The sequence below is a fragment of the Sander lucioperca genome, chromosome 21 (genome assembly GCF_008315115.2).
Source record: "Sander lucioperca isolate FBNREF2018 chromosome 21, SLUC_FBN_1.2, whole genome shotgun sequence".
NCBI classification, from domain to species: Eukaryota; Metazoa; Chordata; class Actinopteri; order Perciformes; family Percidae; genus Sander; species Sander lucioperca.
In genome coordinates this window covers 24,705,471-24,777,559 of record NC_050193.1, presented here as the reverse complement: position 1 = coordinate 24,777,559, position 72,089 = coordinate 24,705,471, and the positions used below count along the sequence as shown (strand labels likewise).

At 41.9% G+C, this 72,089-nt stretch overlaps 1 protein-coding gene and 2 long non-coding RNA genes across 3 annotated transcripts; 2 read left to right on the top strand and 1 right to left on the bottom strand.

The window, feature by feature from the left end:
* Window positions 1–23,468: 23,468 nt before the first annotated feature.
* Window positions 23,469–42,980, bottom strand: LOC116064004. The gene is made up of 3 exons (XR_004108414.1): window positions 42,968–42,980; window positions 41,804–41,813; window positions 23,469–23,985 (listed from the first exon to the last, which is right to left on the bottom strand). It is a non-coding gene; the product is annotated as an uncharacterized LOC116064004 (long non-coding RNA).
* On the top strand, window positions 35,213–50,773 carry LOC116064003 (neurexophilin-1). Its single transcript, XM_031319058.2, has 2 exons — window positions 35,213–35,695; window positions 49,504–50,773. The coding sequence occupies exons 1-2, from the start codon at window positions 35,639–35,641 to the stop codon at window positions 50,275–50,277; spliced, it is 831 nt and encodes a 276-aa protein (XP_031174918.1). The 5' UTR covers window positions 35,213–35,638; the 3' UTR covers window positions 50,278–50,773.
* A 395-nt stretch (window positions 50,774–51,168) lies between these two features.
* LOC118494186 lies at window positions 51,169–54,338 on the top strand. The gene is made up of 2 exons (XR_004896270.1): window positions 51,169–54,098; window positions 54,139–54,338. It is a non-coding gene; the product is annotated as an uncharacterized LOC118494186 (long non-coding RNA).
* The last annotated feature ends 17,751 nt before the right edge of the window (window positions 54,339–72,089 follow it).

The window sequence follows — 72,089 nt, the reverse complement described above, 5'->3', positions numbered from 1 at the left end:
AATACATTTCTTACTTAATTTTAGTGGTGTCTGGCCATACAAACATTTTTGGTGTATTATAAGTTTTGAGTTATTGGATATCTCTGCCACCCTCACAATACAAAGGAGGTAGATGGAATTTTGTTTGTCTTACATTATACATTCCACTAAAAAGCAATTTTTCTTACCATAAACAATGTCCTGGTCACTCACGATAATCCAGAGTAATATCTTTCTATACTTGTCTAGCATGTTTAAAAACGTTTAGTATGATTTTTTACTATGACATTATATTGGGGGGGGGGGGTTTCTAGCCTTGTGGATGCAGTGTGTTTGGGACAGAGTATTGTTTGTACAACAAAGACAAAGAAAGAGATAATGTACAGAAAGCTCATGGAGCAAGTTTCACGACTATCTGGGAAACAGAGGGCAGCCGTGGAGTGAGGATGATAAGTTGGTACGTGCTTTAATCCATTGCCCAGCTGCAGGGTTGGCTGGTATTGCAGGAGCAGATCTCAATCGATGGCAGCACCCTGGATTAAATTACAAATTGAGTTTAGCAGGGCTGCTTTTCCCCTCTTTATTTCTACAGTGTCCCCCAGCGAGGCTCCACTGCAAGCTATTTACGGTGCCCTCTTCCTGGGTAAGTTAATAACGGGAGCCCAGCCTGGACACAGCTCCACATACAGGCCCGCACTGAGTTATTTGGAATGGAATTGCTCCGACACACCCAATCAATCATGAAGTGGGAAGGGGTCATCCCCAGAGCAGCCCCACCCCTGCACCTCATGGCCTCTCACATCGGTCAATACCAGGCATTATTCTGATCATAATTGCATTAGATTTTTCACAGCGTGCAGCAAAACGCCATCCCCCTGGACCCACTTACTGGCAAGAGCTTTAAAACGCTATTGTTGACTCATGTATTTGGCTAAATTGCCTTATTGACCATGCTCATTGACTTTTTATTAATGGATTCAGTCTGTTGCACTGACACACACTGACTCTTCACAATCAAAACATCTAGTGATTATAAAAATGAGGTATGTAGTGAACCTGAGTAGGGCTCTGATCAAAGCTGAAGTTCAATAAGACTCTCCGTCTAAGCCTGCAGGTGACCCAGCTCAAGCTGCTCCAAGATCTGGAGTAAACAAACCATACATCAACGTCCCTACATGAACACAAACAAACACACACACACACACACACACACACGTGTTTTGTGGTGCATCTCCATTGTCTTCTGGCAGTGGTATTTGGAGACAGACAAACACATACGCACATAACTTTCCAGACTATGTTAGTGTAACATACTGTACTTTTCACTGATATGAGACTCAGGAGGTGGTGATGTTGGCAGTGGATGCGAAAGAAATAAAATGCTTACTGTCATACTGCCAGGATTGTTGGGTGTAAAAATGCAATCGTGGTTCATTGCCTGCTCTAAGTTTGATGTGAAAGCTTTTTTATTTTTTGACAAACCTGTGCTCATAACTGGATGGCAATAGATTTGGCTTATAACTATGTGATGTGTATTTAGGTTATGTGTGGATGAGGAGTCCGGGGGGGGAATACTGTGTGGCTCACTGGGGGCCACATACTGCAGCTGTTTATGGGCTCCACCGCAGGAGTCTAATGAGGGAGATGCAGTCAGCGTAATTACACTCAAGGTTGCGTTTCCCCACCATCAGAGTAAAAGGTATAGACAGGGAGCGGCAGTGGGAGTGGAGGTCAGGCATGAGTTGGTGGTGTTTGGCAGACAAGTGTTAAAAAAGTCGCAAGCAGCCCATTTAACAACCTTTCTTCACAGAGCCTAAACCACAGCCGACCCACGGGTTGCATGAGTTAACCCAGTTGCACCCTTTTCTTCCTTTCTGCCAACGCCCACGCTGCCTCCAGACAGGCCTGGAAATCACATGACAAGACAGGGCCCTCACTCCCTGAGAGGAGGTCTGGGGGCTGAAACCACATCAGGCCACCACAGAGTGGCGGTGAGCACCACTCTGATCACAAACACAATGTGATGAAAAGGCGCTATGACAGCGTGAGAGAGAGGGGGAGAGATACAGCATGAAGAGATCGGTTTGTCAGAGAAATCTGGACTGCGGGCGCTCAGCACAGAAGGGGATTTTCACTGTGACGAACAAGTGCAGAGTGGCCTCTGTGAGGGTTGGGTAATAGTCTGTAGATTACAGGACTGCACATGAGTTACTGTATGGAAAACCGCTCAGAGGTCGTGTACTCTTTTTCCACCATGGAAGTCAACAAGAGTGTGATCTGGGCTGTCACATTTCACTCTCTTTCAGAAAATAAATATAAAGCTGTGATAAACAATGTCTACTAACCCTAACCTATCCCAGAATTTAGTTTGGTTTGGCATAAAGGGAGACATTTCCCCTAAATTGTGAATAGTTTAACCGTTCGATTATCTAGTTCAATTGGCATTTTTCAGAAACTTACTTCTAGTTTTCCCCCTTTTTTTTGTTTGTTTCTACAGTAAAATTATCATCCAGTTTACAGAGCGACTTCCTGATACAACTTTGACCCACCCGGTGACCGTACTTGCTGTAGTGCACAAAGTTTTCCTGTGCAATGATGGTTTTATTAGTAACATTTCAGCTGCACTTTTGTGTTTACCTCCAAATACAGTGGTTCAAATAATCTGCATAAATTGCTTATTTACAACCAGTCTGACAGTTTGACTGCTTCTTGCTCTGCCAGACTTTGTTGAATCGATGTTGCCAGACCTCAGAAACTACTTTGGTGAGTGGATAACCAATAGCAACGATGGCTAAAGCCACAAAAATAAGACCCAAGTAGTAATAAACAGGTTTTGATTGTGTAGCACTTTGTCACTTTTGTTTTAAAAACTTATGTATAAATAAATCTGTACAAACTTACAGTATGGTAATTGATTAAAACCATTCTAAGGAGGCACGCCTGTACTTCTTTAATTGACACTGATTTAAATAAACTAGTAGCTGTGCTGTGAACATGCAACGATAAATCTTTCAAACTGAGCTGTGAATTTTCAAGCATCTGCCAAAGTCGTATCCTCATGTGCAGAAAATGTCATCCAGTATGTCATCACCATCAATGCGCGCTGGGACTGTTTCATGTCGGTGAGGTCTGAGGTAGTGGGAGACTGTGAATTGAGGGGGTGGAAGTATGTAAGCGATGGGGGGAAAGACCCACAGTCTCCTCAGGTCAACCACGATCCCAACCACAGTCTGCAGTGTTGTCAAAGAACATAAAGACGGGTCAGAGGTCAAATGTGGACACATTATGAGAGCAACCCTGAGATCTCCTAAATCAATAAGCCCCTCTCCTATCAAATTCTTTGATGTTTATCTTAGAAATTCACCATGGAAACCAATAACACGCAGCTCTGCATAATTGCATGAGAAAACCCAGGAAAAGTCTGTTGATGGCAGATTATTGTGAATGGGGGGTGGGGGGAAAGATGCTTTGGAGGTGATAGGGGAGGTGGAGGCAGACAAATTGAGCGGCAATTACAGTAATCATCATTAGAGATTTTTGTGTTTCATCTGACTAAGAATGACAAAACCTTGCTATTACAGAGACTGGGACCAGGTGAAATGGACATGTTTGTCAGCCCACCAGGGGAAAAGAGAAGAGGAAGAAGAAGACAAGAGCCAGCTTCATTCAGAGACATGACGCCAACCCATTTTCTCTTTGTCACAGAGACTCACAAAGTTAGAATTCTGCACAATGAAGACATGATCATACCTGATCCACATCACTGCATGTGTCTTGTGAGTGGACATCATGGCAGACACAGGGATGAGTCACTGCCTGCAATCACACACACCGAGAGAAAGAATAACTGAAGAGAGAGCTGCAGACAGAAGCTTGGGGTTTCCACCTTTGTATTTTCATGCAAATGAGAGTGCATATGACTAGACAAGCTGAATAGAAGCTGCAAACTACAAATAACATTTTGTAAACATAAAAAAGGTAAATAAGAGGGAGAAAATCTTTTTTTTTTGTTAAGGAAATTACGAGTAAATACTCTGACTCATGATGAAGGCTGAGCACAATCAGTCCAACAAATTGTTTTTGTTGATGCAAATCAGTTCAGAATTGGCTTTGGGCCACAAGCAATTGATGTACAGTCTGTCAGTACACAGTGACCTCGGGAAATGATGAACGTGCAATTGTTGAGCTTAAAATGATCCGGACCATTAGACTCACACAGTAAGTAAGTGTTACAAGAAAAGGAAGCCTGCCTCACACATGTTGCATCATCATTGTGATCACACCTCGGGGCTAGAAATAACTTAACTTGTCTGTCATGTTGTTGCCATGACAACATCCAAATCCAACTTGGTGCATCTGCTTTTAATGCACAGATGATACTTCACAGTAATACTGTAATGTACAATAGCCACTGGTCAGTGTTTATAGACTGATATTTGTTAGCTATAATTATACTTTTATACTTTGGTTTGCATTTTTCTAAGTCTTTCATAGTGAGGTACCCATATGAATAGGATTGGGCATCGAGAACCGGTTCCAACTTGGAATAGTTTTTTTTATTAGAATCGTTTGGGAAATTTGGTTTCAAATTCAATCATCAGTTCCAAATTTTACACGCGCAAGTTTTGGTTTCCGTAGCGGCCACCGTACTTCCATGCGCTTGTTGTGTTGCAACGATGGAGCACAGTAAGCGGTGCTCTTAAGTGTGGCTTTATTTTACGTTGAAAAAGCCTGGTAAAAACTGTAAATCACCATTGAATCAAAATAAAATGTTCCTCTTATCTGTGAAATAAGCATGTGACCCGTTTCAACTCCACTCCTGAAAGAATCGGAATCGATAAGAACCAGAATTGAAAGGAAGAATCTGACTTGGAATCAGAATTGTTAAAATCTAAACAATGCCCACCCCTACATATGCACAGTGACAATTACTGTAACCATTCCTTTAAGTGATGGGGGACAAAATCCACAGAAAAAGCATGTCAAAACATGCTTTCAGCAGTCTAAATTGGCCAAATTATACGGTTTTTAGTAAGAAAATTCCCTTGTCCCTCTAACTGAGTTGCAGGGGATGGAGTAGCACAAAGAGGGAATTTTGTACTGTAAAGTTGATCTGGCTAATCTGACTTATTCAGACTGCTGAAGCCTCATATTAGCTTCAGCTATCAGCTAAATTGTGGAATAAATCTTTGAAAAGAACGAGGACTCTGGATGTTGTCCCCCATCGCGTACATGCAATCAAATTACCATGGGAACTTTTAAAGCATATTTTTGGGGCTTTTATTGCCTCTATTTGATATGATAGATTAAAACAAGAGAGAGAGGGGGATGACATGTAGCAAAGGGCCACGGGTCGGAATCAAACCCGTGGCCACTGCGGTAAGGACTGAGCCTTGGAACATGGGGCGCACGCTCCACCAGGTGAGCTACCAGGGCGCCCCACAAGGAATCTTTTACCGCCCAGTAAGAACAGGAGGTATGATTACATCAAGTAAAAACTGTTGAGGACAGACTTGATCAATTTTGAACCTATCCCGCATGCACAAGATAAACAAAATAGGAACCCATTTATTAAAAAAAAACACCGGCTACTAGTGGTCAAAAATTCCACAGGGATCAGGGATCAGTGATAGAAGCACACACACAGTCCCTTAAAGTTAACAATGTTTTTCTTGAGGCAGAGCTCAGTGTACTAAACGCTGCCTCTCACATTAGCGCCTGCAATGATCTAATTGGGCCTCATACGTTACATTAAACACATGAGGTGAGTGCTGGCACACGCCTTCACAAGGTCACGCTTCAACAAACCCCCCCCCCCCACCATATACACTGATGTACATTGAAAAAGTACACAAGCTCACCCACTAATCCACATACAGTAAGGATACACATACTGTATACTGCAATATACAGAGACATACACAGTAACAGAAAAGCAAGTTCTTGGGAATGAATACAGTATAACAGTAAAACATTAATATGATGGATTATGCAGTTGTGTTGACATTTTCTTCATTAATAGAAGTTGACCTGACTGCTATATGATGTAGGATACATTAAGAGCATTGAGGCCATATCATTTTCAGAGAATGTTTAATCATAACATATTACAGCATCAAATAGAACTATAGTTTTTCTTAATAGATCTGGCACATTTACTGAAACAAACCCACAATTGTCCAAACTCTAAGAACAATCCTCACACCACATGGTACATTCTATGTGACCTGCAAAAGGGGATTACTCAAAACAATTAACTCTCCGTTACGTTCGCTCTCCTTGCGCGACCACACTGCCATTCTCGCTCTAACTTACGCTACTCTCGTAAGGGGGTTGCGGTTAACCACCATAGCGCTGTGATTAGGATTGCACGATATTGACAAAATGTGATATTGCGATATCGATTATGAATATTGCGCTAGATATTAATTTCGATATTTTTAAACGTATATAAAATTATAAAAGTTATGGGAAAACGCATCAAAATAGATTAATAACAAATTTTTCAGTTTATTTCAACTGACAGTCATATTGGAGTGGTACAACATGAATAAATAAATAAATAAATAAATAAATAAGGACCATGTCTACAGAACATTTATTTCTCATTGTATGTACACACCAGCCAACCCCAAAAACATAAAGAAAGCATGTACAGAAAAAAGATATACAACAGCAAAATAATCAGAACTACTGTACAAAACGTGCAAGAATAAAGAAAATAGGATGCACTCTCCAACCAGCCTCTGTCATACTTCGGCCATGGTTCAATAGATGGTCTATAATTGTTGCCCGTATGTCATCAGATATTTCTCTGCAGACAGGCGTTTGCCCCTCTCCTGCATGCTGCATATTCCACAGCTGTAGAATTCAGTTTTACCCTTGCATTATACAGTAAATGTGTTTGAGAACTGATTGGTTACAGTATGAGTTTTACCTGTCAGCTAATTTGGACAGCATTTGGTTACTAGATTAGACTTAGGCTAGATTGTTGCCAATCTAGCCTAAGTCTATCCATCTGACAACGTTTACAACAATACCAAATAACTATTATGTATCCAATATATGTGTGACAGGTTATTGTGATTGTTGGTCGCTCGTTTAGCATGTAGGGATTTACACAATAAACGTGTATACTTGCATTTAAGAATATGATTCAATATTCAATAGCATATAAAAACTATTTTGATCTGCAAGGCTTACTCAGTGCATTTTGTGCCAAAGCAATTATAATTGACTATAGTCATGTGAACAACTGACCTAATGTTCATGTAGTCATATAGTTTGATAAAGTTTAATAGTCATTCGACAACTGTGCCAAAGCAATTGAGAAATACTGTAATATGACGATTATAAAGCACTACAATCAGCTAAATCATGACCTGCAAATTACTCTAAGTATGCAGTATATAATTTGCATGCACACACAGGAACAATCTTGAATGCCACTTGACTAAATGAATTTAGGAGCAGCCTTACATGTATAAATAACATGCCACCCTTCTTCACATACTGTACACCTGATGTGATTATAAAGCCAAGACGACATTCAGCAGAGCACTTCATGCATGAACGTGTGTATGGCACTGGTTCACTGTAGCCCAGATGGATTTTTCCAATTACCACAGATTAACACAAGCCGAAATACAAGCCGAACCTCAGGAGACAACCACCCAACACTGCCAACTGCTCAGGCCGGGCAGCTTTAGTCGAATAAATCTGCAAGCCGGGGTGTAATGTTTCGGCCACAAGCAGCAGTGGTCTGAATTGCCGTCAAACCACCAGTGACAACCGTTTACATACCAACCAAATCGGCCGCCATATCAAACGCACATGTTGAAACTGGACGGCCGGCTGTTGTGACAACCAGCAGATGTATTGTATAGAGAAATGGCTGTGGGTAACAATGCAAGACTATGGATTTAAGTTGAAATAGAAGGCAGGATTTGACATTTAGTGAACTGCCTCTGTGTGTTTACCCTTCTCTTTTTTTTTTTTTACTTAGTTCATGCAGTGAAGGTGAGGTCAGCGTACCTTCCAACAAAACCTGCGTTACATTTACACAAAAATACACAGAGCTTCTTAGTGCAGCCACAGACTTCAGTTGATCATTTAGTAGCTCCACTGGAGCGGTTTAGGGTTTGGAGGCGTTTTCACACTTGAGCTGATTAGCTGGTTCTGAAATTACGATCACTTCAGCGGTGTTTTTTTACCCGCGCAAAATTGCTTCCATTCACAGGAAAAAATGTCATTTGTTTTGAGCAGTTGTTTTCTTTGAATCCCAGTCTACATTTCTAGACTTTTTCTGGAGTTCATGAAAAGTTTTCAGTCCTACACACTTAGAGCCTTTCATGTGGAAAACATTTTTAAACACTTTTCTGAAGGTCACCGCTGACGGCTGATAAGGAACAAAGCCATTTCTCATTCACCCCCCCCTTTTTTTTTGTCCAGCGATTCATACCCGAAACATCCGGTTAAAAGCCTACAAATAGAATAAATCAAATTCTCCAATGCATAATGCAGCAAAGCACTCACTTGATTAGTATTACACGTCAGTAAGACCGGCTCACTGTGCATTAAAACAGTCCCTTTTGCATAATTAATGAGGCACTTGGTTACAAGTACCAACTACGAGGGGTACAATGGCAGAGTCCAACTGAAAACTGCAGCCATCTGCTCCGGAGCTGGGCTGCCTAACCAGGAGAGAGGCATAAATAAAGCTGGAGTAGCCGGCCCACATGCAGAACCAGACCAGCTGCGTCTTTGTCGATATGGAGCGGGGAACAGGATGTTTCTGACTCAAATGCAGAGACAGGAGGGAAGAGGAGAAAGAAGAGGAGGAAAACATGTTGGGACAAAGAGAGGGAGAGAGGAGAAAAAATAGAGAATGAGTTACAGTGAGGACATGGGGAAGTTAGCGAGAGAAAAGAAAAAGTGTTGCCTACTTGGAACAATTGGTATAGATTTGAAAATGGCATAACATTGTGGTGCAGTGTGGCTGCCTAAATCAAAAAGGTGATTCCTTTGAAAAACAATGAAAAAAAAAAAAAATGATAAAGCAACCTATTTGAACCAGAAATGTAAATGTGAAAATGATTTGTTAGTGAGATGCATAATTTCCCCAGGTTTTCTCAACATCCAATCAGTGCAATCCATTTTAGAATAAACAAACAAAAGCAGCAACAGCCAAAACATGGGGACAGACACACAATGGAATAACAAACAATCTTCAGAGCCACAGAGAGGCCAGATAAAACTGCTCTTGGTTGAGAGCTGATCACAGACACCCTGATGAAGAGAAAAAAAAAAAAAAAAGATTGAAGCCATGATGTTTCACCATGGCAGAACAAGAAAGGAGGCGAGAAAATGGGAAAAATAAAAGTGCAGGATCAGTGTGTGTAGGTGGGGTTGGCTGTTGGAATGAGTTCGACAGTAAATCACTTCCTGTGAGGAAAAGTGAAATCTTAAAGCAGCCATATTATGCTTATTTTCAGGTTCATAATTGTATTTTAAGGTTGTACCAGAATAGGTTTACATGGTTTAATTTTCAAAAAACACCATATTTTTGTTGTACTGCACCGCTCTCTCTCACTGCTGCAGATCCTCTTTTCAGCTGGTCTCTGTTTTAGCTACAGAGTGAGACCTCTTTTCTTCTTCTGTACTATCTTTGATTGCACTCGCACATGCCCAGTAGCTCAGATGTAGATCATGTCAGCTAGCTAGCTCCATAGACAGTAAAAGAAAGGCTGTTTCTACAACTTCAGTTACAAGGCAGGATTAGCTGGGAGACTTCTAAATGAGGGCGCACATGGAAGTAGTTCTTTTGAAGATTATGGTGAACTTGTGTGTGTTGTAGCAGTGCTTTGCTATTGAGAACGAGGTAGCATGCGTTAGCGTTAGCATTCTAACGCTAACGCTACGAGCTAATGGTTGCGGTTAGCCTGCTCGTTTCGGCTTGTAACGTCACAAGCCGTGCCGATTTTGAACAGCTCACCCAGAGACTGAAGGCAGGACACATTCAGAAACTGTATCTCACTCTAAACAGCATGGATGGATTTTTTTTCAAAGTTTGTATGTGTGTGGAAGCACCAGAGACACAAAAGAACACCCCAAATAATATTTTATAAATAATTTTTCATAATATGGGCACTTTAAGAGGAGGGGGAAGACAGCTGGAAGAAGGGGGGGTTAATGCAGTTAATTATATACAGACTACTATGATACTATGATGAATACTGTATGATGATGTTGCTGTATGCTGCAGTGGTTTAAATTGAGATAATCAGCAGTCAGCCTCTTTGTAAGCACAACCATCAAGCAGCTGCCCGAGTCATATTACTGCTAATCCATCCAGAGCACCGACAGCAGCTAGTTTCAATCAGCACCCAGAACCAAAAATTAAACAGAAGAAGTCATAAAATCTATTATTTTGTAGCGAACTTGGACGGCTACAAGCTATAGCTCCATGCTGAGGGCGACAGCAGTAAACAGACCCGCTAACAATTACAACCATCCCAAGCAGAACTCTAATATTGTGTAGCATCAGATACTTAGACCCAAAGTGAGCTTATTATATGGGTTACAGAGAAGGAAGTATGCTGGGATGATTTTTCACAAAGACAAATGGCTGCACAATAGACGTTGCTGCCAGCCAAGGGTTTTCTTTTCTCTCTTTCTTTTTTGTTGTGTTGATTCTCGGCTGGGTGCCTCGTTCCGTTCAAACTGAAACAGAAGACTGTAATGGAAACTGTCTGCTTTCTCCTAAACAAAGGCATGACATGAAAATAGTCTAATGTATTTTTTTTCACTCACGGATTTCGTCCGTGCATGTGTGTATTGGTTTGGATGATGGCGTTATGAGCATGTGTTTATGTACGTGTGTGGAAGATGGAGAGGACCATTAGGTGCTCTAATGCGCGTCCTAAACCTATTGTCTTGGCCTGATCATCGTTCACTCTGATAGCCCTCAACAGCAGAACCCTGTGAGCCTTTAAAAACAGATTAATAAAAATAATTTTCTCCTCCCTCTGACAGCAGGCTGGAAGGCATTACAGCCGGCAGGGAGGCAAGCAGACCTCGGACAATCTCCAGCAGCAGGATTAGCAGAACTAACCAGACAAATTAGGGCCTCTGCTCCTTCACAAAGCCAAGAGAGAAACTCCCTGACATTCATAAACAAATCTCCCCAAGTTGTTAATCTAACTGCTATCCCACTTTTAAGGCCACCCGTGTTCAGCGTGCCCTTATCCCCCCTTCCCTATTGGCTACAGGGCGCAGCATGCTGGAGTCAAGGCCGTGTTCACCTATTTCAAGTGATGGAAAAACAAATAGGTGAGCATAAGTGTATTGAACGAAAATGGGTGTGAAAATAAACGACGACAACAACAGACATAACGCGCCTCGACAGAACAGTGCTTCATTTGTAGCCAAATTGCACTCTCACAGCCTTATTTGCTTTATCAGTCTCAGTTTAAAAAAAAACAACTCTCCAAGCCTTCACAGATGTGACATTGATACATTTTAAGCTCAGGGCCATTCTCATTTACATTTGCAATAAAACGTCCATGTGAGTAACAAGAATTTGAGTTACACAGTGTATCAAAGAACATAGCAAATGCCACATCACCGAGTAGATTTCTGGCACCGGAGAAGCAGGAGGTTTGTTTCAGAGAGGTTGTGTGTTGCTGTGGATCACAATCACAGGACCTCTGCACTATCCATCACGGGGCAGGGCACTGAGGCTGCCAGAGCAGGACAGAGGCCTTGACCCAAATAACATCTGATAAGAAAGCAGAGGGAGAGTCACACATGATGAATCACCTTGATGAAAATCTTCCCCTCTACCTACAGGAAAAGGTGAAGAGAGTAGGCGGGGCTGTAAATACAACACCTCACGACTGGTTTCACCAACATGCCTCCATTCCTTCAGCTCATTTGTCAAATATTGACTCTTTGTGCAAATACAGTGACCAAATTTCAGTGACTGGTTAAGCAGAGGAACTGCTCTGACCCAGTCAGATCCCCATGCCACATATCTGCGGCTTGTATTCACACTGCACACTTCAATGTTAAATTTACAAATTGCTTATCACATTATGAATATCGCATCAGTTATTCCAGTCTGTAACTCATGTCTGATGCCGTTATAAACTTACAACAGTGTTAAAAAAAACTTTTTGGACTGATTTAAACTTAACTCACATAAAGAACGCACATTATTTCTGACATCAAATAACTTCTTTATGTTGATCAATTAAACGCAAAAAAAACAAGAACATCTAGTATCAGAATGGGGATGCATTAATAACCTGAACTGGACACAGACAAAGGGCACTGAACTAACTGAACTGGCTGTGGTGGAGGAAGCTGAAGGCAAGTTCTGGAACAACAAGGTGTATATACTGCAGTGAACTTGACAGGTCAGACAAATGATGAGGCTGACCAGTCAAAGCAAACTACTGGCCATGAGTCCCTGTAGGGTATTCCCACAGGGACAGCCCCAGAATCAGCACCCTGATCAGCGGTCAGGACACAGAACATATTCAATTTCACTAGATTATGAAAAATGTTTGAATTGAAGCTTCTGCTGATATAAAGTTTAAGTATTTTCCATTTCTTCCACCTAACCCTAAGAAGGACAACTGTCTAAAGTGAAAAGTTACATTTGACCAAATGTAATGACAATGGGCCTCATTCACCAAACGTTCTTAAGAACAAATTTAAGAAAAAAACTTAAGATATTGGTGAATGAGGCCCCATGCTGGCAAATTCCATTTTGAGCACTGAAAAGTAACAAGTCGGGTACAGTGTGGGCTCCATGCCTCAGGATGCAATCTTGTAATATAATCCCATGTGGTCCAGTTGAGAATTTGAAGTACTGTATAAGAGTGAATGACACTATTAGAAAAACACAAGATCTGTGTCACCTTGCCAACATCCACTACAAAAACTGTCAGCAGCAGAAAGTCACTCACTACACAATAGGATGTTGAACTTACTTACACATAGGTGCCAACTAAAATTAACCAACCAGAGAGCTTGTTATTGAGTCTTACTAAAACTAATAACGCAGCACACAATTTCTTATTAAACAAAACCAATATGGATACACTGTTCAGTACTTGTAGACAACAACTTCCTGCAAAATATGTAATATAATAAAGATAAGTGATATTGAAGCTAACAAATTGTCATAGTAGGTCTATGCTATTGTTAGGATTGTACCTGGGGAAAAAACGCACGTACATCACTGAAAATTAAAACAGCTGTCTAGCTGGCTGTTCCATTAACTGTGTTTTTTGTGCCTGAAAACGTTGAAATCATTAGTCATTATCAGTCGAATGAGGGCTGGAATGTAAATAAAGGGTTCATCGTAAACATTCCTAAAAAGGGGTAGACGATAGTGAGTCTAGATTGAACACAAAGACAGAATTGACACTGTCAAGGCAGCAGATTTACAGTAACCTGCTACAGGGAGAGAGGTGTACGGTCGACTGGCAGACAGAATCAAACAAGAATAGAGAATAAAGTAATCGTGATGAGAGAGCTTCTACAAGGTCGTGACAGAAGCTGGTGCACTGGGGTGCGAGTGACGCATCTCCTGCCAAACCAGAAGAATTATGTTGAGATAAGGCTGGCCTGCAGCAGTAAACGGGCCCCGTGCTCTGCATGAAATCAAACAAGGACTCTAAAGCCACCTCATATTCTTTGAACATAGCCAGACTGGAGTTGATTTTCACTAGGAGGAATCAATTATACGTGTGAGTCACCATCAACATCATAAGCACCTAATGGGTCTAGGGGTGACAAAGTGCCTCAACAACAACTTCAACTCCCATCAGACAGCTACTTACGTACGACTTTGTCATTAGTCACCACGTAGGACTGGTCAAATCAACAGAAACACAGGCAGACATTGTTCACACGCACATATCTGAAATAAGCAACATATAGGGACAAGGCTCTGCTTTTCCTTAAAGTTCTCCACCATCATTAGTAAAAGAAGAATTAATATCCCTGGACTGACACGTGTGGTGCAAGAGTGAAGCATTTTATATCCTGTCATGTTGCTCAGCAGGTAATCCACCTATAATCTAGTGGCGAGAGCCATCAGGAGGGCATCTCTGCAGGATCTAGATGCAGTCATCATGCTTGATTTTATCCTTCAGGCCACATTTCATGTCTGACATTCTGTGGAATGCAGAGCAGCCCGCCGTTCCCACCATGAGAGGCAAGACCTGTTCTTCTGACCACACTATAAAGAGTGTGAATTATGAATATAAAAAGCTCATAATGTTGGAGAATAATACCCACCCTTTGCTGTATTGATTCCATATCCTCTTTATCTGTGTGAGTACTGGATTAGCTGTGTTTACCCAGGAATGGTCCGAGTACAACTCAAGGGCAAAGGTGTAACCCTTAAATACATTTATTCAAACATTACTAGATACCTCGGGTTTTTAGTGATCTGGTGTGTGTATTCAAATTAAGCCATATGATAAAATGATATTGCTTGTAAACTTTTCTGAATGTATTATTAACAAGCAAAAACACACACAAAATGTTTGCTTTTTAAATTAAACTAACTAGTGCAGTGCCCGTTGAAAATGTGCCTGTTTGGAACGGGCGATTACTTGGCCTGTGGTATTGCTGCTTGTAGAATTCATCAAAACCAAATTGTACCCCAAAATGACTTACAGAAGGACCCCAAAACACTTAATATGCAACTCCAACGCTGTAGATTCAGAATGTAATCACAAAATATCACAATGAAAATGTGGAGTACTAATCAGACATTAGCCTCATGGACTCATGGCAGTGAGCTACCCTCCTGGGCCGTTATGAGAGCTGATCAGCACCTATCTGCGTTCATCTTCAGAGTGAGAGAGAGAGAGAGAGAGAGAGAGAGAGAGAGAGAGAGAGAGAGAGAGAGAGAGAGAGAGAGAGAATGTCTTGTGTCGGATCGTTAACCAGCAGAGGTGTTCATTTCCATACAGGTTTAGTGGCTTGACGGTTAACGGTGAAGTAGGGGATTTGATTCGCGGGGGTATTTTGGCGACTTAATTAACCCGACCGAGAGTGAGTCAGATGAAAACTGATGCGTCTGCCTGGTTCAACTGAGATTTTCTCGCATTGCACAGCGCTCTGAAGGAATAATCTCTGAGATTAGGCTACGTTAAGTTCTGCCAGCTCACAGCAATTTAATACAATAGCAGGAAAAGAGTCCCCCCGCTGTTCTAAAGCATTCTGCATGTGGCGTCTGCTGATGTGCAGGTTACCTTCCCCCCAAACACGGACACATACAGATACGTCTCGCCTCATAAGATAGATAGCCTGCCTATAAGTGGCATCACGCTCTAGCTGCACTTGTTGTCTTGTGCTTTGCATGTGTGGGATTCTGAAACGTCCTTAAATTCGTAATTGTCGTTTGTTTATTCAAAGTCAAAGACAGTCCAAAGTAGTGCTACTTTGCACATTTGTGTGGGTCTGAAGTGTATTTCACATTTTAGCTGCCAAAACACCGCTGCTCTATGTCTCTGGTCCTCAGTGTGAGAGGGGGAGTGGCCAGCGGCTAGAGCGGCAAAAGCCAGTGTGTGCTTCTTTTACCTATATATTTAAGGATATCATTTGCATTTCTAATCCAAACAACGTCAAACTTGGCACCGCACTTACTCGTGCCCGTAGCAAGACACCTGTCAAGTTTGAAATCTATCGGTCTAACGGTTCGAGAGATATGCAAAACACACACACACACACACACACACACACACACACACACACACACACACACACACACACACACACACACACACACACACACACACACACACACACACACACACACACACACACTTTATAGATAGATAAAAGATATGCAGTCAAGGGTTAAAATAGCTCCCAGATATACACATGGTCAACATTAGTACTCTCTGAGAATTCTGTGTGTGTCTGTGTGTGAATTTGTTTGAGAGAGAGAGTAAAATAAAGTAGAAAAGAAGATGTGATCTTGAGAAAGAATAAAAAGGAGATACTGATGACAATGATGTCAGGAACGGGTACAGTTTGTCAGACTGTTTTCTTTTTCATTTTTGTTCTTGATTTATTGTCTTATTCCTGTGGTTGTATCACAGTGGTGGGAAACATATGGAATCTGTGCAAAGACTAAAATAAAAAAAAAACACACATACATACATACTTACAAACCCACACCAGTGATGGAGAGAGGCTGAGGATTGTTTGAGGATGATGTGCTGACCGTAAAATCAACAACATGATATTTAAACTGTACTGGGCAACATTGCATGTCAGCAGCTACAAGTGGTAGTCATGTGCAGCATTGTTAAAAGCTGTTTGAACTTCCCCAGAACTTATGTGATGTTGTGTCAGTAAACTGCCAATAGTATGCTGATGAATGTTTCCATGAGCTAACTATAAATAGGGGAATTTCTGTGTGTGTGTGTGTGTGTGTGTGTGTGTGTGTGTGTGTGTGTGTGTGTGTGTGTGTGTGTGTGTGTCCGTTGTCTTTCAAATATCTTATGAACCCTTCATCCGATCTACTTCACACTTGGTTTCCTGGGTACCCAATGAACTTGGGGTTTAGAATTTGGAGCAGTATGGACAGTGTTGGATATTGGATATTAATAAGCTGTGAATAAAACTAAAACAGGAAAATAAAGGCTGAGAAAGAAAATGCAATATATATATATATATATATATATATATGGGCGGTGTCTGACGGTTGGGGTTATGACGGTACAGGATGTAGCGTGGCACAGCAGAGCATGGGTGGACGCGGTGGATGCGGCAGGACGTAGCCGGGCATTGCAGGGAATCGCAGAGCGTAGCAGGGTGTAGCAGGTCCATAGCCACAGCTGCACCCAAGACCCAGGTCTTGGTGTCGCCCTAATCCGAGGCGATGTTCTGGGCGAAGAAGAAACATAAGGACTCCGGGGAGTAAACTCCCCAGAGCTAGGTGAGTAACAAGCACTTCTGAGACAGGATGTGCATAAAAGGAAACAAAAGAAAAGAGCGTGTCATAAGAAGGAACTTCCTCGGCAGTCTAGAATTATAACAGCATAACTAGGAGAGGCACTATATTATTGATTATACGATAGGTAAATCTGATGACTGTAAAGAGAAGCAGAGAGAAGCAGGGGTGCTGTGTCTGCAGCTATGCACCCTGCCCCGCCGGTCTAGGCGTTCACTGCAACTCCTGACTCCCTAACTATAAGCTTTATCAAAGAGGAGAGTTTTCACTTTAGTCTTAAATGTAGCGACGGTGTCTGCCCCCCGAACCCAGATTGGGAGCTGGTTCCACAGGAGAGGAGCCTGATAGCTGAAGGCTCTGCCTCCCATTCTACTTTTAGAGACTCTAGGAACCACAAGTAACTCTGCATTCTGGGAGCGTAGTGCTCTAGTGGGACAATAAGGTACTAAGAGGTCCCCAAGATATGAAGGAGCTTGACCATTTAGAGCTTTATAGGTCAGAAGAAGGATTTTAAATTCAATCCTGGATTTTACAGGAAGCCAATGGAGAGAAGCTAATACAGGAGAAATGTGATCTCTTTTCTTAGTTCTTGTCAGAACACGCGCTGCAGCATTCTGGATCAGCTGGAGAGTCCTAAGGGTTTTATTTGAGCATCCTGATAATAAGGAATTACAATAGTCCAGCCTGGAAGTAACGAATGCATGGACTAGTTTTTCAGCATCGTTTTGAGACAGGATGTTCCTAATTTTAGCAATGTTACGAAGGTGAAAAAAGGCTGTTCTAGAGGTTAGTTTTAGATGGGCGTTAAAGGATAGATCCTGATCAAAAATAACTCCTAGATTTCTGACAGTAGTACTGGAGGCCAGGGCAATGCCATCCAGAGTAATTATATCTTCGGCTAATGAGGTTCGTAGGTGTTTCGGGCCCAGCACAATAACTTCGGTTTTGTTTGAGTTTAACATCAGGAAATTGTAGGCCATCCATGATTTTATATCTTTAATGCAAGCTTGAAGTTTAGCTAGCTGGCTGGTTTCGTCTGGCTTGATTGACAGATATAATTGGGTGTCATCCGCATAACAGTGAAAGTTAATTGAGTGTTTCCTAATAATATTGCCTAGAGGAAGCATATATAAGGAGAATAGAATTGGTCCAAGCACTGAGCCTTGAGGAATGCCATGGTTAATTTTAGCGTAATTGGAGGGTTTATTGTTAACATTAACAAATTGCGATCGATCAGAAAAATAGGACTTAAACCAGTTTAGTGCGATTCCTTTAATGCCAACTAAATGTTCCAGTCTCTGTAAGAGGATGGTATGGTCAATAGTATCGAATGCAGCACTAAGATCTAATAAGACAAGTACGGAGACAAGTCCTTTGTCTGAAGCAGTTAGAAGGTCGTTAGTAATTTTCACCAGTGCCGTCTCTGTGCTATGATGCTTTCTAAATCCTGACTGAAAGTCCTCAAATAAGCTATTGCTATGTAGAAAATCACATAACTGATTAGCGACTACTTTCTCAAGGATCTTGGAGAGAAAGGCAAGGTTAGATATAGGTCTATAGTTGGCTAAGACCTCAGGATCGAGGGTGGGTTTTTTCAGTAGAGGTTTTATCACAGCTACTTTAAATGACTGCGGTACATAACCTGTCAATAAAGACATATTTATCATATCTAGCAATGAAGTGTTAACCACGAGTAACGCTTCTTTAAGTAGCCTCGTTGGGATGGGGTCCAAGAGACAGGTAGATGGCTTAGCTGAAGAAACCTTTAACATTAATTGTTGAGGGTTTATAGGATAAAAGCAATCTAAGTATATGTCAGGTCTAGTCATTCTTTCTAGCAGTCTGTCAGTTAAAGGTGACCCATTAGAGGTTGGGGGCAAGAGGTGATGAATAGTATCTCTAATTGTTATAATTTTATCGTTAAAGAAACTCATGAAGTCATCACTACTCAGAGCTATAGGAATAGATGGCTCAATAGAGCTGTGGCTATCTGTCAGCCTGGCTACAGTGCTGAAAAGAAACCTTGGGTTGTTCTTATTTTCTTCTATTAGTGATGAATAGTAGTCTGATCTGGCCTTTCTTAGGGTCTTCCTATAGGTTTTCAGACTGTCTTGCCAGTCTAAACGAGATTCTTCCAGTTTGGTGGAACGCCATTTACTTTCAAGTTTGCGCGAGATTTGCTTTAATTTACGAGTTTGGGAGTTATACCAAGGCGCTAGTTTCCTTTGCTTCATCGTCTTCTTTTTAAGGGGAGCAACAGAGTCTAAAGTAGTCCGTAGGCAGGCCGTAGCACCGTCTACGAAATTATCAATTTGAGAGGGACTAAAGTTTACATAAAGATCCTCTGTTATATTACGGCACGGTAATGAGTTTAGTGCTGTTGGAATATCTTCCTTGAATTTAGCTATAGCACTGTCAGATAGGCTTCTAGTGTAGAAGCTTTTATCTAATTTCGTATAATCGGGTAGTAAGAATTCGAAAGTTATTAAGAAGTGGTCTGATAATAAAGGATTTTGCGGGAATACTATTACGTCTTCAATTTTGATGCCATATGCCAGCACAAGGTCAAGGGTATGGTTAAAACAGTGCGTGGCCTCATGCACACTCTGACTGAAACCAATTGAGTCTAGTAGTGAGTTGAAAGCAGTACTAAGGCTATTGCTGTCAACGTCCACATGGATATTAAAATCACCTACAATAAGTACTTTGTCTGATTTTAGGACTACACATGATAAAAACTCTGAGAATTCAGATAAAAATTCAGAATATGGACCTGGTGCTCGGTAGACAACAACAAATATAATAGGCTGTACTGTTTTCCATGTTGGATGCTGAAGATTAAGAACGAGATTTTCAAAAGAGTTATAATTTAGTTTAGGATTAATTAACAGGTTTGAGTCAAATATGGCTGCAACTCCCCCTCCTCGGCCTGAGCCTCTAGAAATTTGAGTATTAATATGAGTGGGAGGAGTGGCTTCATTTAGACTGACATACTCTTCATGGCCCAGCCATGTTTCAGTTAGACAGAATAGATCAATTTGATTATCGGATATCAATTTGTTTACTAGTATTGCTTTAGAAGACAGAGATCTGATATTTAGTAGACCGCATCTAATTTTCCTATCCTGTTCTATCATTGCAGTGGTAGTTGTAATTCCAATTAGGTTGTTAAGTATTGCCCCTCTTTTGGTTACCTGTGATTTAACTGATCTGAGTCGAGTTACAGACACTGTCTCGTTTTTTGGGGCAGGTTGTGGCTGACGTGAACTGGATGCTAAATTGACTATGTTTGCAGTCAACTTCTTATTACTTAGGGGATTCAACACTTTGTATGGTCTATTGTTGATTATAACTGGAATAGTACTAGTACTACATGTTACCCTGCAGAAAACATTTTCAGATTCATTCACTTGTAAAGTGCCATTAGGATCAATACCTGGGGGGCATGAATCTGTGATATTTTCAACAGAATGTCAATACTTAACTTTCAGTGTGGTCGAAATAATAATAATAATAATAATAATAATGACAAGAATAATAATAATAATGACAAGATGAGACACCACCGCCGCCATTAAACGCTGACTGACGCTGAAACATGTATTGTTGACGAAAAAGACAACACTAAAATGTATTTAAACAAAAACTCTATTTTCATTGCCTTCCACCTTTTCTTCTGCCCCCAGAGGAATAAATGTTCAAAACAAAAAGTACATTTAGGGAGGCCTGGGCCGCGGAATTGAGTGCTCCGGTGTCAGATGAATAATGGGAGGAAATCTTGTCCAGTATGCAGAGCTGCTTAATTCTAGATACAGATTAATTCAATTAATTAAAGTCTTAAACAAACTGCATTACTCCAAAACCAAACTTACCAAGATTTTTGAATCAGTTTCCCCCCTGTGTGACAGATGTGGTATCGCAGAGGGATCACTGTCAAACCTATTCTAGCACTGTCCAGTATTAAGTAATTCTTTTCAAACAATATTCAGCCGGATTGTAATCTGGCTATTCTTGGTTGCTCTACCAGTACGGAGGACCTTCCTCCCCATCAGAAGGCAATTATTAGAAGAGGAATGGTTGCAGCTAAAACATTAACATCTCCACTGTCCCCATGTTTCAGGAGGGGGCTCAATGAAATGCTTTCTATGGCTAAGATGGAACAGATTTGTTTTAACAAAAGGAATTCACAAAAATACTTTTTGAAGGTGTGAAAACTATTTTTGGTATTGCTTGATGAGACCTAAATGTCTGATTTGTGCGTTTGCTGCTATGCTATGCCCTTGTTCTGAGCATGCTTTGATCTTGCACTCTGGCAGCCCTCCACCTGTGTGTGTGTGTGTGTGTGTGTGTGTGTGTGTGTGTGTGTGTGTGTGTGTGTGTTTCCATCGGTTTTTGCTTTTTTATTGCCGTCTTGTCTAGTTTACTGTGTGACATATACAATAAATATTGAAGATAAAGTATAAAAAAAATTGCGTAATGCTATGTCGTTTTTTTCCCCCATTTTCTCCTGTAATGTGAAAACAGAAACTATTTACAAATAACAACAATAAAGCACACATCCAACCTCCCTAATCAGCCAAACAGGGTTATATTTGAATGAAAAACACAGTTCTTATCATACTTGTAATACTGGGACTGATTAACTACAATACAAGAACAATGCTGCTTTTTTATTTCCATATTTTCTACCTCATCACCTGGTGAGGATGCTGACTAACACATGCAGCGTTATCATCAGTCTTTGAGTACAATATTATGTTTATTTGGCTATCAAGTGCATGTATCCGCTGAACACATTAAAAAGTCAGCTGTAGACTGTTTTTAACTAAATCTGCTTAATTAGCTGCAGCTAATAGAATCTGCTACTGCCAGTTGTCATTTTAGCCGTCACAATCGACAGTCGCTAGCAGGAAATGAGAAGCTTTTGTCTACCTCTATCTAAAATCAAAGACCTATTGTTTAAAAAGGTACTAAGAATTGCAAGTGGTAAATCTGCTACTGTTAAACTGTATACTGCAAGAATGGAAAGCTTGACAGGCGTAGCAACAGTACAGCATAGTATCGCAATATTTTCCGTGGCAATACTGTATCGATACACAGACGGCAAGTATCAATCTATTATTGTGTTGGTCAGTTTGTCTGCTTGACAATACCATTTTGCAGCAATAAAATTGACGTGAGATGAACAAACAGAGAAATTTATCTTTTTAGATAAAACAGATGTTGACAAAGGTTGACAATCGATGTATGTTAATGTGTATGTCTCCCTGTTGACTATGTGCTATGTGCTTTAGCAATACTGTGTGTTAATATGGTCATGCTAATAAAGCCTCTTTGAATTTGACAGTTTCCTTTTGGGGGACATACTGTAATTTGAAATTGGGAAAAATTTTAAGTTGGAAAAAAGGTAATACATTGCAATATATCGCAGAACATTGCAATGTTTAAAATCACAATAATGCGTATCATGACATATCAAGTATCGTGATGATATCGTATCGTGGTGCCCACCCCCAATAACTAAGGGGCGGCGGGGCATAGCAGACTGACTGAAAGGATCAGAATTATGTTAATTAATTGCATTATTATTGATTTAAGTTGATAATTCAGGTTTATTTAACATAAAAGGTCTTTGCTTGACAGATGGTTATGATTGTGTACTAAAGCATGAATAAAAACATAACTCATCTCACCATTGGTCAGTCGCCAGCATCATGTTGTGGTCCGGGAAGTTGTTCAGGCAGATGAAGGACGTGTCCTCTCTACCACCCACAACTCCACAGGACTCAGTGCACAGCGTGCTGGGACAAAACTAAAGGCCCGACTCTTTGAAAAACTCAGTAAATTGTCTCACTCTCTGTGTGTTTTCTAACTTTCTAATTTCCAGTTCCTCTCCCCAGCCTTGTTCTGTTTGGCTGCTCCGCCTGCAGAACAAATAAATACACTTCAGCGCTATCGGTTTTCCATACTGCACAGCTCCCCCGGTCAACAGAAACATGTCAAACCGCGCAAATAAATAGCTCCCCTGTAACCCAAATAGTGTAATTGCTCAGATCCTGCACCCCTGCCTGCTCTCTTCCTGAACATAAGAACCAGCCCAGAAACTTCCTCTGCCCAAACCTGGGCCTAAGAAAAGGAGACTGTTTGCCCAAAGCACTTTAACACCTCCACCTCTACATCTACCTCCACCCAACCATTTCTGGAGCAAGACAGGGGGGTCCAGTTCACCCATATTCCCCACCAACTTCAAACACTGTGCAACATCAGTTCAAATGAAAATGTAATGAAACCCACAGGGAATTAAAGGATCACTCTAGCAACAGATAATAAGATACAGCCAAAAAACATATACAGTATAATAGCAGAGCAATACGTTTCACACCCAGCCATTTAGACTGTGAAATAAAAACAGTCAATAAGACTGCACAAATTAAATAAATGTATGATGTAAAATATGATGTGCTAATTGGAAGCAAGCAATGCTACATGACAGCAGTGAGAATGTATGCAGCAGGACAAATAAATAATACACATTTACAGTACAAAAGTCAAACAAAAACCCATTACAACTCACTAAAAACAATTACGCCTCATACACTACAGCAATACATCATTTGTTCATGCAGAACGTGCAGATTTGCATTATGGGTACATTTACGAGCTTGTCAGGTGCAGTTTAATGTAAATACATGTGAGTGAAGACACTCAGTGTGGAGGGTAGAAGCAGTTAAACACACAGACCTTTAACCTCGACCTCTTTCTTTAACTCTGACCTGCGCCTGAACCCAAAACTCACACCTTCTCCCCCAAGTTGCTGCTTTTACCTCTAGGTGCAGCAGTAAACAGAGGGATGTTTCCCCCCTCTGTGATATTCAATAGGTTCAGTGGAGATAAACTGTGGGGCACAGTAGTTGTATGCACCAGGCTCAGACCCCCTCTATATGACCCCAGAGGTTAGGCAAAGCAGGTCTGCTCCACTGGACTTCTGTAAGAGAGCAGGATCATTTACCTTCATATGGCTCTCTCTCTCTCTGTGTGTGTGTGTGTGTGTGTGTGTGTGTGTGTGTGTGTGTGATGCTCTCCAGTTCAAGCTAAGGAAATGAAAAGTGTTTTCAAATGTTTTCACAACCTGGGGGAGTTTAAGGACCTTGCTAATCACAACCACACGTCGAAAACCTACTTTTGACACAATCCCACACAGCTAATGGATATCCACCTACACACTGGATTACAGTACAAGCTGTACTGTGTGAAACCATGGCTAACCAATGCAAAACAATTTCATTCACAAATCTGGTTTCGATGAATAATGGCTAACTTGAATTTCCTAGCTGGAGCCAGTAATGTAATATGAACTTCTATACAGTATACCAACGGTCAGCTAAACATAGCTATGTCCATTTCCTCCATCATGAAAACCCCAGAATCCCATTTATAGTATCATCTAATCCGGCCTCCCCCTGCCTCTTATGAATATTTATGCTTTCCAGTGCGTTTAGGTTAGAGTCGTACACCGTTATCACTGGGGGCATGTCCGAGACGTGTAATTGTTTCCATCCATGCTCATGTTGTTTACGTTGCAGGGCTTTGCCAGCAAAATAAATGTTTTCTAGATATGTAAACACAGCAACCAATGGCAACAAGAATGTTTCAGCAGCGGTATTAATACATGAGGTATGTTTACAGTAGTAGAATAATTTGGTTAATTAATCTAAATTTAGAAATTCCAACTCACTCTAGTGGCCAGTGGACGCCACAATGACCTCTTTCTAACATCTTTTATAGGATTAACTAATACATTTATTGAGGTCATAGTCTGTGCTGCAGACAGCCTGAAGCACTTCCACATACCGCTTTACATCAGCATGAATTTCCTGACTCTCTAAAAAGGTAATTCACGCTAAAGAAACCAACAGCACCACCGAACCTTTATGAAAGACAGCTGCCGGTATTTTTTCTTTTACTGTACAGACAATATGAACGGGGTCACTCATAACGATGAACCTACAGAGAATTATCGCCATAATCTGTAGCTCCCCTCAGCTATACAGAGCTTTATAGTGAGTTCCGGCTGATTGTTTAACTGTACGGCCCACAACTTTACAGTTTTGGTTCAGTCTCGCTGTCGTTTTCGGCCCTAAAAACCCACTGTACACTACCTGCTGTACAAACAGCAGACAAACACAGTTATAGATTAGCTGGTGAACATAGTGGAGCATTTAGCAGCTAAAGAGTCAGATATTTCCCTCAAGAGGTGGTAGAGACCAAAACAAGAGCTAAAAGAGTGACTTTTGGACTTACATTCAACAGGTAGACACACAAATAAAAGCTAATGTTCTGTAACTTCCGGATGTGTAAAAAAAAGCAACTTGTTTGCTAACAAGTTTGCAATATCAAACTTGAAAGGTGATGATATGTCAGATAAAACAAGCCATGCCAGAGCCTAACAACACATCTGAGTGGGTTTTAAAACTGGCACAGTCGGAGGAAATTTCAATTTCTGCCATCTTTGCAGTATGCCCGTGCACATCTAGTCTGTTTTTTTGGCAGGCGGTTGTCCTGCACTATTCACTCTCTCTGCGTCTCCAACCAGCCCAGTGCCACCCCCACCTTGCCCCCTTTAAGCGGCACACCCTCCTCTAAAAGCTTTTTTAATTATGGCAGCCATTAAAGCAGGTCTGGCTCTGGTCTCTGACTGATGGTAGTGTATGCACCACTGCTCCTCTGAGCCAGCACTTATATGACCACACACACACACACACACACAGTACATACAAATGCACAGACATACCACATGCACACACATGTATAAATGCACTAGACGCAAAATGATTTGACCAGACAATCGAACTGGCTCCATTGGCATTAAATCTGTCTAATCATCTTTTTTTAAGTCTGTAAAAGTGATAGTGGCATGCCCTCATCTACTCAAGAGAGAGAGAAAGGACATCAAAAAAGAGCAAGAGACAGGGGGCAAAAAAAAGAGAAAGGGAGGGAGGAAGACAGAAGAGGAAAAAAGGGCATGAGGGAGCAGAGCTATAAAACACTGTTTCCATGTGTCTCCCTAAAGAGAAGGTGTGTGTCTGCTGCTAGATTGTTCAAATAAAAAAAGCTATGCTGAAAAATAAATGCAGAGCTAAAGATAGACAGCGCAGCACGGCGGACTGGATGACTCATCCATTGAAAACAGATAAGTACACTTTCAATTATTGATCCTGTATCATAAAACAGAAATGAAAATGGTGACATCATGCACTTGATGAGCTACACTGCTGTTGCCTGAACATTATGGGGAAACCTAAAGTAAGCTTAAGTTCCTCAGAGCCAGGCAGCCAAAAATAAGATGTGTTTTTAGGATGTGCAAGTGCAAGTGTAAGAGCTCCCAGGCTACTTCTACCTGTGTGAATGTGTCTGTGTTTATGGGATCCAGAGGTCGTCTGGTCTACATAAGACAGTAATCCAATTGTCACTGTTATAAGAGACGTATTCGACCCCAGGGCTTCACAGGGTCACGCTCGCTTCCTGTTTGGACCAATGGGGAGACTCCATCAATGGATTGTCAGGCTGCTACAGCCAGTGTCAAATTACACTGCCTAGGTCTGGGAGCCACAGTGCTCCCAGGGGTAGTTTTTGGAGGTGTCCATATGTGATATGTGGAAGTTGGGTGGGGTTCTAGCTAGGCGGGTCACGCAGCCACAGAGTTGCAACCCTACCCACTTCAAAGGGTCCCTGTCCTTCGTATCCCTGAGGGCACCCTGCTGTTTTCCCTCTGTGGCACCCCCAACCGGCTGGCCTCACAATGGCGGATGACGCAGGGCCCCTGCTCAAAGGCCTTGAAATCGGACACCTTCCCAGCAGCCCCGCCTCATCATGACCTCCCCTGTGTGTCTGATGCTCAGAGCATCCCAGCTGATAGTGGCTCCACTTTGATCTAGCCTAAAAAATAAAAAACAGTGTAACTCGAGGACACAACATTAGGACCACAAGACTCCCTCCGATATCACCATATAGACCATATGGAGCGACCTGCTGTGGCTACACTATCTTTAAAAAGGATGCTCTTATATTATATATAGGTTGAGACATATTGCAGGCCTCTCTAGTATCAGGGCAGAGGACAAAGGAGAAGATACAACGACCACAACAAAGCCTCACCTGTCCTCTGGCTTATAATTATGCATGGGAGAGGGCTTGGTGACGGATAAAAAGATGAGATGAAAGAGTTCCATTATCTGATGACTTTTAATGATAACCTGTGGATGTTAAGTGTATATGTCCCTCTCTTCTTTGCATTTTCCTAATTTCCTGCAGGCTCGTACAGGATGAAAAACAACTTCCACAGAAGATATTCAATCGTTGCAAAATAAAGTCTTAATTTTATTACGTCAAAGTTTGTTTTATTGCTATTTTACTGTGTCCAGTGACAGCACTGCAAGGTAACTGAGGAAAATGCAGACCAGACTTACAAGTTAATGGGCCATAACTCTAAATATAGCTCATATCGTCCTTTAAACTCACACTTTCCAAGTGATGTATAAGTTGAGCAGGCCAAACCACCAAAAGGCTCCTTCATTAGAGAACACTGGAGCATGACCTCGTGACACAGCTTCTATTTTTCTCCATTGCTTAACCAATAGTGATGGCCATCACTCATGTTGATTAAGTAAACCCCAGTGCTAATAGATTTCCTATGGAAGGCCCTCTGACAGAAGTACAAATGTATTCAGACTGAGCCCCTGAGGCACTACGCCGTGATACATGGCTCCAGTAACTGTCCAGGAAATGTTTTACGAGCGGACCAACTGGCTTGTTTAAGGTCAAAGGTTACATAAAAAAACAGATTGCTTTAAACTGTGTCATTCGATTGACACTAGAGGGAGTTTAAAGGAAACCCATCATGCCTCACAGTGGGAAATCCTAAACCGGCTCCTGAGATATTTATTTTTAGTATTAGAGGGAGGTTAAACAATATAGGCAGTGGAGAGGTGCCGAAGCTGAAATCCACTGGTGTTAGGACTGAGTCACTCTCACCCCCCATGTTGTCAAAACCCAAACAAACAGCAACACTGAGTCACTAACACCTTTCAACACGCTGGGACCCAAACACAAGCTAGGGACAGGTCAGCACTGCAGGCAGAGACTCACGTCTGATCAGAAGCACGTGAGCAGATGACGACTTATTCTGGCTGACCCTGTCAAAGTAGTTCATGGATTATTACGGAGATCAAGTGTCATTCAGATACTGTACTGTCTCCTTTAATTAAAACTACTTCCCTGCCATTTGGATTTTCTTTCATTACACTTTACACTGCCCAGTTGGAAGTTGTCTTGCAGTGATAGCAGTGTTTTTGTTTGGTAAAAAAAAACAAAAAAACCTTGTGCCTGGATTTAATCTTGATGAGCATTAGGCTGAAAGCATTTTTGACATCTTCCAATAGCTTCTCACTGAGTTTTATTAGCCTTAAAAAAGTTTCAGGAATTTCCTCAGCCCACAGAGAAACTTTAACTCTTAACAGTTTATTTTCTGCCAGTCTCTCCTATATACTATAATGTATCTAAATGATCTGAAAACATTGCTGAAAACAGAAAGCAATGAAAGGGCATTTGGAGTAGTACATTAATCAACTCTGATGTGTGAAGGAAACCAGACAGCCTCAGCAGCTTGACTTTGTCAAATTGGCTTAATTCCATGAAGCTTTGGCAAAAGTTAAATTTCTGTTATTTGTTATGCTCTAATCTTCTTCGAGACATCCGCTATTTTACACTGTTAAAGTTCCTTGAATTTATAAATACCATATCTATAAAATGATCTTTCTGCATTCCTGGAGCCAATAAGTCTTTGGATGCTGCTCTTTGAATGATATTCTTTTAGACCTACTATTGCAGCCCACCACCTCCCCAACAACATGACATCCAGGATGTTCTGGGAAATGTCCACCTGCTGGTTTTACTTCACAACCACCAGTATCTAGTGTAGCTGTCCTGTAAAACAAATGCCTAAATATGATCACAATAAATGATAAGTGTGTTTTTACTATAACACACCTTGAAATGAGGGCCTGAGATCTATTTAACCAGCATTATAGGCATGCATATGCTTCAGTGAGCTGAAGACTGTATTTATGCCTCACTGTGTACTAAAGCAATACAACACTAACTGCAGACAAAACACTATTCAGTTACAGAAATCACTTTTTGTAAACAATAAGAAGCCACACAAAAGCTATACAAATGTCAGAAGTTGTAGCCAGCACATAACAACCACTTCCACTTAGACAACTACTATAGTTCAGCACAGCCCAGTGTGCATTGTGTTGAGTTGTGCTGAACTATACTGACTAAGTACACTGAAAAGAATTGCTATAGCAACAGTTTAAACTTTATCCTGATAAAGAGCATTTTCTCCTCATCTCCCAGGCTTTCTCCAAGTGTTTCATACGTTAACAGCCAGCTCAATCTTTGTGCATCATTACAAAACCAATATATGTTTGTATCACTGCAAGGCCAAACTGCACTAACCGCCCACATGGCTTATTAGCATTAGGCCTACCAATGGTCAAAAAGAAAACATATGGGACATGAGCTGGCACACATAAGGTTGACACCCTACACAAATTGTCCAAACAATAATACTAAGGTACTTAACCAACAGCTAAAAGTAAGTTTAAAGAAATATGTACTCACTGGTCACAGAAGAAAAACGGTCATGTCCAGTTCTTTGTTGCTGGTTGTCCCATCACCACACCTGTTGCTCCTCATGTGTCTTTAGCCGACATAAAGCAAGAAAAGTTCCGTTCGTATACAGCCGAACACGCAATGTCGAAGAGATACACAACAGCTTGAATAAGTACGGTACGGGAAAGCATCCTGATACGGCCTTAATAACACAAGTGTATCACGCACCGCGTTACTTGGCAGTAATCCCATTCAGTTTTAACTTGCAATATGGCGCTATGCCAGGTCAAGTTCAGCAGAAAGCTAACATTAACTTAGCCTTGACGTTAACGTTACTCCACAATGTTGTGACACTTTTCTGCATCGTCAACTTCCACCCTCTCTCGTTTTAACGGAACAACAAACCGGTCCATAACACACAGTCACAGCACAGGAACTTATTTTATGCTCCTGGCTAAAGTGTAGCATAGCTAGATAGCTAATTCGCAGTCTAATCCCTTTCGGCACTGGCACCGAGAATGACTGCACCCATGAGCTTTGAGCAACCAATCAAAACACGAGGACACTAGGGTCAATTTTTAGAGATTAAAAGATTACTAAAATCGTTTATATATTAATATGAATACTGTTAGATTCACTTTCAAAAATTCACTTTGGTTAAAAAAAATTTCGGGGGGAGCCGCAACCCTCGCCGCAACGCCTGCCTTGCGGACCCTGTCCTGTCCCCTTTCTTCAGGAACTAAGCTTTATGAAGATGCTTCACATATGTGGTCTTATTTCTAAAGTCTTTCTTTGCTGCTAACCTTAGGCTAATATTGGTCTTTCCTTATTGAATTATAGCCTATCTCTAAACTGAACTTTGTCAGCTGTGCTGAGTCTCAGCTAATAGGCTAGGCCTACTGCTGATGCCTACAATTGGCATGTTCACATTCATGTTAACAACTGCAATATTATAATGCTGATGTGTCCTTTCATAAACTGAAGTGTTGGGAATGGTTGACCTGTTTGTGACATTAGATGAAAAGTAAAGGCGAAAAGTCTTCATCCCCTGATGCCCATGACTCTTTTTACCGAATCTTACAACAACCCATTTGTTGTAAAGATATTAAAGTGTTGGACTGAGACACTGGTCAACAATCCTTCCCTGTAGCTACACCACATGCGTTGCTGAAAAATATTTGGAGGAGCATTTGAATGGAACCAACCTCTGTGTCTGAGTCTCCCTGTCGAGGTCTGGAAGTAATCCACTCCTCTAAGGAAAGAAAGAGGGAAAATTATAAAGCTGACAAGTCCCAAATGTGTATCCCATCCCTACTGCAACTCAATTAACCCTCTGTGGTAGGCTACAGTTAAAGTTTACATCAGACCCCAAGGCAAAGCTATGAGGAATATAGCCTACTCAACTTCTGAAAATGTTTTCAGTGGGAACGAGGAAGAGAAAATATACACAGGCATTAAAATACAGAAGCTATATTCAAAACTTAATGATTAAACAGTTGATAAGAGAATATTGGTGACTAAAGGAAATACAAACAAATGGAAATCTAAAGACTTTCTTTTCTTTTTCTCATGGAAGGAGGAGGAAATGAAACGTAAAGAAAAGGGGGATCTGTGCGGGATTAATGGATCTGGGTGTGTAGACCTCCCCAGAGCTGGATATTTGATTCTCCTCCAGACCTCTTTTCATCCCCAAATCCACATTTAAACCTCCCTTCATCCCTCAGTCCTCTATATTTCTAGTGCCAGCATCTGTCATCACTCCTACTTCCTTCCTGACCTGTTTTCTTATTGTGCCCTCGCCTCTTTTCAAGAAAGACATTGATTAGCAGAGGACACCGTGATTGACTGCTCTGTCACAGAGCAGCTCATGGAGATTCAATCAGTCCATTGTTATCTTGAAGTGCCTCATTTATATCTCTGGAGAATAAAGATTAAGACGGAGAAGGGGAGTAGTGAAAGAGGCTGGGACATAGAAAGACAAAGTAACTGTTGGTGTTAATCTGACATTTCTTTACAGTAAATTCCCCCTATCCTGCTATAATTGTGGTATACAGATGGTGCAGTGCATCAGATTAAGTCACAATGAAACAAGATAGATATGTTCCAGACATGAAGCTTGATACGATCTCTATGTCCTAAACCAGGAACACCAGCCAGAAATAGATTTCTTTCCTTTCCGCTAATGTGCTCCTCACAATAGAGGAAACAGTCGCAGCGAGCAAACACTGACACGACACCTTGTTCAGGTTGTCAGACATCAGTCTCCCATGTTTGATGGATGGTTATCGATATCCAAGCAGGGGCAGTCTGCACGTAGCCAGAGGTGCTCATTAAAACTCCAATGGGTTTCCTTTGATTACAGCACCCCCAAGCGGCTGCAAGAGCTCAGAATTATTCCTCACTCTTCAATCACATCTGCATAAATGTAGTACAGTTCAACAAGCACATCTGTATCACACATAAATTGGCACTGTGAGATCAATTTTGCAAATCTAAACATAATCTGCAACATGAGAAAAAATGCAAACAAAAAGAAAATTAATAATACATTTATGTCTGATTCATTGGACTCATTAGGTGATGATTATTTGTGGTATTTAAAGGGGCAGTTCACCCAAATTACAAGAAACATATTTTCTCACTTTCTGCAGTTATCTCATAATAATAAAGGTGAATGGAACCATGTGAATGGAACCCTAACCCTAACCCTTTTAAAAATGACACTGTAAAAAATCAACAGCAAAGTGACTATCCAAGATTTGGCTACTCTCAATAATCCTGTGTTTTTATTGAAACTACTTGCTACAGAAAAAAAAGAATACTTTCTAAAGAAAAAAGAAAACTTCCAATAAGCCCTAAATCCTCACAGATAAAATGTTTTTACAATGTTAAAGCGCAATGCATTGTGGGTTTTTCCCCTTAAACAAAGTCTGCAGTATTGTGGACTTCATGAATGTGTGTGTTCTAAAGGTCTATTTCTTTATTTGTCACGTAAAATCATATCAAATACAATTTCAGTGAAATGTAATCCTGTCAGTTCCTAGTAATACAAATAAATAATATATATGTGTAATGGGGGGGGAGGGGGGGTAGAGGCATTGTTTATTGTATGTTCAGCAGAGCTCTTTTCAGGACTTCTGCGCTCAACCAGAGTCGTCAAAAACTTGGTGATTTCACATTGGGACAGTCCTGATCCCTCTTAGACTTTAAGGTGGATATTGTAACCGGGCCAAAAAGTGTTGAATATGTTTTCTGTGGATAACTCAGAGTACCAGGGACACTGTCTCTGGAAAGGTATGCTGCTTTAACATTTTAAATGTAAATGTGCAATGCTTTGAGCACCACAAACTAAACTAAATTGTTTTCCTTAGGGGTGGCAGAAAAAAATCTCAGTCAATACATACCACTTGAGGTATTTTGACATTTGGGTGAACTGATCCTTTAAATGACCTCCATCACCCATTAGTACCAGCACTGCTAAAGCTTTCCCTCCATCCTCAGGGGTGCAGCAGAGACAATAGACACTAGAGGGCAGCCAATACTCATTTATCCACCCTGCAGCCATCTCACCAGGGTGTCTGTTGTCTGCAGCTCCTCATTCAAACTGAATTACACTGTGAAATAGGATTACGTGTCAAGCAATGCAATGATTGAGGACAATTGTTGGGAGTTTGGCAGGAAAGCGGAATAAAAGGAAAATAAACAAACACGCATCCCTATTTGTCATGCTGATGTGAGTCGTCTGTGAAACAACATTAAGATAAGTCGATCCTGGGTGTCAAATGATGGGTATCTTTGCATCCACACTGCTTTTTTTTTCTTTTTTCAAGTGAGTAAAAAATAGCAGCCGCTTGTCTGGCTGTTCCCCAGAGAGTATACAGACTGAGTTATGGCCCTATAATTATGTGCAGGAGTGAAAGTGTGTGTGTATGAATGAACGTGCTCCGTTTTAAAAGGCGTTTTATTATGGTTGCTGTTTCTTCAGATTGTGGGCCAGGGAGCGGATCTCCCTTTATAGGTTTGCTGTTTCCTCTCCCAGAGACCTCCCTGATACCCTGGGCAACTGGAATAACTGTCTCGCATTATACAGAGACATGTTTGGCTTCTGAAATAATCTAATAAAAAAGAAGGAGAGAGAGAGAGAGAGAGAGAGAGAGAGAGAGATCAAGCAGTCTCCTAAGTAGATGAGCTCATTCCCATCTTTCATCAGCATCTCCTGCATCATAATGAGCAGTGAATCTGTATGTGTGCACACAGTCAGATGGGTGCAAGAGAGCAGTCGTCTTGCAGCCAAACTCTTTGATGTCTCAGTCACGCTGGATTGACAGGGCCTCATCTCCTCTGGTGACCATCCTCAGCTCTGACCTGGCACCTCCAGGGGTCAGGTCACTCAGAATTAGGGCCGTCGAGCCAATTAACCCCAGAACTGAGATCAATTAACCCTTTTACACCGGCGCAAGCAGATAACACCCCATGCATTATCAGCAGGTGCAGAGAAACCACCAGATCAAAGGGTTTAAAATGGGCTGATCCAAGACAAAATAACACTGATAGAAAAGGTTCTGCCCTAGTGACAGAGAGATACAGACCAGGTCTTGCTTGTCAGATTGAAGCGAGCTGCAGAGAAAGAAGAGCAAATGGAAAGACTCAGCGAGATGGACAGAGCGAGAGAAACTCATCTCTGAGTCTAATTAAGCAGAAATGGAGCCGTTGTAAGCCAGGGGACCTGCGTAGTGATATTTTGCATTCCAGGCCATTAACCTGCTCTTAATGAACTGTGTGTTATTAGGGAAAGTCTTTATCGATAACACTCCCCTGATGTGACGGTCACTGGTTCATCGGTGCTCACAGAGTAGCCTACGTTGATTCTCTTCAGCGGGGCTCCGGATCACTGGCTGACCTGCGGGGAGGACATACAATCTGATTGTAACATGCATGAGGTGACAGCATGCTTGAGGATCAGGCTTTGTGACAAATTCATGTAGCTGCAGCTTTAACATCCTTAGTTACTTTATGACACAGGAGTTCTTTTTGTTGTGACAAGCACAGTGTAAAAACAGACCCAGTCTTTCCCAATCAATGATTTTCGCTCACCCACAGTGATGATTACAGGCTTGGTGATGAGGAATGGCCACAATGTTATCAGCGGATTAGCGAGGCTGTTGTAGTTTGAAAAAACTGATGCCACTTATACTGGTTAGGGATTGGAAAATAGAGGCAGATGCACTCATACAAGTGGAACAGATGTTTATTGTTGTGTAGTTATTGATTATTATTTTTAATTGTTTTTTTATTTGATTGTATACAACATGAATTGAGTGGATGGGATGAGAGAAAGTGGCTAAAAGAGTAAAGGAGGGAGTTGCTGGATAGGTGGAGAGAGATAGAGATAAAAATGGAGGGGGAATAGAGAGAGGGAAGGGGGGAGAGAGAAAAGAGATTTGTGGCTGAGAGAAGAGGGGAGAGGCACAGAGAGAGAGAGAGAGAGAGAGAGAGAGAGAGAGAGAGAGAGAGAGAGAGAGAGAGAGAGAGAGGAGAAACTGTTAAAACGTGTGTTCTCTCTTACCAGTCTCAGCTGCAGGAGGCTGCAGCTCCATCACTTCAGGATCTTCACTGGCACCGGTTACCAGTTATAATCTGCCCACTTCCCAGTCAACCCATTTTACTCTGAGCTGGGATCTCTTTATTTGTTTGCATGGATGATAACAGCTTACCGCATATTCATGGATTTCTCATACCACAACTAATTTGACTCAAACCCGGGATTGGTGAAAACAAAAAAACAAACAAAAAAGGGGGTACTCCAGCGATTGTTTTTAGGTTTGTGGAAACTGCAGTTCAGCCTGTGTTGGACATGGAACCGTGCGTCAGCCGAGAGGGCTCCGGTGTCGGGGGAAGAACATCTTCCTGAAGGAGGAAAAGCCCGTGTGCGGGAGTTTTTTTCATTTTTGTTTTTTGTTACCAGGGGAGGGGGAGCTGTGGGCTTTACGCGCCGAAATGATGCGTCCCAACCGCGGCTTCATCCTGCTCCTCCTCAACGGAACCGCTTGTTTGGTAAGAAAAGACTGGGAGTGGGGTAAAAGTCACACTGTAGTCTTTACGCATCTTGTTTCAAAATTACCTTTTATTATCCATGTAACACCTTGTACCTGCGTCACACGATAAGGTGTCTGCGTTTGCACCACAAACTTACAAACTCGCGAATATAAGTAGACTCAAATTATGCAGACAAACATGTGGAAACGGTAACGGAGAGCGGAGATGATGCTGGTCCAAATGATACATTACCATGCAGTGCAGGTCATCTGTGTTTCTTGCAGAGATGCAGAGATAATTCTCGCCTGATGTGCTCTGTTCGTTGCTTCCAAACGCATGTGTGCTGCTGATGTCTATGTTATTTTGAGACTTATAATTATTAAGTACATAACATTCACTTTGACCCGGCTACTAGGCTCAGGTACGGCGGGTGCACTATCACTATTATCAGCGAACACTTGTGCTGGCAGCGTGCCGAGCGCACAGTGCCGCCGGTGTCCAACATCAGTGTGAGTATTTGGAGCCACGTCAGTCTTTTAACGTATCATTTAATCTATATATTTGGGTCACTTTAAAGTATGTAATTGCCCATGAAAGTCACCATTTTCACCTAAACAATTACACGAAAAGTGCACATGCGTCCTAAATCAATCAAACTACAGGCAGGTGTTCCACTTTTAGCCAAAGAGGCAAAACAAACAAAATAATGTGAAAGCTTTCACCAGTTTGATATGTATACAGTGAGTATACTTCATCACAGACTGTGTCAGCCAACATAAACGGCAAAACAAAATGCATGTAAATTGAAGAAAGTGGGTTTAATTTGCAATAGCTCACACACCTGGCTTAGAATAAAGAACCTAGACCAGGCACAACATATTTGATCAGATTTTTTTTATGTGACATTCATTTGCTACAAACAGCTGCACCACAATGTTATAGGCAATGTGGTTATACTGTGTGAGACTTAAGGCAGAGGATGTCCACAGAAAGATGAGACAAGCAGCTCTTCTTAGTAAAGTCTTTATTCTGAGGACTTACCTTTTTGTCAGATACATACAGAATGTATACTGTGGGTGGTGAGATAACTTTGAACTGAGTGAAACGTCTCATTAGAATCTCTCTTCTCTTAATTGAGAAGTAACACTAAAAACCTCCAGTATATATCTTACCGCAGTAAACACGATACCTTCCTTAAGGAGCCCCACTGACCTATAACACCAGATGTGTAAACATTAACTATTTCTGCGATCCTAATAAATGCCTCCAACATTACATAACCTATACTATCACATTTAGATCACCCACTCCTCTTTCATGTACGCTCGCAGATTCATTAAAAAGCAGCCTTTAATGAAAAATCTGCTCTTGATTCACATGAGAAAACTTGAATACCATTCTTCTCGGAAACCCCAGGGCTGAGCAGCATAGGGCCCAGGAAATGAGTAAGCTCTCAAAAAAACCCAGTGAAAATACTCAAGTGAGGTTGAGTGCTTGTTTGATGCACCCGTTTGTGTCGGCATGCCTTCTAGGATGACCTTGTGGTTTTCATATTAAAGTATTATTCAGGTGCTCACAGGGAAATAATGGCCCTTTTGGTGATTTGAGGTCTGACAGGCAGGGTTTGTGAAAGACTGAACACACACATTTATTTAGCTGAGACAGAGCTGTTTCAACAGATCTGAGAGAGAGAAGAGACCACACACTGACTTAAAAAATGGGGGATGAGCGCCTTTTCAGCCGTTGTATAACTAGATACAAGAGTGTGGGATAATAGGCGTAACACTCACTCTTGTGTTGTCTTGGTTCTGGGAGCATTTTGTGAGCTGCAGGACCCTAAAGGTCTGTGGCTAATGATAATAGAATTAATTGGGGGCTTTCTCTCCCTCTCCTGACCATGTATCTATGAAAAACGTACATGACATCCCTCAGCAGGAGCTCTTGCGTAATTAATTAGTCCTGTGACATTGATAAATTATAGAGCAATTAATAAATGAAGTAACTTTTTATTATGCAACAGAGTCGTGATTAATAATCGTATACGCCTACTATGCATAAAAATTCGATTTGGATGATTTTCTGTTGTAATTGCTCCGCAATTCTCAGAGAGGGTTGAGTTCTCGAGGGGCCTTTTCTAATATAGATGACTATTAACACAATGTGCCACTCTGGTTGTTGTTTATGTGATGAATGATGTGTTTCAAATCTTAAATATTCTTGGTTTTGAATGGAGGGCAATGAATAATATAAACCATCTGAGTTGCATAATGACTGCTTGAGAAATTATGTTTATTTTTGGCAGCGGTAGAGTTATTCTTCTTCTGTGATGCTCGGCAAGCAGACTGGATTAGTTTCAGTGAACTGAGTGGCTGATAAGCATGTATCAAGAGAATAGTCTGTGGAATATTTAGGAGGATAGTTTGATATTTAGTGTCCTTTCACTGTCCTTGTGATTAGCAGTCAGCTGTTGGTTGAGCAGAGCCAAGATGTTTAATAGAGCTGCCACTAATTATTATTTACATTACTGATTAATCTGCTGTTTTAATTTTGTGATTCATCGATTCGTCGTATGATCTATAAAATGTAAAAAATAAATTGTGAAAAGTGCCACAATTTTCACATTTAAGCAGCTGGACCCATCAAATGTTTTGTGATTTTCCTTGAAAAATTACCTAAACAATTAATCGTTTATCAAAATAGTTGCTGATCATTTTTCTGTCAATCAACTAATGCATTAATTGACTTATTGTTTCAGTTCTAATGTGAAAACCACCAAGGGCATAGTTCATCACTAAACAGATGCAGCAGGCGCGAGGTGAACTGAGCTCACACAATCCGCAGAGGAGAGACAGGTGGCTCTATAGGATGAGTTGACACATTGAAAATCAACCGAGCAGGTACAGAGTGGTGACAAAGGAAAAAGAGAGGAAGTGAGAGGAGGTGTAGATAAAGTGCTAAAAAATGGAATTTGTTAAACATCTGCCTCAGAGGTTTGTACACCTCATTGACAGTCATCACAGATTCTTTCTTCCCTTTGCACAAAGCATCCAAGAAAATAATCCACATATACTTACAACTGCAGCAGTGTGGCGGAACCGTGCACAGCACAAGGTTGACAATGTGAATCCCCGGACCAGACTGAAATCTGGGAGGGGTGAGGTCAACAATCTGAATAACTACCAGTAGAAGAATGAAATGCAACAGGAAAGGGCATTGAACTCGACTGCCACAGTGAACAGCAGACTCTCTCCCCTGCAATTACTCCAAAATCACTCCACAAGTATAAATGTCAACATCCCTGGTCATTACAAATAATTATGTTTTAAACATAATTATAATTTAACTCACTCAACAAGAAAACAAATGTTGGCATTTAAAACACGTGCACACACAAAAAAAAAGCATGTTAAAGGCATACTATGCAAGATTTGTACCTTAATATAACAGCTTTGAAGTCATTTCGATGGTAAACGAACACGTAGTAGGGCGAATCATCCCGATAGCAAAGGGGGGGGGGGCGCCGCTGGCAAAACCAGCACTGCAGGTTTGATAGGTGGCGCCCCGCCAAATCTCGCGAGAATCACGACTTGCCTTAAGGCACGACATCACATACATCAACAACATATAAGAAGCAGCCTCTATGGAAGACACTAGCACGCATATCAGACATGAATCATGGCAGAGTCTACGAAGAAAGCGCGATCGGAAGAGTCAAAGAAAAGAAAACGAGAAACTGACCGCGTGAGGAACCGGACAAGAGTCCCACTCGGTCAGGCTTTCACTCGTTGGCGAGAGCTAAAAAGCAGCAAAGGTAATGTTAAATACAAGTACTCCACATCGACTCTAGGGGTTGCTGTTTGACAAAAATGGAAACTGCATAGTATGCCTTTAAGACCTTGCATGTGCTGTAACCTTCATGTGGTAAAGATCCCTGGGGACGCAGGCGCTCGGTTCTTCATAAATGCATGTTGAGCTCCCAGCTGCTCTTTCACACCAGAATATTCTGGAAGGGATGAACCTCAGGTAGCCTGTCAGTGGCCATGCGAGACAGGACAGCTTTGTACTCCTTCTGATTGCTTTCAGTGCAGATGCAGACGCTGGCCATCATGCTCGATAGCTGGATTTCACCTCTCTGGCCCTGCACAGAATGTCACTGTTTGCAGACTGAATTTTGATGAAGACATTCATACATATTCCAGGGTTTCTGTGCATGGAGGTTATTTGAAAGTATAAAGAAAAGATGAATTCACAAATAAGGATCTGGTGCCGTTACAGTATGTTTCCCACTTCTAAACTTCTACTATCGCCCTCTATTTGACATTGCAATCAGCAAGGAAACACGTACTTATCTAACACGGCAATTAAAAACAAATTATGTTCTTACATTGAAAGCCTCGCAGAGCCAAAATCCCTTTCATAACAAAGACAAGATTGTGATTAGGCTGTACAGAGAGCACCACAGCAATGGGACGCTTGAATCATACATAGCAGTACAACAGCTGAGACAATAAAAGGCATAAAAATCTAAGCAAAACTGCCTGTAGTTTGCCTGGAACTCCGCCAGACAGCATGGTGTAACAAACTTGAAAATGTTTGTGTAAGATTAAAAAGCAGAGGCTTTTGGCCTGTCAAAAAGCCTTAAATTCATGTTTCTTAGATACCTGTCCTCCTTGCAGGGTCGCTAACCTTGTCCACCCAGATACATCCCCGACTAAGCAGAAATACCACCTTAATCCTGAGAAAACAAATAGAAAAAACTCAGTGTTTGATAGAGCATATATTGCATTCAGACACAAATGTGAGCAGCAGCAGAGTGAATACATTTTTTGTTTTGGGGATTTCTCGCTCTCTTGAGTCTTCCTCTTTGCCATCACTGTTGCAATCTGTATGTCAGAGCTCATAAGCTTCGACTCTCCACCTCACATCCCACACAGGCACAGGAAACACAAAACTCATTCATAATTGTCAAATTTCTATCATAAGGCTGCAGAAACACAGTGGAAGCAGACAGAACAGTTTATTGTGCTGATGACATCTGTCCGGTACTTTCCCCCATAAGGGGGCGATTTAAAAGGGACAATTATGAGCACAATAATATGCACACCCCTTGGTAGCCATTGTTAGAATGATTGCAATATATCTTGGGTGAGCACACGCCATATACAACTGCAAAAAACTGATCATTTACAAAAGATATTTCGTATAGTGTGTGTTACAGGAACCAAACTGATGCCTATAGCAGCAATGATTAGTTCAATAAACAATTAGTCAATTGACAGTAAATTATTCAGCAACTATTTGGTTAACAGTTTCATTTTTTTTTTTAAGCAAAATGCCAAATATTTGCTTGTTCTGGCTTCTCAAAATGTTAGAATTTGCAGTTTTTCTTTAATGACATCTTATAGATTTTCAACAGTAAAATAAAACTCTTTAGGTTTTGGATTGTTAGTGGGACAAAACAAGGAAATGGAATGCAGGACATTTTATAGATCAAACTAAATTATGTTTATTGGTCATACCCATTTTACAAGTTCTGCCATGGCCACTGCTTTCCGAATCCACACGCTGCACATTGTTCAGTTTTACTACATCATTATTTCAAAAACACTCAGCTTCAGCCATGAACTTTATGAATGCCAGCTGCTTTTACCTTTTTTTTTTATTATTGTGGATCTACATTTATAAAAGTAGTTGGTTTGCACAAATAACTGCATGATTGTTGTTTGTCTCCCTAATTTTGATGTGTATGCTTTTTTGGCTCTGCCAACACATCTTCTGTAACTGTATGACTCCTTCCTTGTGTTAAAACCTATTTTGCTTAAACATTTTACATTCATTTGTATTTGTGTATTGATCAAATAAATAACCCAACAATGAGCAATCACAAAAACAATAAATAAACATGAATAAGCGGTGAATGAGCTGCTGGCATTATAATGAACCTACTGTGGCTTCCTGCTGTAGTGTAAAACAGCCTTGAGTTATGCACAACCACAGCAAGAGTGAGCCCAGAGGTCCACCACTTCCCTCCTGACCACCCGTTAAGGAAGCCATCGGGGGACTGTCTGCCCCTCCCCCCCTCGCCTCCCCCCTCAGGCTCCCAGCAGCCCCACAGCGGAGACAGACAGAGAGAGAGCTTGAGAGAGACGGACAGAGAGAAAGCACGCTCCCTGACACACTGACAGCTCTTCATAGTGAAGCGCTGAGCTGTCCTGAGACAGAATGTCTTGTCTGCTCAAAACCAGCACAATATATTGTGGCATTGCTCTCTGGGAGACTGCAGGGGAGACAGAGCAGATCCTGGAAGAATATCTGTAGGTTTGTCTGCTGGTTTGAATAGTAAAGGGTGGATTACAGTGCACAGCTTAAAGAAAAATGACTCGTAGCCTTGGGTAGAATGAGTGGGTATAACTCCCAGGGGATCCAGATAAAGACGCGCTTGACTTTCACACAGAGGAATAACTAAGGATGAGAAAATCCATAACAGACGTTTTAATTTCAGAGAGCGTCTGCTGGAACTGACAATAGCAAAAGTTGTTTTACTGCGTTGTGAAAATGTTATGGAAAGTGTCAATACAGAATGAGGTTTTCATCGTTTCAAGCATCCAAACAATATTAGAAAAGGCGGTGTGGGACCAGGGGACGTGGGTTTATTTGAAGGGGGAACATCAGGTTGTCTGTGCAGTTGAACACCGAAAGAAACTGAAGCTTTTCTGATGCCCCAGGCTCTGAGGTTCATGCTGACCTCATTGTGGTGTGACTTGAGCCGCTGGATACCACATCAGAATGAGACCGGGGAGCAAAAGCCCATTTATATTCTCTCACAATCTGTAAACAGTCTGTTCTGCCTGAATGAACATGTAGTGTGCAGTTCACCAGCATGCTGCCCAGTGACGGTACAGTGATTTTCAGGGTCAGAGTGGTGCACATGTCCAGACAAGGCCCGCTGAGGGTCTTTACGGGGGTTTCCAATTAAAGCAACACGTAGCCACAGGGATCAGGGAATTTGGCTGAGCTTGGTAGAAAAGTGTTTCAAGTATAAAAAATGGATAATAGAATTTTATTTTTGCAGAGTATAGTGGTTTCAGAATTGCCTTGAGAAAGTATTGTTGTGGAGTATAGGACAGCAGTTATTTTGAACATTATTTGTTTATTATTTATCCATGCCCCACTTCACAGTGACCCGGTTAGGAGTTGTCGTGTTTTCTATTTGGTAAAGGTTCGCTGATCTAATGCACAAATAGATTGTTGTTAGTTCATTAAAAAGTGACATATGAGTGTTTTCTCAACTGCTCTCTGTGTGGTCACTTAAAAATGAGGTTGCTTTAAGAGTTCCAACAATGTCCTTTTCTCTGGTGAATTCTAATGCAGTTGAGATCTGCGGTTCACACCTGTTGTCAGGATGCGTGTCAAATGTTTCACAAGTAAGCACTTGTGATCAGATTTCACTTCCCCGCTTACTTTTGCTTTTATCCGTCAAAGACTGCTGCTAAACAGAAACAGAGTTTGACTTCAGCTAAAGAAGCAAATTGCTGTGGCAGTTTAGTGCTTCGCTGTTGTCCGAGCTGTGTTGCATATCTTGTGACCTCGCCAGAACTTCCAAACAATCAGAGATGCATTGCATCCGTGTTCACCATAGAAATGTGGACACCCACCTCTGCAACCACATCTGGTTTTAAAGCTAATGGCCCTTTAGTGCAACTATAAGTGTGACTGGAGACCGTTCACACAGTTACACACATTCCCAGGTGGGAGCTGCACAGTTAAACCATTGTCTTCGGATTTGACCGAAGTAATTAAATAAACAAAAAAATAATAATTAATTAGCTTTTTTGTTGGGGATTGAAACTGGCAAATGTTCAGGTATTCATGCTTTTGGTAAGCACTTTATTTTTTGTTACATTGGGCAAAAATTCCATAATAATCTTTCAGCATATTGTAATTCATGTGTGGTCTGAGAGAAAACTATACTGCTGCACCTCCTTTTGGCTCTGTATTTAGGCTTCAGAAAATCTAGTCTTCACAGGAGACTTTGGTCAATCACATGTCATTTAAGAAAGAGAGAGAGAGAGAACGTTCCTATTGGCTGTCCTGCACATGTATTTCCCTATGCAAAGAGGGGAGAGGGAGAGCTGCAGAAAGAGGTCTCATTCTACTCTAAAGTCTGGTGTTTTTTTGCATTCTACCCACTGCAGCTTTAAGCTCCCAGGCAGGTGTTCAAAATCTAACAAAAAGACTGGAGCATTAAGTCAGGCAACAGGCCTTGATATTCAATTCAATTCAAACTTTTTATACCTGAACCTCCGTTAGATTTGTAGAGTCTTTTTAGCTTTAACCAGACAGGTGTGAATACTGGAGCAGCGCTTTGTTCAGTTTTGTTGTTAGTTATTATGTCTAATTCTGTGCAAGAGCGTTGAGAGTAACAAAAATTGGACTCTTTGTATGTGTACACATTTACTTGGCCAATAAAGCTGATTCTGATTCTGATTAATCAGCTCTGCCCCATCAGTGCATGCTTTGCTCCCTGCTCCCTGGGGATAAACTGGGTAGAAACAGACCTTCTCCACCCTCCTCGCACTTCCAACTTGTCAATATCTTATAATGTAAAAAATGTGATAGCCAATTCAGAGCCGGCTTCTCTCTGAGCATACAAAATGAGCCCAACTCCACCGGGACCACACAACTGAGCCTGTCCAAAATGAGCTGGGAAAGCGGGTGGAGGATGCAGGAAGAAAAAATAGATAGGGGAAAGAGTTTAGAATAAAAAAGATTCAGTGTAGTGAGTTTGTTCACCCACTGCAGATCTAAGCTCTAGTGACCCCCAAGAAGCCGGAGTGAATTATTCATTAAGAGTCAAATGGCTTGTTTCTTGTGAAATGACCTTTCCCTTCCTCACCTCGTCTTGGATCTACACTAGCCAGAAGAATAATCAGTTATAAGGGCACAGGCATTTTCAGATTTTAATCAAGTAACAGGGAAGTCTCCTGCAGTGAGCATAATAGATCTGGAGATGGGGAGAGCAGACAGAGAACAAATAATAATATAATATAATAATAAAGCATTGACGAACACTTACACTTACTCACAAGAAATCTGAGCTGCCTTGTTCTTTAATTAAAAATTGATGTCATATTAGAGATGACGATTTCAACGCAACAGCCAGAGGAATATGGAGTTTTGATTAAATGTGTCAGCTCCCACAGGACAAGCACATGCTTTCAGTCCCACTGGGTGGCTCGACAGGAAGATTCTCTGTATCAATCAATCAATCAATCAGTTTACTTCACTCCAGATCATGTATCCATAAAACTACAATTTCAAAGTCATACCTGTACGTTTGCCTGCTTGTTCGGATAGTGAAGGGTGGTAACAGTGCACAGGGGGAGGGTGGGGGTGGGGGTTTAGTAATCAGTTGCCTATTTACACATAGAGGAGATACAGAGCAACATTAGTATTCATCTTTCTGGCCACCTGATGAATGTAAATCCAATAATCACTGTACATTAAGCTCTAGGTTGGTCTCTACCAATTCCTGAGGGAAATATTTGACTCTCTAGCTACTAAATACAGCCGAAAATGATGCTATAAGAGCGGTGGGAGTGAACCAAAACAGCAAAGTTGCGGGCCATAAAATCAAAACAATGAGCTGAGAGACACTAAAATGCTTTGTCGAGCTGAGTTAATCACTTTTAGCGACCTCTTTTACTTTAAACATGGTCATTTTATTCACTGTTATTATAAATCAAAATACTGGTTATAGCTGCTTAATTATTTGGTCAATTTTCTAATACCTAAGTCTATGTCTTCAAATTGCTAGTTTTGTCCAGCCCGCAATATAAAAAACAAATATATTTGATTCACAATGATACAAAACTGGCAAAACAGCAAATCCTCACATTGAAGAAGCTGGGACCAGAGAATCTTTACAAAAAAATGACTTTAACGAACAAATCAATTATCAACTAATCGACTAATCACTTATTGTTTTAGCTCTAGTCTCCAGGTAATTTCTGAAGTAAAACATGTGCAGCTCTTGGTAGGATATGTGCAACCCTTGTTCATTTCCAGGAACTCAACAAGTAAAGTCTGAATGTGCAAACTCAAGTGGGAGTCTAATTTTGGAACAATATCCTTTGGTTGACACACTGGTCTGTCACCAGTCCCCTGCCTCTGTGAGAGTTTTGGCATAGATTTCACTTAAGTGGCTCCCTGATCTCTCTGCGGCCTTATGGCCATAGTGTGCTTCTGTCACCCGGGGAAAGGGGTTAAAACGGTGTACCTGTCACTGTAACAGGCTGATTATTGCCTGTGGAGCTGGCAGGCTTGTGAGGATCGCTCCCCTGCCCACACTCCCTGCTGGGAGAGAGGCCTGGGGCCTGTGCTCACTGAGGCTGAATGACTCACAATTACCACAGTGACAGCGCCTGCAGCCACCTCCCATCCTCTCCAGCCGTTTCACTGACTCACTTAGCGCACATGACAAATGACAAATCACCCCAAACCTCCGCCCCCTCACTAAGACCTGATTGCCCATCACTTTGCCTACAGTACTTAAAGCTGGGATACATCTTGCCAAGTTTCATGAAACAAAACAAACATATTCTGAAAGTAACTTGTTCTGGCCTTTGAAAGCAACATTTTACGGTGTCACACTACATAGATGGTGCATATTTTAGTATGAAGTGAACAGTAAACCTTTGACATTAAAGTTGCAGCCATGGAAATACTCAATTTGTATTCAAACTCAACAAAACCCTTCTTTAATGTTACAACACGGGTCGCTGACAAATCATTTGTGGTGCATCATCAAAGGATGATTTCCTAGACTGTGTTTTAAATATGAAAGCAAGTGAGTGTTGTGAATATCCAAAGCAGACAGCATTAGTGCTCAACTGCTAACAAAACAATGTCGGGGTGTGCATGCGAAAATGTGAACATATTCCACTAAAGTGAAGCAATGCATACATCTTTTAACCTTGAGAAAACAACAGTGAACTCGGGGGTTTTCCTACACCATTTCAAATTGCTTAAATTGCATAAGTCAAAGTTGGAAGCATGCTGATAGTTAAATCTTACACCTCATATACTCTCCTAGTTAAATGCAGAGCGGCGCAAGAGTTGTAGTAGTATGCAGTTTTTCAGAACAGAGTGTGTAAAAGTAGTGATTGTTATAATATTGAATGATTAAAAATATGTGCTGCAGTGTAACGTGTGACCTCTGTTACCATTGTTCACCAGATCTCCTCGGGTTTGAAAACACTCAAGTAGTAGCCTATGTAAAAAGCGATACTACAGAACATTAACCACCAGAAATTAAACCACAATTTAAAGGCATCATGGTGGTGTGTTGAAAACCACACAGCATCTGTTCTCTCACTGCAGTAATAATTGCAGCTCTGGCTCAGTTTTTTTCTTCTTCTTTTTTTCCAGAGCCATATTAAGCTCATTTTAACATTTGTCTTTGACAATGATACTGCACACTGTATCTGTCACCTCCAGCAGTGCAAAACACTTACATATTCTGTTTAACAAAAGCACAAGGCTCACTTTAGCTCCCCTCCTGCAGCACTGGCCTCTCAGGCTTTTTAATGAAGACTGTGCAAGAGATAGGGAGGGATGCCTTGCTCAATATATAGGGTATAACAAAGCGTTCTGCAATTTGTTAAAATACGAGTGTTGGCGCCATCTGAGAGTCACTTTAGACAGCTGGCAAAATGATCAGTATCTTAAAAGCAAGGGGCAATTTTTATAGAAATCAAGAGTGACATATTTTTCAAGAACGCTAAAGGGCCTTTTTGTAGGACACCACGGGGGCTCTTAAGTGCTATCTGGGGAGGCAGGCAGAGTGCTACGCTCTGTGCCCGGCAGCCAACAGCTCATTGAAGAAGAGAAATCAAACACAATCAGTTCAATATGAGCTTTGGGGAATGGTGTATTTGTCATCAAAGTCATTCTGTTTGGCCTCAACTTCCCCCTCTGAAACAATATAGATACATCTGAAAAGATTAAAATCAATATGTCTTCTCAACTCTTCAAATTTGTGTTCATTATTTATGAGTTTATAGAGCTATCAGAACTATCTGATTCAAGAGGAAGGAGTCCTTGTCAAGGCAGTTATCGGCCCCCGTGGGGAGACTGAAGGATCTGAGCAGCAGTGTAGCGTAGCAGCAGACAGGTAACTAGAGGAGAGGGCATCTGGCCTCTAACACCCCCTGTGGTAATAGGGCCAGATGAGGGAAAGAGGGGAGTCCTCTCATCTGAGTCCAAACACCAGACCACAGCCACCTCAGCGGGAATCCCCGCAAGGCAGTTGAAATGCGATACACATTGTTATGAAAGGAAATACATGTTTTCAGGGAGACAGAATCAATATCGCTGACTGACTGCGGCGCAAGTGAACAAATGTGAGCGAGCTTGAAAAACCTGCATAAAATGGAATAAAAATGAGTCTGACTTAATAATCCTGACTAAGCCTGTATAAGGAAGCCCTGGCAGTCAAGACAGTAGATGGATCAGAGTACAGACAGAAAACCATGCATTATGCATCATTGTAAAATCTCTCCGGGAAAAGCGCACATACACAAACTTATCCCGCATTTGCATCACTTATTGTTCACGTTTACAACTCAGAAATCCACAATGTGTGTGTGTGTGTGTGTGTTCTGCCAAATCCAAAGGACACAATAATGCTGGTGACTTCCATGGCGCATTAGACAGAAGCTACCTGTTAATAGATCGTTACTGTTGAATAATTAGCCATTACATTGCACTCACATTCACACAGTCTTCACAAAGCTACTGCTGAGCACAGCAGCACCATCTTATCACCCTCACTCCTCTTCCCCTCGCCTCAGTTGATGTTAACATCTGACAGCTTTGTGTGTGTGCCGATACAGAGTTTTTTCTTTAATTAAAACACTGGAAGTCTTAATTGGACATTACACTTTATTCTTCAGCCCCCCCACTTGCCCAGCTCCCCTTCCTCAAACACTTTGATCCTCCGACCAAAACCTTCCAGGCAATAATAGTTTCCCCTGTTCCCAGACTCACACCGCAGTGCTTAAGAAGCAAAAAGCTCACTTTAAAAAAAGAAACATGGCTTAGTCTGCTCTCCATTTCGACTTTCTTCTTTTATGATTTTTCAATTTCTCTCCAATTAGATGATCTTCAAGTGACCATTTCTGACTTAGTTTGAGTGAAAGTGAGATGAAATATTTCCATAACACCTAGGATGATGTTTTGGCAATGTAGACACAAGTGTTTGAGCATGAATCCGGCTCCATGAATCCAGATACTTTAAAGGGGCATAAATCATTTCTTAATGACAGAGCTTTATTGTTTAACAGGATTATAGACTTTGTAGAAAATTGTCCACCCTCACAAATATTGATTAAACTGCCCACAAGAGTAACACACTTTATGTGAATTCAGTTTTGATGTGGCTTTTCTGTTTGAATCTGTTCTTTGATCCCTCTGGCCTCAAGTAGCTTGAATGAGGCATATGAGCCCATTACTAGGGAGCTTAGGGAATTATATCGGCTCTGCGAACACTAGACATAAAGGAGTATTTTCTCTCACGGCCGGGGTAAACAAAAGAATGTAATAATAGCAATACCTGAAAAATTCCAACCATTTATTTATATATATATATATATAGCATTGACAGAATGTCACGGTTACTACCACTAGAGGTATGAACGGTAAATTAAGTATCGATTAAGCCTTTAATTTGTTTTCTGTTCACGTTTCTTTCTACCTTGCTGATAACTGCCTACGTTCTGTCTCTCTTTTCTCCTTCTATCCCCACCTCCACCTCCTCTCTCTAGGTGGCCCTGGGTCAAGAAGATGACTCCTCCAGCCCCAAGAGCTCTTCAGACGACTCCTCCAAGACTGTGGGCCTCCTGAACGGGCAGGCTCCCCTTTCGCCCCTGAGCCGCTGGATGCTTCACAGTAAGAGCAGAGCTGCTAACACCACCTCTCTGGAGCTGCCCTACCGCTCCCCAGTCCCTTTCTCCAAGCAGGAGTTTTCTAAGCAGGAGTTCTGGGAGATGTTAGGCAGCGACCTGCTCAAACCCGACGCCTCCAGCTCCAGGGTCAAACGGCGGCCCATCGTTAAGACCGGCAAGTTCAAGAAGATGTTTGGCTGGGGAGACTTCTATTCCAATATCAAGACGGTGAGGCTTAACCTGCTGATCACCGGCAAGATTGTGGACCATGGTAACGGCACGTTCAGCGTCTACTTCCGCCACAACTCCACGGGCCAGGGCAACATCTCAGTCAGCCTGGTGCCACCTGTCAAGGCGGTGGAGTTTGACCTGGAGCGCCAGAGCGTGGTCTACCCCAAAGACTCAAAGATCTTCAACTGCCGTGTGGACTATGAGAAGGTGGATCGCAGCAAGCGCACCTCACTGTGCAACTACGACCCATCCAAGACCTGCTTCCAGGAGCAGATTCAGAGCCACGTGTCCTGGATTTGCTCCAAGCCTTTCAAGGTGATCTGTATCTACATTTCCTTCTACAGTACGGACTACCGCCTGGTCCAGAAAGTTTGCCCGGACTACAACTATCATAACGAGATGCCCTACCTGCCCTCGGGCTAGAAGACTTGGAGGGGGGAGGAGAGGTGGGAGGGGAGAGGAAAAGGGGGGTGAGTAGGAGTGACTGTAACACATGAGGAGGAAACCAGGGCTGTGAATCGTGTTTAATGCCATTGTGGCAGCAAGACACCTTAAAAAAAAACTCTCTGTAGCCTAACTATTGTAAAAACATATATGCAAGACAAAAACTACAGTATGCATAATGATGATAATGAGGCAATTGGAATGTGTAACTGCAGCATTCATTAACTGGACTGGCCGTAAAAATCAAACATGCACATTCTTACCTCAATCCAGTTTCTAAATGCCAACTCCTCGCCAGCTAATTCTTTTTTCCATTAAACCATTTTTGAATGTCCTTTCTTTTAATCACCCTTTATTTATTTATTTTATATGATATTTCACTCTTTTGCAGTCACAAGGCGGCATTTCCAGTGAAAGCTGCGATACGATTCACTGGAGAGTTGTATACAAATTCAGACTTTATTACAAACATCATACAGGGGCGGCCTCTGGCTCACCCAGTAAGAGCGTTCGCCCCGTGTTGACTGAGTCCTGCAGCGGCCCGGATTCGAATCTGACCTGCGGCCCTTTGCTGCGTGTCATCCCCCATCTCTCTCCCCCTTTCGTGTCTATCCACTGTCACTATAATAAAGGGAAAAGCCCCAATAAATAATCTAAAAAAAAAAAAAACAACATCATACAGCGTTTAAAGCTATAGTGCGTAGCTTCTGTTGCTCCCATGAGGAAATCAACAACACTGTTGGCGCGTCCACATGATACAAGCCTTACGTGAGCTAGTAGTCAAGGAGGACACGGAGGATTAAAAAAACATGATGGGCTCTTCAGAAGAGGTAATTATCTTCACTCGAGCTCTGCACGGGAAAGTCACCTGAACATAGCCATACTGAGAAATACAGAGAGAGTTGTGTGGAGCTGATAGTCTTAATTAGCTTTGTAGCAACTCATTTGGCAATGGCTTGAACAGACATTCAATAATATCAAAAAGTTACATACTAAAGCTTTAACACTTGCACACTGTAAATGATTAAAAGGTTACCAGAGGGAACACAAAGCGTTGTTTTTCTCACTAAGAGCAGATTAAAAAAAGTGTAACCAACCACTGGATCATTTAGTTACACTCAATTCAAAGTCTTTTTAAAGGGCATATTTTTATGTGAACTTTAAGTCCGTACCAAAAAAAGTTCCTTTTCCCATCTTCTCACCCCCCCCCGTCCACATCCTCATGTGTAAGCATCCCACCACGGCACTGTCAATGTGTAGTTTACGTTTGCAGCCTGCCAAATCTAATCACTATACATTTCTCAGTTATGTCACCTCCATTTTAATAAAAGGGGAAAAAGAAGGGGAGAGAGAAAAGATAATCAAATTTGCAAGAAAAAGCAATTGCTCAACAAAGATTCAGGGCCAGGGCTTAAGACAAGTTCAGTGCGGGGGAAATAACTAGATTCTGCATAGAGATAGAGTTGGCCCTCCACACTTGAGAGAGAGAGAGAGAGAGAGAGAGAGAGAGAGAGAGAGAGAGAGAGAGAGAGGGGGGGGTGGGGGAGTGAGAGGGAGGGATTCAGTGAGCTGTTTTAATTAAAGTGGAGAAGGAGACTTAGAGTATGCAGCTCCTTCTATTGTCCCCTCTGTATGAAAAAGATTACATTTTGTTGCCGTCAGGATTCCTGATTTCACGCCTTGATAACTTTGACTGTGTGAGGCAGATTGCTCTCTCCCGACAAATACTGTGTTCACTAAAGTCGGCCTGTTATCTTGAATAAATGAAAATATTATCATAATAATTACATATAATTTAATCTTCTTTAGAACTAATTAAGGTTTCAACGAGAGGGCGAAATGTATTCCTAAAAATCAAGTCAGCGAGTATGAGGATGAGCTGAGCCCAGAGTTAACTGCTCTCATTAAGATAAATGGCCACTGGCTGGCCCATCTCATGTTACACTCCGTATACAGTATCAGTGGAGAGAAGTGCACAATGGAGCTATGAATTAGGTAGCCTGACATTTTGTCGGTGAGAGTGCACAATGACTTTTTGGTGAACAGTCACCAGACAGGTGTGAAGAGTCATTAAACAGTGAGGTCAGGTAACCAGTTTGATGCTAATGTTCTGTGAAGCCAGGGATTTAGCTGAGATCGGTGCGCGCTTGGCTGGAGCTGTGCAGCGATGTCCCAGGTGGACCCGTGCCATAGTAAGTGGTCCCCATGAAGCCATCCTCCTGTGTGTGTGTGTGTGTGTGTGTGTGTGTGTGTGTTAAAGCCAAACATAAATGCTTTGTCTTGGCTGCTCTGTGTGAGATTGAGGAGCAGAGAAAACACAGTGATAGGGCTAAATATAGTGGCAAATACCTGTAAATCTGCACATCAAAGCTCTGCATTTTTTAATTTCATCTTAAAAAGAGGAGTAGCTCCTCTCCATATGCGATCTCATCAACTTGCGGCCCCGAGCAAATAGCAGCAGTGCACGAGCGAGTCTGCAGGGGACAAGCAGCTACAGCACCAGCAACAATGATAAAGGCTGTTCATCTGGCAAAGTCAAACCTCCGGGTCCTCTTGCGCGTGATTGTTTTATCGAAACAGATATTTCAAACATGCACCGATATATGTTAACAACACACGTGTCTGTGTCTCTACTGTAAGTGTCTCACAATTAAGAATTTTCACAGAGGGGATTTTCCATCAATCGGAGTGCCAAGTGAGAAAGCTTGTAAGGACAGATTCTGATTCCTGCCACATCACAGAAATGCAGAATTTATGTGAAAGCATAAAGAAAGAGTCTGAGTGGAACATGCAATATAGATGTAGATCCTGTCTGCCTGATAAGATACAAAGCAAAATGTAAAATGCATATCAACCAGCATGAATGAACCACTGCCTCTGCTTATTCATTTCCTCAGCCTCCAACTCTCTCTGCTACCTTCCTCTCCAGAAGTCTGCATGTTACTCAGCCATATGCCCCGCCATCTTTATGCTATCATCCTCTCCTTGTGTGTGACCCGGCTGACTGGCCTAAGCCTCCCTACCCTCTCTACCTCCCTTACCCTGGTGTTGAACCCTGCTGTGGGTAGTTCCTCATTGCTGCCCTGCCCGCCCTCCTGCGCACAGCGCTGAGCTGAGCTGGCTAATCTCTGTGAGCTTAATGCCGAGCCAACGGAACTCCCCTCTCTCCTTCTCTATCTATCTATTTCCCTCTATATCTATATCCCATCAAACAAATGCGTGTGCACACACAGTCTTAAGATGTGCTGGTTTAGGTATTTTCCTCTCTCCTGTTCAAAGCATCTTACATAAGCCCCTGGATTGTGAGGACATGAAATCTCCTCGAGAGCATGCCAACGGAGTGCCCGACACAGATACGCCTCAGTAACCTCAATACCCTTCTCCCCGCCTCCTGCAGGGCGTCCGGAGAGAAGCTGGATACTCACACATGTTGGAATCAAAGCTGTCAACATGAGCCCACAACACTGAACTCATGTAGAAAACAAGGACATATTTTGGGCTACATGCTGGGAAGAAGCCCCTCACTCTGCTCCTTAATGATCCTGTCAGATTTACAGCAATACTCTCACTGAGACTCCACCCTCTCTGCATCTCTCTGGGGCGAGTTAAAGAAAGGCTGCTGGACTAAGTTTAAGAGACAGCCATGTTGCTGTGGGATGGACGGTGTTGTTACGGCAGCAGCCTTACTGTTGTCTCATCTAATGCCAACAGACATGTGGATATTTGGCCTTCGAGACTGCAAGACAACACTGGTCCACTCAGCAAAGAATAGTAACAAAACCCGAATGTCAAAAACACAAGTATATATATATATATATATACATATATATATACATACAGTATATAAATATAAAAGATCTGAATAAAGTTGTATTTAAATGTGGGTGATGCAGTGGAGGTTGTCTGTTTTATTTTTCTGTTCCTCATGGTTTTGTTTCTCTATGTCATGTGGATGATATACTGTATGGATGATATGATGGCATTTACTGTGGTTTCCAACATTCTAAAAATCAATAAAGTACACAGAAGTACTTAAACCACTTCCGTTGTAGAGAGCAGACTCCAGTTGTATATCTGGTTGTGCTTCATGTGTAGGAAGAGTGTGTCAACAGTGCTGAAGTCTCTATTTTCTCATATTTGCGTACCCATACTGTGTGCCAACGGCAAAGAAAAGATGTGACAATATTTTTTGCTGCGGGCTCTTGCAGATATACATGCAAAGAGAGAAATATAGGGAGAAAAGGGAGCAAAGAGGAAAACGGGGTTGAGAGGGAGAGGAAGGAAATGTTTCAACTGGAATGATGCATGAACCCCCCCCCACCACCACCACCACCACAATTCTCTCTGGTTTCTTTGTTGTGCATCTTCACACTCCCCGTTCATTTTAAGATATAATTGACATTAAATTCATTCTACTTCTTAATTAAATCCCTGAAAACAGTTAACGAGGGGATGGGTTCAAACATTCAGCTCACAACATCCCTTTAAACTAGATCGATTAAGGCATGGCTGGCGGCAAAGCCAGGCCCTCCACCCCTCCTCTACGCCCCCTTGTTCCCATAAAAGTGCTGCTTGCCTCAGGATAACCTTGCCGGAGATGATGAAAGGGAAGCAAATAAGTCGACGCGGAGACAGAAGAATAGAAATCTAATTTGGAAGAAAGCAGGATTGAGGTTAATGTGAGAATCTGTGAGAGCAGCATACTGGGTCAAATATGCACATCCTGCAACACTTGCACAGATATACAACGCAGGTGGAACAACTGCAGGCACCAATCACTGATAATGGACATAAGGTTTTAATAGAAGGCTTTTAGTTGTCCAAAAAGAGAAAACAAAAAAGTGTGAGCTTCTCAGAGAGGAAAGGGCATTTTAGCATGAGTAATGGGAAGCTGGACGATAGTCAATTGAGAAAATAACTAGTCATAGCAAGAGGAGGCGGGAGAAGGCGTGCAAAGCTTAAAATGATAAATTGACATTCAGAAAAATAACCTTGAGGTATGAAAATGTGTGTCTGGGAAAAAACTAGACAAAATATGTAACAAGAGACAAGGAGAGTGAGAGAAGACAGAAGGAACAGCGCTGACTCCTTGTTAGTACTTTTTTTGAATAACAAGGCTATCATGTGGACCTTTTTTGTCCTTAATAAACTCATTATTGTTAATATTATATCAGGTTTGCAATTGTATCCTGCAGAATAATAGCCATGTGTCATTTTCTTCCATGACATGTTACACCACAAAGTGTAATATTGCTCTGGCGGTAGATATTGCACTCTGCAGCATCATCCCCTCGCTAACAGTGTTGACAAAGCCGAAGCTCAACCGCAGCGCTCTCATTTCTTCACACTTTGAAATCATCGGTGAGGATTAGGCTGGTGTACCAGTCTGATGATATACAGAACCAAAATTATACTGAGGTCTTATTAAAAATCTGATTTCATCAGTCATCTGTAACTAATATGATACAGGTTTCCCTGTCAGCCTGCAAACGCTGAAATAAGGATAATCTTTGTCGAATAATTCAGTTTTTTTAATCTTCTTTTGTAAATTATTTCTTCATTTAAATGACTAATGTATCCCCAAATCTCTTTTTATATTAAATAGGTGTGTTGGGTCAGCCTGCTTACCTATCTGAAAATTTCATTAGTCTGGGGTTTCAGAGATTTTGGTGTCTAATTATAGTGCAATGTGGTTTTAGAGGCTTTTTCACCCTGAGAAGAATGAAATTATGGGCATATTTTACATACGGAAAGCATATTGCCATGAATTGTACATGGGTTCAATTAAAAAAAGTCTCTCTCTCTCTCTCTCTCTCTCTCTCTCTCTCTCTCTCTCGCTCTCTCTCTGTCTCTCTCTCTCTCTCTCTGCAATCTGTTTCCACATCATGTTGCAAACAGGACTGTAGATCTTATAGAAACTGATTAGGGCTTTTGTTACCTGGATACCATCTCCATCCAGATGCAATTTATTACCATACCGTACCACGCTGCACTCTCACTGAATTAAAACACACTTGATGTTCTTTGCTGTTCATTGCTGGTCATGGTCACACTCTTACTACGGGCACAAATGTGTAAAAGCAGATGTACACATGCGCTTGCTGCAAACACACACACACACACACACACACACACACACACACACACACACACACACACACACACACACACACACACACACACACACACACATACACACACATCTTAGGTGGTTTGGAATACAGGATCTATCACTGTATGTCCACATGGACTGGACACACGGCACAACGCAGGGCTCACATGCTTGATGGAGGATGTGAGAGAGACTGGAAAATTATAGTGCAGCAAAGGGGTTGAGGAAACAGCGGGAGGGCGGTGGAGGAAGAGCTTGCTGCAAAAGAAAGCACAGATGGCCTAGGGCTACAACATGGTGGGAAGAGGAAAGAATAACTGAATAAACTAATTAGAGGGGCAGAATTCCACACACCTCCATCAAGTTAGCACTCACTTATCTATAAATCACTCTTACGCACAGAAAACAAGACTTTGAGATGGAAATACTAATATCTTAGCTGAGGGTTTGACGCTTCGATGGATCTTGTAACACAATAACAGGAAAAGTGGAGTTTGGATTGTGGCGGGTGACAGCAAATAGCTTCACACGTCGACACCAATGTGGAAATTCAAACTGGGCTTCCGTGTCATGCAATGACTGCATGGCTGTGATCTCTGTATTAGCCCGAAAAGGGGACATTTCCACTTAACTAAAGGTAGCGCGGGAGAGGAGGGGTAATTTAAATTCAGTGACAAGGCTTTAAATACCAGCCAGGGATCACAGTTGTGCCCTTTGGCAAAGTAATTATTCACTCCCTTAGAAGACAATCAGGTGTGGATGTGTGGTCATGTACGTGCTCATGCATTTGGTGAGGAGTGTGTCGGCATCTGTGTGTGTGTGTGTGTGTGTGTGTGTGTGTGTGTGTGTGTGTTTGATTGCACCAGGAGGGAGTGAGGGAGGTGTGAAATGTTACAGTTTCTCCTCTTTTCATGTAACTGAGAAGTGTTTATGCCAAACTCTTCAGAGGAGAGAAAGGGTGCTCAGCTCAGGGCGCATATCAGGTGATAAACGTGAGAAGAAAGAGAGAGGAAGACATTAAACAAGAGCTGGTAAAGGTTAGCTTTCCACCTCTCCATCACTGTCTCTCACCAGGTTGTTCTCTCCTCCTGTTCATTTTTATTTCCTCTTTAATAACCTTCAACAAGAAGCAGCATGATCGCAGGAGGAGGAGCTCTCTCCCGCCGAGGCCAGACCGAAGCGCAGCCCAGGGGCTGACAGGGTGAGACTCTCACTGGGAAACTGTCCTTCAAAAACTGCAGCCTGATGGACTTTTTGGTCCTGGTTTCGCTTCCATCTTTCCCCAACCATATCCTCAATGCTTTGCTCCTGGCAATGCTCCATTTCCCTCTAGCTCCCTCTATTGCCCTTAAGTTACCAAGTAGCCCCGACACACACGCACACACACACACACGCACGCACGCACACACACACACACACACACACACACACACACACACACACACACACACACACACACAAACACACACACACACACACACACACACACACACACACACACAGAGGTTTGTTTCTGCTGACAGTTCAGTCCTTAGTACTGTGAAGTTGTTGCTTGATAAGTCAAAGATAGAGTTGGGGGCCCTGATGCTTCTCATTATCTCTGGGTATGTTTAGAGCGAACTACCCCCTCCACACACACACACACACACACACACACACACACACACACACACACACACACACACACACACACACACACACACACACACACACACACAGCAATCTTCCCACCCCAGGCCTTTCATGGGAGCGTGTTGGGCACACATCGTTATCAACGATCCTGTATGAGTTTATCACAAACCCAACGATGTGCAGACTCAGCCGCAAACATTCACACAGCACCTCAATCAGTCTTCATTTGCCTCCTCTTCCTTGTAATATTTCACCACTTTCCTGCTTATTTAAGGGAAAAGTGAAACAGGGAGCTCTCAGGTGAGAAGCTTTATTCGCTCCTTCTCCTTAGTGAACAGTTGGATTTTCCCAAAAGGCTGATTGTGACACATATATGAGACCTGTGTCGTGCCGGGCCCAGAGGTTCTCTAAAACCAGCCGCAGGCACTGGAAAAACAGTTACCTAACAGCAGCATATCCCCCTACAGGCACTCACTGCAAATGGCACATGAACGACTGTTCGGCTGTAAAAGGAAAGCTCCCCTCACATAACACTAAAATGCATTCGATGGACAAACAGTTGGAGTTTTTCCTTCAAAGAAGTAGCAACAAATGTTATCAGATTTTCTTCATGTGAAATTCTGGCCATGGTCCCCCTGTAAAATGTCTGCATAAACTTTGTGCTGCAAACACCTCCCTTTATTGCTCTGAATGAAGTGAAATCGGTGGCTGGGCCCTCCCGTTTACAACTCAGTAAAAAGAGAAAGCTCTGATGGAGAGCAGGTTCATTGCAGGAAGGTAATTGGAAAACTAGACTTTAATGTGACCTCTCAATGACAATGGACGGTCATGCAGTAAGTCTCAGTCTGACATTTTGGCAAATTATAAGAGGATCACAGCCTGGTGGTGATTAATTATTTCACATTTAGTGTTAGAATGTCTCAAATATTGGCCAAAAAAAGACTAAACAGCACCTCTGCAACTCCTCCAGTGTGAATGATCTGAAGATAGTGGTGGTAGAAGTATTTAACTCTTTTACTTACTTACTTAAAGCTTTAGTGCGTAACTTTTTGATATTAATGAATGTTTGTTACATTCAAGCCATTGCCAAATGAGTTGCTACAAAGCTAATTAAGACTATCAACTCCACACAACTCTCTCCGTATTTCTCAGTATGACTATGTTCAGAAGATTGTGGCGTCCGGTGACTTTCCCGCACAGAAGCTCGAGTGAAAATAATTACCTCTTCTGAAGAGTCCATCATGTTTTTTAAATCCTCCGTGTCCTCCTTGACTACTAGCGTGGAGGAGGTGTGGGGGCGCGTGCGCGATCACGTAAGGCTTGTATCCAGTACAGATATACTTTACTCAGTTCTTCAACATGCAAAATACTCTCCACCTGAACACATATTATTTTAAGTATTTACAGCCGTGGTAGATTTGCCATTGTCCCTCTCCTCAAAGAGTGTTCTCTACAATGTGCTGACACCCTGCTCTTTATTCAGCAAATATTTTCCTGCTCATTACCTGCAGAATAATGTCAGCTTTGCTGCCTGTACCTTCTCAGACCCCATCTTACTGTAAGACAGGATTACAACTCTAACCCAAATCACACTGGTCCTAAAATCCTCTGAATGTCTCATGATGTGCTCCGGCCAAACATGACTTCATTCGCTGCTCTGTCCTGAGCTCCAAACATGACCTCAACAAGAGCTCGCTGTACAGTACATGTCTTGACGTTAGCTATGAAATACCGCCACTAGGGAATAACAGCCTACCAGGGAGCTGATGCCATTTGCCTTACTATGCTGTAATATGTCGACCTTCACCTTAAAGATTTTACCATACTACTATACCTTCTATTTTGGCTTTTTAATAATTGGATTATTGAGGTTGCATGGGCCAGGGGATTCTAATTCATCGCTGGATGCCTCCTGCGTTATGATGATTAATGGCTGAATCTGTAGAGCCCTCATATTGGCTTCAGGTTGTCTTTTCAGATACATACATACTGTATAAACTGAAATATGTTCTACTATGAGATTTATTTTCAATTCTGGATCCGTTTTTGAAGATCTAAATCACAGTCAGAACCCCTCCTCCAGGTATATACACACACTATGGAGCTGTGGGGGGAAGGCAATTCCTTTCACACTGAGGGATGTCTTTCTGCATCAGACAAGTCAGGCAATTGGAATTATGACCAGGGTCAATGCTCCAGATGAAACAGCAAGTCTTCCCTCTCCTGCTAAATTCACTTTCCACCCACCTCTTGCCTCGTCACTGTCCTTGACTCCTCTTGACCCCCCCACCTTGTAGGGAATTGAGTTATTCAGTGGTACAGCTATTGCCCTGCAGCCAAAACGTTAAAAGCTGACCTTACCGCCTCTCACAAACATTGTAGCCAGAGTGCTGGCTTATTGATGGAGGCTCTTTAACATGGTTCCTTTGTCTCTGCCTGGGGTGTGAGGAAATGAATCAACTTTACCAGTGTCTTCTTAATCCCCCTCCTACATCTCAACAACCCAGTAGGAACTGACAGTTACCCAGGGTCAGGGGAAAAGGGGCCACCACGGTCACTGTATATACATGCAGTGACATATCACTGCCGGAAACTGCCATACAATCTGATCTACGGCTCTCACAGACGTCTGATTGAGGTTGAAGGTGGTCCTTTCTCCTCTGACTCCATCCATCACCACTATCACACCACAGGAGGGATGTGGAGGGAAGATTTGATGCACATAAATACAATCATGTCCACACAAACACAAGCACAAATGCCTACACATTTCTACATTAAGATATCTGAGTGTTAAGAAAGACAGTCACAAACAGAGACACTGGCAGGCGACTGATAAGTCAGCGGTTTCGTGTGGGTGGAGATTTAAGGAGCGAGAGGAGGGGATTGTGGGAGGGAGTTGTGTGGGTGATGTGGGGGAGGGCAGCATAGGACGAGGGCGGGGAAGTGGATGTTTTACGAGGCCCTTAACATTTACTTCCCCAGCGTTTCAATCCGCCGTGTCTATTAAGGACGGCTGCACCTCCTACGTGTTCCCCATCCATCAAAGACCAAGAGACGCGAGGCCCCACACTGACGGACAGCTCGATATGATGGAGGGAGAGAGAGTCTGCATCAGAGTGGGGAGGGGGGGAGGGAAAGTGAAAATACAGAGAAATGAAGAAGGAAGAGAATGAGAAAATAAAGGTCACAAAAGTGGAATGCAGCTGAAAATACAGTCATGGCCAGAGAATGGTGACAGAAAAACGCTCTCAGGTACACACAAGAATGGGCGAAGATGGGTTCTGTGCAAAAAGCTGAAGCAGCATTTTGTCTCGTTGAATATGCTTTGTTCAAGGTGGACTGCCGCCCCTTCGCAGGCACAGTCTAAAGTGCTACAGAAATGTTGTGACTCTGCACAATAAACCAAACACACACAACCTGCCGAACAACATTTCGCAAGAGGCAGTGAAGTCCAAACAAGCCATAAATAAAAAGGGACTCAGAAAAAATAGATGAGGTCTCCATTTCCTGTGACAAAGTGTGGGAGGTGTGTGTGGGTCAGGGAGGTGTCCAGCTCTGTTCAGGCTTTAGTAATACGTGTAGCCCCTGAAACTCACTGCTATTAATTACAAACTTAGCCAGCTACCCTTTCATTAATCTAAATTTATAGTCTAGACTTAGCTCCTGCTTGATGCCGCTGCTACAGAGAGCTATGCCAACCAACCAATCACATAATAGATTTTCTGCCCTCTGGCTGACCAAAGACAAGGTCCACTATCTGCAAACTAATCATAGTCACAGTCTGACACTCTCAACCTGCTGGCAGCCAAGGTCAGCGGACTACTGACCACCATACACAGACTTGAGGTGAGAATTACTGCAAATCACAGTGGGAGACAGTGTGAGGCTGAACATTTTGACCACCTGAAACGCATAAAACCAGCCTTGTTAATGAATACATGGAGCTAATGACCGTTGCTGTGATGAACAGCTGGTTTGCGTTGTCGTTCATCTGCCTTCGGCCTTCTATCTTAATTAACGGCACACATATGTGCAGCGATGTTCCCACTCTGAGGCGGTCCCGAACGGCACTCATTGCCAAGATGCGTAGGTCAGACGAGGAAACGTAGGGAATTTGCTTTACAACAGATCAACATGGAGAGAGGGGAGAGTGTGAGGGTAAATGAGACAGAGATGAAGAGAAGGGGAAAGAGGAAGAGAGGAAGTTGCTGAAGGAGACAGAAAGAGAAAGAGAGAGGGAAGGAAAGGAGGAGGAGGGGATGGAGAATGGAGGGGGGTTATACCATCCTGTAACCTTGTGTTCCCCCGGCCATGCTGCCCCTGGGCTGCTGTACCCCCCTCCAGCAATTAATCATCTGATACTGAGCTTACTCAACCGACAACCAGCTCCCCCACATCCTAATTAAGCCGGGAGAGGAGAGGAGAGGAGAGGAGAAGAGAGGAGAGGAGAGGCAAAAACAAAATATGACTAAAAGACTATAGGTAAAGGAAAAAGGATGGACACTGACAATGCAGAAAAAGAGCAGCACAGGTAGTAAGCTGGAAGCCAGAAGAAAATGAGAAAGAAGAAAAAGGGAAGAAATCCAAAACTCAGTTCCTATGGATTGGTAGTGAACATAATGAAAAGCCTGTGCCAGCCTGCATCGAGGACCATCTATCTACCAGACTGGCGAAGCAGGCACCATGCTGGTGCCAAGGTTATTCTGCAAAGCTCAAAGACTGTGTGTTTGTGTGTGTGTGTGTGTGTGTGTGTGTATTAGACTAAATAATAAAAAATAAAATAGAGAGGAGAAAGGGTGTGCATGTGTGCGCTTATTTTGGGTCTGTGTGAGTTGAGAGTAAATGCTGCAAGACGTGTGAGTATATGTGTGTTAAAGTGCCCATATTAAGAAAAAATCACTTTTTCTGGGATTTGGGGTGTTCTTTTGTGTCTCTGGTGCTTCCACACACATACAAACTTTGAAAAAAATCCATCCATGCTGTTTAGAGTGAGATACAGTTTTTGAATGTGTCCTGCCTTCAGTCTCTGGGTGAGCTGTTCAAAATCGGCACGGCTTGTGACGTCACAAGCCGAAACGAGCAGGCTAACCGCAACCATTAGCTCGTAGCGTTAGCATGCTAATGCTAACGCTAGCATGCTAACAAAATATGCTTGCAACAAAATATGGTGTTTTTTGAAAATTAAACCATGTAAACCTATTCTGGTACAACCTTAAAATACAATTATGAACCTGAAAATGAGCATAATATGGCTGCTTTAAGGCTTTTTTGTAATAGGAAAATGAAGTATGTATGTGTGTGTTGGTTGGTATGTGTGGATGTCCGTGTGTGTATGTGTGCATGACTTGTTTTTATTCTGCAGAAGCCTTTTCATCTTTGGTCCAGGATACCGGGAGAATCAATGTCCTCATTCTTCTTCTTCCTGGCTGAGACACACTTGCGTTGTCCCGGCCACCTGCCAGCCAATTAGCTGAGCGGGCAGAAGCAGCTGGCCGGTAGCAGGTGGACGTCCATCCCAACATCCCTACCACTTGCTAATGCTAATGGATCTGATCTCAGGGACCACTGGAGTGGACCGCTGGGGGAGGCAGGTTAACTGTGGATAGAAATCACTGAGGCACAGTAGAGCCCTCTAGTGGGGATGTCAATAAAGCAGCATGTGCTGTAATTTTAATGCTAACTGCCTGGTATTACTTTTTGTTGTCAACAACTGGTGAAGTTTTGCTATGTGGCTAGATATTTCAAAGTGTCTGTTAGCTATCATGCAACTATCTGTTGCCTTTGTTATCAACTAAGCGTGGCCGGATTAACCCACTAGGGGTACCAATTCCCCTAGTTTATATTGTGCATTAACAGTGGAAATTACCAAACAAATTTGCAGATTTGCTGGAAAGAATATGGACACAGTGAACCTGGAGCCTTTGGGGCCATTGTTGGGGCCCTGGGGATGCTTGTTTTGCCCAGTTGGTCATTCAGCCTTGTAACAATTTACAAGTTTTAACTAGTCTTCCCTTGTGTTTCTTGCTAGCTCACAAGATTGGTAGTGTGATAAGCACATGTGATACAAATACTTTTTATTAAAAATAACTTTAATATTTTTGCGAACAGAAAATCTTTGTTCAACTTTGATGTAGAAGCTGCACATCCAAAAATTATGTTGGATTTAGAGCCTACTTGTAGCTACACCTTTGACATATTGGTGGAATACTTTGCACATTTCACAACATTATTTTTTGTTTTAATATAAAATTGGTTAAGTTAACTTTTTTGCTCCTTTTCTGTATTTCTATTTATCTAAACAAATACTTCTTGTTAGTGCCTGGGAGGTTAATTGCATCACTCTCTGTACAGCATGATTAGCCTATTCTTTGGAACAACCTGACACCATGTTGAGCATATGTGAAACCTTTCCCGAACTGACTATAAGTTCTTATATCAGTCAGGACAGACGTGAGCAAAGTGGATATTTCTTCACATAAATTTGGGTTATTACTTGTGAAAAATGTGCTACAGACATGCAAATATTTCATTGAGATTTTACGACCATTTATTTACATACCTTGAGTCTGAGTCTGAGTCTTTCTATCTGCAGCCTTGTACTCTCCATCGATCCCTCCTTTCTCTCCATCACTCTGCAAGGGGAATAATTAGCTCAGTCCACAGGTGGAGGCAGTGATGAGGTGGCTTTTTGTGATCGGACCCGAAATAGGCCTGCTCCTCTCCCCCTCGTAAAATGCCTCAACCCTTTTTCACTTTTATAGATGGAGGAGTAATATATGGCTTTATTTACGAGGACAGGCCCTGGCAGATTTAATATTTTAATTCGGTTTTACGACCTGAACATAGGGCTGCGCAAGACTCTTTATGAGCCACCGGCATGAATGGACGGATCAGCGGGGACCACCGGGCAGAGACAGGGGGCAAGAAGTGACAGATACAGCCATCCCTCATGTATCTCTGCTTAAATACCAAGCACATCTCTGCCTGCTCTAACCTCTGCCCACACCTCTTCTCCCCCGCATGTCTCTATCATCCGCCGACCCCATCTCCACTCCACCCATAACTCCAATGAGAAGACATGGCCATGGAGCAGACAGTGCAAGTCTAATTAAGGGGAAATTGATGGTTCAAACGATTCAGGGCTGGTACTGAGGGGAGATTCATGCCCGAGACAACTCCGAGCTATTGGTTTAGAGATTGATGAATCAGAAGATACAGCCCTAAACTTTCCAAGCTTTTCACGGCTTCAGCGATACCCTGCCAATACTTTCCAAGTTCAGGGTTCAGATGATTAACAGCTGATATTGGAGCGAGGCATGGGAGAGCTGATTGATGAATGTGATGATTCAAACTCTTCTGTGCAGATTGGTGGTCATTTCAAAAGCAGAAGTCAAATAGTTTTTCACAATGAAAAAAAAGAAGATTCCCACACCCATCTAGTAGCATGAAAAGTTTGATTACTTTTAATGGAAATCAATAGGGTTTCAGCACTCGCTCTTCGAGGGAATTTTTAATCAAGTGAAATTCATTATTTGACCGTATGCATGCACGCACGCACGCACACGCACACGCACACGCACACACGCACACACACACACACACACACACACACACACACACACATACAGCTACCAAGATACCCTCTAACACGGACACTTTTGTTCCAATTCTACTGCCAATTAAAGCTTTTACCGTTTGCCACAATATTAACTGTCGTCAAAGGTTGCTGGTTGAAACTTCCAAAACAGAAACTTTGAGAAAATCAAGGAGGTCTTCAAAAGCGCCATATCCGGTGGGACTCAGAGCAGTTCCCATGGGAACTGGCAAATGAGCGTCAACCCTCACCCCTCCAGCACAGCGCCGGGAGAACACAGTGATTATCGATCTGTCTGAGGGGCGAACAGCTCAACCAATCAATTCCTCTTTGAGTCCCCTAAGGATTGTGGGTTAAAGGAGGAACATTGTGCGTGTGTGCGGAGAAAGGGAGGGGGGGGGGGCGCATTGAAGTGGCAGAGCGATTTCTGTCCAACACAAATCACCAGCTTAATTGACTGGTTTGAAATTGGTTTAAAAGGCCTGATGCCCCCCGCCGCCTCCTCCCAGGCTGGCATCAAGGCAGAGCGCCGCTTACAGGTATTAGTGTCATTATCCCCCCTGGGGATGGAGGTGAGGAGCCAGTCAGGGGCAGAGCAGACCTGGACAGCAGCAATCAAAACACTTCACAGCCTGTTGAGGTACTGTACAGTTCATACATTACACCCACACTCATTGCCTTAGTCATGCATGAGCAAGTCTATATTACTGCTAAGTGTGCAATCATTGTTGAGTTGTTATAAGACACAGAACATACTGACACAAAAGAGACAGAAATAAAGTATAGTTCTAAACAGTGGAGAGTAAGACAAGTCCTGGAAATGTTAGACTTCATATTTGTGCTGAAACAATCACTTTTAATTAATCAATTAGATAATTGACAGAAAATCAACCGACAACCATTTTAAATTTTGAGTCATTTATTAAGCAACTCTGTTGCTCCAGCTGCTCAAATGTGAGGACTTGTATCTTTTAACTGTTTTATACATAACAAAGCAATATTGTTATTCATTTGGAGTCATTTTTCTTTTCAATATTGACTCTCCTTTCAGCTCTGTTTTTGGTCTCTTTGGCCACTGTTCTTATCAGTAATTGCACTCAATTAATTACTGAGAATGCAACAACTTTGCTAAAAATAATTTAGGTCCAACAGGACAAGAATCTTTCATTAACCTGTGTGTGTGTGTGTGTGTGTGTGTGTGTGTGTGTGTGTGTGTGTGTGTGTGTGTGTGTGTGTGTGTGTGTGTGTGTGTGTGTGTGTGTGTGCTCTGAGTGCCTACACATAAGTAATAAAACATGTAATCACTCTTTAACAAGTGGATATTATATTGCAAGAGCAGATATTGTAGGAAAACAAATTAAATTTGGTGTCAGTGAACATTTTCCAAAGTGACACATACGTTAATTAAAAACATGAAAAAAACATGTGGTGGCATTATTTTTCTCTATAAATGTTTTCAAATTAGTAGTTTATGAAGATGATTTCAAGGAGTCAGAGTAGTTTTTGATACAGGGTTTGATTTTGTAGTTCTGGCCATGATTCCTATCTGTAATAACACCTCCTTTATTTTATCTCTTATTTTATTTAATATGGACACCACAGTAGCATTAGAACTGTAATTGTGTTCAGTGTTTGTAGTGAAACACTAATTTACAACACCTGTCCACAGGAGGCATTTGTTTTGAAATTGTACTTGTATTCACCAAATTAATCGCAGAAATCTGGGAACACAAATATCACCCAAAAAAAGTTAGACGGGGAGAGAAACACAAGCATACAATCATAGTTTTAAAAAAATAAAAAAGGTTAGCATTTGGAAGAGAAAATGAAGATCTGTAAACATCCATCACAGTCAACAGACCTTGTGGTGTGACTTGCTGTACTTACTTTACTTCCCCGACGTTTTTTTGTCATGTCACCATGTTTCCAGAACTCAGCAGTTACTTTGGTCGTTACAGTAAAACTTATAAACCTGTAAAAACTAAAGTTTAAATTTAAAAAAAATCTACAAATTGATCAATAATGACAATAATCATTAGCTGCAGCCCTACTTAAAATACCAAACAATCAATGGGTTTACAAACCAAAACAGTGTTGTTACAGTGTGTGTTCAGTCTGTGGAGAGTATAGGCTCAGCGAGAAACTGATGTTTAGCTGTAGGCCTTCTTCGACACTCAACAAGTCACCGACTGATCAAACTGAAGGCCAAGGATGGACTCGCCACCCGGAGCGGACTAAATAATTAACGGGCCTTTAATTAAACCTATAAGCGAGCAAATGACCCCCAGACCCCGGGAGAGCCATGGGGGGTGGAGGGAGAGAGATTTAAAGGGGAGGGTAGAGGTGTGTATGAATGTGTGTGTGGTTGATATAAAATAGCAACAAACAAGGAGGAGAAAGTAGCCTGATGAGCACATACGGCAGCACAGCCTGGCCAGCTCATTTACTTTGACATTTGAGCAGAGGCATCGCCACAGGAAGCGACTGTAAGGAGGCATCTGACTCACAGGACTGACTGACACTCTGAGGTCCATCAATCTGAGCCCAGGTGAGTAAGACGAGAGAGGCCGATCAATAAGGCAATGGGTTGATAGAGTGTTTGTGAGTGGCTGCATTTTCAGCTATTGAGCTTTCTGCGTTTCTAATAAGGGGGAAGATTTATAATGGCAGCTAACTAATGACTGAGCACTTGAATGGTGAGCTGACAACCGGAATGTGATAACCAGTGGAGCCTCACATTGGACAAATGAGGATCTTAAAGGCACTGTACGTAACCCAAATGTAAACCAGAAGATTGGAACCTGCTATTCCTCTCATATTAATTGGCTTCTCTTTTAATACAGTAATAAAGATAAAGATTTAGTCAAAATCTTCAGTTATTTCTATTAAAATATTTCAAACCTATGTTTATTTTAGATGATGAGTAAATATGCAAATCCAGTACATACGTATAACCAGAGATGGCAAAATTACTCACTTCCCGTACTCAAGTAGAAGTACAGATACTTGTGTTAAAAAATACTCTGGTAAAAGTAGAAGTACTGATTTAACTTATTTACTCAAGTAAAAGTAACAAAGTACAGGCTTGGAAATTTACTTAAAGTATAAAAGTAAAAGTAGCTTTGCGAATGACTGCTATGAAGCTACCTGGACCACACAAATGTTACTAGAGTGCAAGCTGAGAAACTTCAGTGGACATGGAAAAAAGGCTCTTTATATGCCATTGCCTACATTTTAAATGGATGTCTGCCAATATGCCTAAAACATCACATATATGATTATTGTGACAGAGACTGGGACTCCAGGTTAATAAGATTCTGACTGAGTAGCTATTTATGAATTCAGTTGTGATTCTGTGAGAATTCACAGATCCAGTTTCTTTTTTTTAATCTTCCCCTTAACATTTAAAGGAATCTACATGTATGTGTGTGTGCTCAAATATGGCTTCTGGAAAGAAAATAAAGGATAAAATATGAATAACTAAACAGACATTAATTAAGAAGTTCCCCATACTTTAAGAGTTGCGCAGCACATCGGCCAGGATGCCTACTATTTCAAACATCTCTCTCAGATAAGGCCAAGGATGTCTTGCTGCTTGTCTGCTGATTTCTTCATTTTCAATCATGTTGCCATCCATACTACTATGTGCTAACGTTACCACCATCAAGCCGCAATGATTTGCCGCGAATGAATGCAGAATGCCGCTGAATCTGTCGAGTACTACAGTATATTCCCATCCAATTAGAGTGAATGTGGTATTGATGACGCGAAAATACGGTAACTCCATTGAAATTATTTGAAACTTGTTAGTAAGGACTATATTTGGACTGTATTTAAAGCTGATTCTGGTTTCCAACTTCGCCCCAGGTGTGTCTGTTAAAACATGGATGGAGACAACTTCTCTCTTTTGATGCTTTATTAAGATCAAGCAACGTGCAACCTAGGTAACAAGTGAAGAACACAAACAACAAAATCACTAGCTAACTTACTTTAAATTTGCAAGAACTATAGACCAATACAACAACAGGTTTAAATGAACTGACAACATAAGTTATACGACTTACAGTTCTTATGGACACACACACACACATGAGCTCAACTGATTATCCTCCGGACAGCTGGTCTCTTTCTTTTTGCTCCGTGTGTCGCGCGCCCGCTCGCGGTGAGGCGCGTGTCTGCGCTATTCTCCGACATGACGACCTCTTGTACAAAACTAAAGTAACGAGCCAATTTTGTAAAATGTAAGGAGTAGAAAGTACCGATATTCATGTTAAAATGTAAGGAGTAAAAGTAAAAAGTCGCCACAAAAAAATATAGTAAAGTAAAGTAAAAATATCTGAAAAATCTACTTGAGTACAGTAATGAAGTATTTGTACTTTGTTACTTCCCATCTCTGCGTATAACTAACCTGTTTAAGCTATATTAAGAGTTATGCATAATAAAGGCCATTCTGCTTTGAGTGACAGGTGGGCAGCCGTCATAGGAGGCGAGCATTAAAGACTGTAGGCATCGTTGGGCCCGCCTCAGCTCCATCCACGCTCCACCTCTTTGCCCATTTTGGATTAGTTGGGAGTTAGGCAACGTTCAGTCTATATCCACGACATTCCACTTCTGGGACTGCTCAGTTGCCTACTGAATTTCTGCCGGATTTCACTCATTTAGGCCGGATATCCGTTGCCTTGGGCTCTCTTTGTATTGGCTTTTTTAAACTCCGGTCGACTATGGTTAACATTTTCTCAGATCTCTGCAGGGTAAATCCAGACAGCTAGCTAGACTATCTGTCCAATCTGACTTTTTCCTCTCGCACGACTAAAACAACTTTTGAATGTTCCACTACAACAAGTTCCTTCCCGAGGCTATTTTGCAGAGGCACAGTTGTTCCGTACGGCGCTTAGTGCCGCCCGAGATGATTGTGAGAGCAAGTTTTTCTCCTATCCCAGAATGCTGTGTGGACTCACCAGACCCTCCTCCGCAGAGCTGTGGTGGTAGGTCTGGCAATGCGAGACTAGGCAACGTCATGCACTGCAAAGATGGCAACGACCGGAGCCACACGTCACGGAGAGACTACGGCCATACTTTATACAGTCTATGGTTTTACCATATTGTCATTCATTATCTGTTTATACACCAGCTTCCAAGCCATATTCTTGGGACAGATTTACACATCAACTAAAATAAACTGCATGAGGAGACCATCCTATATTGTCCAATTAGTCTTCCGGTTCCTACATCTCCAATTAGGTCCCCAGTAATGTCAGACTTCTCTGCTCTAATTCCACCAAATATTACGAGACATGGAGCATAAGATCTAAAAACGCCATCATTTTCATCAGCCTAATATTGCAGAAACGGGAGTAAGATCATCTTTCTCATCGGTTACAGTGACAGCACTCTGATTTAATCAAATTAATTTTCAAGAAGCATGCCACAGCGCACACACACACACACACACACACACACACACACACACACACACACACACACTTCAATCTTCTTACATGCCTGCACACTCTTAGGTTCTTCCTTTTGCTTCCCAGTGGCACAAACACTCAGAGATCCAATCAATCACATCTTTGCTCAGACACACACAAATACACACACAGGGCAAAGGGCGCGTAGGCAGACTTGCTCTAAGTTCACTACCGGACCAATGACATCCATTGTCTTACCCATCAGCCCCTGTGGCATGCAGCAGCAGAACAGATCCCACTCACTTTCTCTCCATTAAAGCAACTCCCGACCCCGATGCATGCGCCTCTGATGGTAATGGTGGTAAAGAGGAAATTAATCTCTCCCTGGGCTGCCGTGGCAGGATATTAATCTAGCAGCTTCACTCATCTTCTCATCTCTTCTTTTCTTGCCTGATAATCCCCTCCTCATCAACACCATATGCAAACCACAGGTGAATGAACAGAGTCATTGGTTAGGATGTGAAACTCCCCTCGCACCTCTTCTCTCCTCGTTTTTTTCCCTTTTGTCAGTGCCTCTGCCCATTGTTGCAGATGTATAATTTGCCCATCAGTTATAACAAGATAGTGATGTGACTTTCTTCTGTTGATGTTGAAAGGTTTGGGATTGACTGCAGCTGAGTTTCAACCTCAATTTAGCATCAGTTGGTCTTTGTTAAAAAAACTCAGTAATTATGGCTGTAATTAGACTAAATGACATTCATAATTAATCACTATCTTTTATTACCCCCACTTTACTTGCTTAGTGATCACCATGGACATCTAAAACAACTACAAGACAAAAAATAAACATGTTCCCTGTGAATGAGGCTGTCTTGCTGTGGGCCAGTCTGTAACAATACGTCACCTTGTTTTGATCTGTGATTATAGCTCCCCTCCTGGGCCGATCAATATCATTTTGAAAATGCCACTACACGGCAGTGTAGGAAAATGTAGCAGTGAGTCAGACATCACAAAACCTAAATAAACAATCAAAATGACA

Coding starts and splice junctions, on each gene's coding strand:
- LOC116064003 (XM_031319058.2), top strand. CDS start 35,639: ATGATGCGTCCCAACCGCGGCTTCATCCTGCTCCTCCTCAACGGAACC. Junction 35,696..49,503: donor TCAACGGAACCGCTTGTTTG/GTAAGAAAAGAC, acceptor TCCTCTCTCTAG/GTGGCCCTGGGTCAAGAAGA.